The sequence below is a fragment of the Chinchilla lanigera genome, unplaced genomic scaffold (genome assembly GCF_000276665.1).
Source record: "Chinchilla lanigera isolate Chin_1 unplaced genomic scaffold, ChiLan1.0 scaffold00112, whole genome shotgun sequence".
NCBI classification, from domain to species: domain Eukaryota; kingdom Metazoa; phylum Chordata; class Mammalia; order Rodentia; family Chinchillidae; genus Chinchilla; species Chinchilla lanigera.
The window spans coordinates 3,655,031-3,724,100 of NW_004955513.1; the positions used below are offsets into that span (position 1 = coordinate 3,655,031).

At 54.3% G+C, this 69,070-nt stretch overlaps 3 protein-coding genes across 8 annotated transcripts in view; 1 reads left to right on the forward strand and 2 right to left on the reverse strand.

The window, feature by feature from the left end:
• The window catches only part of Col5a1 (collagen, type V, alpha 1), a gene marked incomplete at its 5' end in the record, with an annotated part of 126,994 nt that extends 121,419 nt beyond the window's left edge, over nt 1–5,575 (forward strand). For both annotated transcript variants that reach the window (XM_005408644.2, XM_013506703.1), the window contains 1 exon segment: nt 2,985–5,575. In XM_005408644.2, the coding sequence (XP_005408701.2) occupies nt 2,985–3,131 (147 nt within the window).
• A 16,516-nt stretch (nt 5,576–22,091) lies between these two features.
• LOC106147040 lies at nt 22,092–24,932 on the reverse strand. 2 transcript variants are annotated; one of them, XM_013506586.1, is made up of 2 exons: nt 24,731–24,932; nt 22,092–22,902 (listed from the first exon to the last, which is right to left on the reverse strand). In XM_013506586.1, the coding sequence occupies exons 1-2, from the start codon at nt 24,899–24,901 to the stop codon at nt 22,423–22,425; spliced, it is 651 nt and encodes a 216-aa protein (XP_013362040.1). In that variant the 5' UTR covers nt 24,902–24,932; the 3' UTR covers nt 22,092–22,422. The 2 variants fall into 2 exon arrangements, with proteins under 2 accessions (XP_013362040.1, XP_013362041.1); XM_013506587.1 differs by lacking the exon at nt 24,731–24,932 and adding an exon at nt 23,259–24,511.
• Nucleotides 24,933–35,519: 10,587 nt separating this feature from the next.
• Nucleotides 35,520–42,755, reverse strand: Fcn1 (ficolin (collagen/fibrinogen domain containing) 1). 4 transcript variants are annotated; one of them, XM_005408470.2, is made up of 9 exons: nt 42,594–42,755; nt 41,020–41,133; nt 39,619–39,672; nt 39,315–39,341; nt 38,709–38,741; nt 38,301–38,428; nt 37,797–37,926; nt 36,605–36,739; nt 35,520–35,988 (listed from the first exon to the last, which is right to left on the reverse strand). In XM_005408470.2, exons 1-9 carry the CDS (start codon nt 42,673–42,675, stop codon nt 35,741–35,743), a joined length of 951 nt encoding a protein of 316 aa, XP_005408527.1. In that variant the 5' UTR covers nt 42,676–42,755; the 3' UTR covers nt 35,520–35,740. The 4 variants fall into 4 exon arrangements, with proteins under 4 accessions (XP_005408527.1, XP_005408526.1, XP_013362197.1 ...); XM_005408469.2 differs by having other exon boundaries at nt 39,315–39,350; nt 42,594–42,753; XM_013506743.1 differs by lacking the exon at nt 38,709–38,741.
• Between the last annotated feature and the right edge of the window lie 26,315 nt (nt 42,756–69,070).

Below are 69,070 nucleotides of genomic sequence, written 5' to 3' on the forward strand. Positions count from 1 at the left end.
CCTCAAATTTGCCCCTCTCTGAGCGCTCTGATAATTGGAGCGGAGGGGCCCTATAAATCCAGCGGGGCTACCTGCTGGCTCAGCACGAGCTGCCTGGTCCTGGATGGGCGGAGGCTGCTGCTGCGGCCACGCGGCCTGCGGCTCCTCATCCCAGGGTTGCATTCAGGGCACAGCTCTCTGGCCTGTTGCTGACATGACACAGCTCCCTGTGACTGCACCGTGGTCCGGGCCCAGCCAGGACCAGGCAGTGATCTCCTTTGGGACCCTGGTGGGACCATGGGAGGGAGCAGAGCCCACGGAGGCAGAGCCTGGATGGGAGCAGCGTGGTGTCTGGCTGTTCCTCACAGGCCCGGCGGTGGGCAGGGGCCCTGCTCCCCCGAGGCAGGTGCAGGATCCCTGGAGGATGCTGCATGCGGCACAGGCGTGGGCCAGTCGGTCCCCGCGTCCCTCCCCCTGGGCGTGGAGTGCTGCGGCCACGCATCGGGGTGGACCCAACAGGCACAGGGGCCCACGTAGGGTCTGTGTGGCCTACCCAGGGTGCTCCGCAGGGCTTGGGACCACCAGTGTTGTGCTGTCAGGGTACTGGGCCACCCAACAGCACCGTCCTCCCGACAGCCTTTCTCAAAGGACAGCCAGCCGACCACAAAGAGCAGTGTGGCTGGAGTTCCCTATCTTTTATTTATTTTTATTTTTTGGAGACAGGGTCTTGCTACATAGTTCAGGCTAGCTCTAAACTCACTGTGTAGCCTGGGCTGGCCTCGAACATGCAGCAATCCTCCTGCCTCAGCCTCGTGAGTGCTGGGATTAGAGGCATGTGCCATCCCCTCTTTTAAAACTGCAGGGTCTGCATCCCACCTCAGAACTCAGGAGCGAAGTCCCCTGGGTGGGTGAGGACTCCGGTCCTGTGAAGTCCTAACACCACTTTGTGCGCACCCCTCCAGGCCCAGCTGGAGCGTGGAGGGTGCTCTTACCAAGTGGGCCAGGGAAGTATGGTGGGAGGATGTGGAGGAGACAGAGCTGGACGTGCCCCCACAGGAGGCCCCGTCATAGCTGCACATCCTCACCCCTCTTCTCTGAGCTCCACTTGCTTAGGGGAAACTGAGGCACATGGCGTGCATTCCTTATCTGCTGTTTATAACAAATTAACCCAATCTTCAGCTGTTTAGAACAACAGGACTTGGCTCCCACACCCGGTGTAAGGGTCAGGAATATGGGTGCAGCAGAGCTGGGCAGTCCTGGCTCAGGGCCTTTGTGGTCCTCTCAGGCTCCATGACAAATGTCCACAGCCCAGGCTCCTGGCAGACCACAGACACCCGCTGTGCACAGCTCCACAGGTGGGAGGTTTGAGCACAGGTGCCAGCGGGGCCAGGTCCTGGTGACCGCCTCGTCCGGCTTGCAGACAGCTGACCGTCCTTGTGTCCTCATGTGGCAGAGAGAGGGTGAGGGGTCCCTCTGGGGCCACTTTGTAAGGGCACTCTGCACTCTGCCACCCCCGTGGGTCAGGGTCCCGGCATGTATTTAGGAACACTCTCAGCCCACGGTCTTGGGGACGGGCCCCCAGGGCTGTGATTCCTCCAGCCAGGAACTTGAACAGGGCATAGTCAGGACTGGCCTCACAGTCACGTGGGACCTTCTGCCAGCTGCACCCCAGCCACGGTGCCCATCGGGGGGAACCCTCATGACTCGCTCTTCCCTCGAGGACCTCTGCAGGGAGGGGTTGCTGGAGCCTCGTGCTCCTCGGACCCGGCTTAGAGTGTAAATCTGGTTTCAGTTCAAGGCCACAAAAGCTACAGTCCAGGACAGGTGGGCTGTGGGTGTCCCAAGGGAATGGTGTGGAATCAGGTACCGTTGTCTCGGGAAGGTGACCCAACGGCAGGGCTGGGTCAGCCTCGTTGATGCATGCCCCAAACACTTGGAGCTGAATTTGGGTGGCTTTGGAGACCAGAGCAATGGTGCCCCTCCCTCCCTCAGTCTGGGACATGAGAACCAAGAGGGAGGAGCCTCTCCGGAAGTCTGCCCATCCTAAGAGGGGCTGCATCCTGCTTCCTGGAGCCATGCTGGCCTCACTAAGGGTGTGCGCCAACTGCCAAGCAGGCCTGCCCAGGACTCCTTGGAGGGCCTGGCGTGTAGGCTGTCATCCTCCCTGTGCCTGGGAGGGGGCTCCTCCTCCTGCCCAGGGTCCCTGCCGAGTTCCCAGGGCAGGGGCAGGGACCCTGCACTTGGTTGCGACCACCTTGTAACTCTCCACTTTGGAACAGGGAGGCCCTTGTTTTGATATTCGCTCCTCAGCTGCCCTGCAGGGCACTGTCCCAGCTCTGGGACATAATACCCACGCCACCAGCTTTAGCGAGAGGTTCGTTTTGACTCATGCTGTAGAAGTTTCAGCCCCCGCAGGGCTGGCTGCACGGCACATGGCAGAAGAGCCTGGGTGGAGGAGCTGCTCCGGGCGTGGCAGACAGGAAGCAGAGGGGGGAAGGGAGGAGCCAGGAGGAGCTGCCCCCTACCAGGCCACGTCCTCTGTGACCACCTCCAGCCAGGCTCCGCCTCCTAATAGCAAGCCAGCCTTAGCGCTGTGGTGATCCAATCCCCTTTCAAAAGCCCCACCTATAGGCGCAAAAGGCTCCTGGTTGAGGTCTAGATATAAAGCATGACAGCTGCCCTGGTCCGGTGGCTTGGTGGGGTGAGGGTGTCTCCATAGGACAGAGAGCACGGGCCCTTCTGAGGCCGCTCCCCTGCCCCTCCGGGACTGAGCCGTGACTTTGGATGTCCGTGAGAGTTCAGGCACCCAGCCGGCTGTGTTTCCTCCAACACTTGCCAAGTGCATGTGGCCAAGGTGCCACCCATGTGGCCTGAGATGTCCAGGTGGGGCGGGGAGAGGAGGTAACACCAAGCCCCATTCTTGGAGCCCGAGCTGGTGGTGGCGGTGGCTGGCTACCCCCAAGCGGCCTGTGGCTCTTAACCACGTGCGCCTGTCTCCTCCCCAGACCAAGAAAGGCTATCAGAAGACGGTGCTGGAGATAGACACCCCCAAAGTGGAGCAGATACCCATCGTGGACATCATGTTCAACGACTTCGGCGAGGCATCACAGAAATTCGGATTTGAAGTGGGGCAGGCTTGCTTCATGGGCTAGGAGCCGCCGCCCGCAGCACCCTGGTCTCCCAGCAACCTCGTGACCTCAGCACGCCCCTTGTGAATGTCCCGTACACCATGTGCCGTCACCCCAGACAGCGAAGGTTTCTCGCACCCCTCCTGCTCGACTTCATCCGCGCCCTGTGCCCTGGCACTATGCCGTGCCGGACCCTGAGCACCTGGAAAGCAGACGGGGAGAGAGCCGTGTCCCCACTGGAGCCGAATCACATGACCTAGCTGCACACAGCCTCTCGGGCCACACCATGTTCCGTCTACACCGTGCGCCTTGGGGAGGGAGCCGGCCACCGCCCTGGCCCCTTGCTAGCTTTTCCGCCGATGGACCGCATCATGGACAGTTGGCAAGGGCGGGGGTGGGCGGCAGTATTTGGATATCACTTTCTTTTTTAATTCAACTTGAAGATGTGTATTTCCCCTGACCTTCAAAAAATGTGCCAAGGCCAGCCCTGCAAAGGTCGCCAAAGCCTCTGCTTTAACAACCCTCAACACGATCCATGTAGAGGCCAAATGTCGTTCTGCATGTGCCTTTCCGATGGATTAAAGGTGCTTATGTTTTTGTGAGTTTTAAGTAAATATTTGTATTGTATTGTTATAAATGTTAAGTGTGCCTGACTTTCAATCGTGCGTGGAAACTCAGTCTCAGGCCTGCCGGGAGACCGGGACGGTGGGGAGAAGCATCCTATCTGGGTGTGTCTTATCCTCTTTAGAAGTAAGAAGTCGCCCCACCCTGCCCCCCCCTCAAGAATATGCAACATATTGGAAATTTGCCCAGGTCAGCAAGAAGCGGTGCTGCCAGAGAAAAAGCAGGTGCCAGACCCCTTGTCCAGGCCAGTTTTTTCTTTTATTATTATTAGATCTGGACTTCTTTTTTTGCCTATGGGGAAGAAAAAGGAATCTGATACTCTGCTTTTTCTACTCACACTTAGGTTAAGACGCAGGCTTCAGTTCATTTTGATTGCTTCCTTTTTCCATTTTCCTTCCTGCAGAGCCCAGGCAGGGAACCACGTTTTCTGTAACTGATAATTAAGTGAAACTTGGTGCTGATTTTTTACACTTCTCTTCTGTGGTGCTACGTCTGAAGACCTTGGAGAAGGCAGCACTGGGGGCCCCCGGCCGTGCCTCCTCCTCCCGGCTTCCTGCGCCGGGGCATTGACTCCTCGAGCTGAGTCTTTGCCAGGGACTGCATAAGAGATGTCACCTCCCCTCCCGGCGGGCGCGGGAGCCACCGGGTGCTCATTCTTGGTGGAATCTGCTCCTGAGACCCATTGCCAGTCCTGGGTTCTGTGGACTTGACCTGAAAACACACACGCGTGCACAGTAAAGACTTCCTGCATCCGCCATGGTGTGACCTTCGCCGATTGTGTTCGTGGGACTGACTTCTGTCTGTTCCACAAACTGAGCTGAAGCCGTTCGGCTGCCCTGTGAGGTCTCAGCCGGAGACGGCCTTGCATGCAGATCAAGAAATGTGCAATGAACCCTGGGTGTCTCCGGGTCTGGCTGAGCGGGACTTCCTTCCCCCAGAAGCAACTGAGTTTCCAGCTGCAGATGCCCGGGCACTCGAGCTCAGGCTGGTACGGTCCCCACTGGGCCTCGCCCCTTGTCCTCGCTGTGCTGAGAGAGGGACCGCCCTTGTGGATAGTGCACCCCAGGCCAGCCAGCAGTCCGTGTACTGTGAAACGTGCCCTGCCACGCCCCTACCTTCACCACGGGGACGCAATGCTGGGAGTGGGCTGACCCCCATGGGGCGCAGCTCAGGAAACCACAGCACAGCACCCCCGGAGTAACACCACCACCGAGGCCGACTCCCCACGTCTCCCCGGAGAACAAGTCACTCTTGCCAAAGAAAAGCCTGGCCTGGGGACTCTCAAAGCCAGGACACCAGCGTGCACCGTGCTCCTCTCCTTGGGAGGAAAGCCATATCGGAGAACTGTTGTGCGATGCCCTGTGGATTTTGTCTAGGTCATGTGATTCTGTTTCACCTCGCCCCATCAGATTTGTCCTTTTATTTGTCATTTTCTGTGGGTCCCCTCAAAGTTGTTGTAATTCGTGATGAAGTCCAAAATGTGTCCTGTTCTCCCCCAGTCCATTTTAACTACGGTATATTGCAATAAAATCACTTCTTATAATTGCAGACTCTTTTCTGGTGTAATTTTATTTTTTTCTCCATATATATATATACACATATATTTGGGCAAATGTGGATGAAAAGGAAAAAGCACAAAACCCTTGATAAAGATTCTAGGCCACTGGGCCCTTTGAAATTCAGTGCCAAAGGACACATTGTTTGTATCCTAAACGTCCGAAGACGTGTCACACATTTGAAGTGTCACGCCCACGAAAGGGGTGTCTTAAGATATTTTACACCTGTGTAACAGAGGCTCATTGTAATCGTTTTTCAATAAATCGAGTTCGCTGTTTCCACCATAAGCGGATGTGGTTGGCTGTCTTCTTCAGCATGACCAGGCCCTTCCACTGCGTGAGGTCCACGAGTGACTACACGTTGTCCCGGGACACCATGCGCTCTTGTGGCGGTGGCATGCCAGCTGCCGCTGGAAGGGCCTGGCTACAGGTAGCTGAGTATCACCAGTTCTTAGATTTCAGACCTTGACAGATGCTGGGCTCGCGTCCCACCCTGGGCAGTTGTGCCCTGGGGAGATGTCTCCAAGTGACATCCTTCCTGCTGTATGGCAGGTCAGGGTCGGATGTCCGGGTCCCTGATGGCCAGCAGGGACGTGCGGGTACGGCTCGTCTCAGTCAATGAGCTTGTGCATAGTGACGCAAGCCACTTTCTGGCTGAATGAACGACTGCTTCCTGGGTCTCTCCATCTGACCTTTAAGCGGCCACTGCTGAGACCCTGCCGCTGTTCCCTGCCCCACAGTCCTGAGTCCAGGGGCCGCCTCCCGTGCTGGCTCTGCACAGAGGTTCTCTTACCTCGGGCCGTGGCAGGGGTGGTTGGGAGAGGCCGCCAGCAAGGATGGCTGCTGCTGCACTCCCTGACCTCCTCCTGGGGCTGAGAGTGACTGGCTCATCGTCTGCCCCGAGGCTGGCAGGGATCAGATGATAGCTGGGGAGTGGCAGACTCGGAGGGGATGCCTCCTTTCCAGAGCCAAGCCCTCTATAATTCGGGGCTGTCTGCGTGGGCAGCATTCCCAGTTCAACCTTGCTTGGGTACCCGGCCCACTCCGCCAAGGTCTGGGTGGGGTCCCGGGAACATGCACCTCTGGGTGCCGATCCCCGTGGGCCGCACTTTGAGAAGCACTGGTCCATTTTACCTGCCAGATCAATCCCATTTATCAGTGGCTTAAACAGAATGCATTCCCCTTAATCGTGCCACAGGTCACTGCGGGTTGAGAGGGGCTCACCCCAGGACCTGCTGGCCGTGCCCGTCCCGGGACGTGGCTGCTTGGTGCCACACTGGCGGGGTGGGCAGGAGCTGGGGCCTGTGTCAGGCTCAGGCTGTTTTGTGCCTCAGCCAGGAAACCATCATTTTCCAGCTGTGTCCCCGGAGTGAACACTTCGGCTAAAGCCACACACCCGTCCCGCACAGGAGCATCTGGCTTTTTTCCCTGTGTTGACAAATGGAAATCGCGTCGGTTTGGGAGAAGCCCGGTCTCCTGGCATATGTTAGGAGCCGACATGTTCACCAGCGTGAGGCTCTCACAACCCTGTGGGACTCCTCAGTTCTTTTTAAACGAGAAGTTACCAGGCTGAGAACTCCTTAAGGGTCAGGACTGCTTAAAAGGCTTCTCCAAACTGGGAGTCCCCGCCTCACGGTTGGCACTGTTTTTCTAGAATCTGGGAGCTCAAGACAGCACGTGCATATCGTCTTCTGGCTTCTAGAGGCCAGGAATCCGGGGACCTCTGGGCTGGTTCCCTGCTCCGGGTCCTTCTCAATGCTGCCGTCAAGGTGTGGCCAGGTTGTGGTCTCATCCAGAACGTCCACCCAGAAAGATCTGCTTTCAAGCTCGCTGACACAGCAGTGCCCGTTTTCAGGTTTTGGGGTTCTGGGGACTAGAGCAGAACCACCCTCCGTCCCTTGTCATATGGCCTCTCCAGCAGCCTGCCTGTCATCACAACCGTGAGAGGAAATCAGCTGGTAGGGCTGAAGCGCAGTTCTGTGACCTCACCATGGGGTGGCCTCCCAGCCACTTGGTTATGTTCTGTGGGTCCAAGTTACGATGTCCAGCCCACCTTCCAGGGCAGGGGCCACACACTGGCCAGCAGGACAGAAGGGAGCAGCCAGCCACCTGGCCGTGAGAAGGGTGTGTAGAGGACAGGTATGACGCTCACCCACCGTGGGCCCTGGGCATGTTCCGGAACCCTGCATGCACGGAGTGCAGGTGAGAAGACAGATGTTGCTACCCGGTCTCCTCATCCATCACAGACAGAGGAAGCCCCAGCAGGTGTGGAAGCAGTGTGTTCCCGTGGGAAGCACTTTGTCTCACGGCCTCAGCAAGTGCCACTCAACAGCCCTGTGTCCCCTGCAGTGTCACCCTGGGCCACTCACTGTGTTTCAGCCAAGAAGTTTCAAGATGCAGTGCCTTGCGCCTCCAGTGCCACTCAGGCAGCTGTCGCAAAGTACCCAGGACACCCAGAGGAAGGAGAAGGACATCCTGCCTGGGGCGACCTAAGTTACATCTCTAAGGAACAGACTCACAGCCAAGAAGACACAGAGGACCAGCGTGCCTGGGAGTCCCTGCTGAGAGACAGCCCTGCTGGGGTGGGGTGCAGGGCTGGAGGGAGCAGCTTTCTGGGCGGTGATCTTCAGTGGGCGGTGGGATCTTGAGGTGTGCAGGTGATGCTGCTGTTTGCATACCTTTCAGACGTGGTTACACTGTGAAGTCCGCCTGTCTGCCAGAGGCTCATTTGGAATGCTTGCCTGCAGGGGCCCTTCGCTGTCGAGGCTGGATCATGAGCTGATCCTGCAGCACGGGGAGGAAGGTGTGGGGAGGAGCTTGCCCGTGCCTGGGGAGGAGCCCATTTCCTACGGCTGGAGCCAAGGTGCTCAGGTGGGGGACTTGGGCTGTGTGCCATCCAGGAGCCCCCCAGCCATAGCAAATGCCTCCTGGTGTCCGCTGTGCAGGAGGAAGCCAACGTGCAGTGGGAGAAGGGCCCTCAGGTGCTCACTGGGCATTTCCGGAGCTGCTCTGCCTGCGAGGTGCCAGCGGGCCCTGGTGAGCGGCACAGGATCCCGTGGCTGGGCCTTGCAGCAGGCCCCATCCTCCTGCCTGTCCCCTTTGGCTCAACATGAGCTGTCCTCTGGAGCCAGATTCCTCCCTGCCAGGGTCTTCGCGGCCTAAAGCAGCCACACAGAGCTGGCTGGTGCAGCTGGCAAGCCGCCCAGCCAGGGAACAGCAGGTGCTGTGCCAGCTGCCACGTGCCCCGCTTCAGCTCTGCGTGGGCAGTGCCCAAGTCCCACCGCCTGCACCCCAGGCCAGGCAGCCTCACGAGCCCGCAGCTCTGACTCAGCTCCTTGCCCACCTGGCCTTCGTTGCAGGCGGGGAAACTGCCGAGAGCGGAGCTTGGCACAGCATGAGGCTGCTCCAGGGGGCGTGAGCTGTCATCAGCCTCTTCTGCGCGTGCCCGGGAGGCATGGGCCGGGCAGCAACCTAAGCAAGAGTCCAGCTTGGCTGTGCTAGCTCATGCGTGGCGTGGAAGGTGTGGCTTAGAGCTGCACCGGGCCTTGAGGACACGTGAGGAGGGCTGTGTCTCCTCACTTCCCGGGAAGCTGGGGCGTCTCAGGCACAGGGCCAGGAAGGGCCTGCTCAGAGCCGTGGTCTCCTGGGCTGTTAAGCAGATCCCGGAGCACTCTCCTGTCCTGAAACCCCTGAGTCAGGTCTGGAGTGCCCCGGAATCTGTATTTCTTCAAGTTCCCACGTGGTGTTACTGCTGCTTGGAACACGGGATTTGATCGGTTTCCAGATTTTTGCTCTAAACCCAGCCTGGTCATACTCAAAGTACAGTACCTTTGTTTATTTTTTTAGGTACTGTGGCACGGTGGCACCTCAGTTCATGAGCTTAATTCTTTGCATGATTCTGGTTGCAAACCGAATTGGACGAGAAGCAAGCTGAATCGATTTCAATGGTTAGGGTCAATGTCGGTCTTGTGAGGAAATCGGATTCGGGTCTTGTCCAGTTCGGTTTGTGACTAGAATCATGGACAGAATTAAGTTTGTGAACCGAGGTACCACTGTGTACGTTTGCGGTTCAGTGTCCACGTTCATCTTAGGGGCTGGGTACACACACACAACACACCTCAATTCTTTTTATTCTCTCCCCCTCCTCCTTCTGTCTCCTATCCCCTGCTTCCTATATCTATCTTTTATTCTGGTTTTCTGAAATTATGTATACTTTGTGTTTCTCATATAAAAGAGGTTATGCAATATCTAAGCACAATGCCTCTTGATTAGCCATTGGATTTTACACACAGGCAAAAACATCCTGCCTGGTTTCCTCCATGGTAACAAACCTCAGTAGAGATATTTGCTCCTCCCTTAGGCTTGGTGTCTTGTTACTTTTCTCTCATTGCTGAGACAAAATACCCAACACCCAGAGTGAAAGGGAGGAAAGGTTTATCTAGCTCACAGTTTGTAGAGGTTTCAATCCATAATTAGCTGGCTCCAAGGCAGGGAGCCTGGCAGGGGGGCATCACAGAGGAGAACCAGTTCATGGCAAGCCAAAGGCAGCAAAAGCAAGCGAGGAAGGGGGAAGGCAAGCCTCTTTCTGCCCCTTATATTCTACCCAGGCTACCAGGATTAGGGCGGTGCCAAACCAATCAGTGGACTGATGTAGTAATCACCCACCCTTAACCCTAACAGTGCACCGTGAATCAGTCACACACTCTAGATCCAGCCACCTCTGAAAAAGCCCCACCTATGACTGCATGAGGCTTTGCGGGGGACATCTACACACAAGCCATAGCACTTGGAATTTCATTAACATGAACATCTCTTGAATCAAGAGATGTTTTGTTCTTATCAGGACGGCAAGGTCCGGAGCCCGTGGTAGAAGCAGTTGTGGCGTCATTGTACTCTGCAGGTGCCCCCTATGCAGGTGGAAGCCAATGTGCATAAGAGAGAGCCTGTGGGGCCCCCAAAACCTGCTTGCAAAGCCTTCAGCATCGCTGCTTGGTTCCTCCTCTCAGCTCCATGGAGTCAGGCCCCCAAGTGAGAACAGCTGGGCGTGGCTGAGTACAAACACTGGTAGCTTCCCGTGTAGGGGGACAGTTGGAGTTCAAGCTTCCCCACTCTGGCTGGATCTGCCAAATGCCTTAAGCTTTGCAACAGAAAGCCAGGAACCCAGCCCTTAAGGAAAAGAACCATGTCCCAGGGCCGAAGCTTAGAGCTTAGGGTAGGACATGGAGCCACTCTAACAAAGCCTAAGCCCACGTGCCCACAGGTCAAAAGTGATCTGCCAGCCGCTGACTCTGGTGCCAGCCGGAAGCTTGGTGCTCGGTGAGGGAGAGCAGTGCACTCAGGCTGCCCAACAGGGTCTGCGTGAGGCCGCGCACAGAATCAGGATGTACCAGACACACAAAGAAAAATGGGACCTATGACCAGGAAGCAATGGTCAAAGGCAGACAAGGTGCTCTTGGTGTTGGGATTCATGGTGAAGACTTTCAGGAAGGAGGGTGTGTGTGTAGCTATTGTGAGAGATAAGGTGGTGTGTGATAAATCATGATCCTCAACGACTGGCCTGAGAGACACGTGGGCATTAGTGGAGTTCACTTCCAAGTGTCTGGTAGGCCACAGGGACATGACCTTGGGGGCCATGTCTTGTCCCCAGCCCTTTCCTCTCTGGCTCCTTCCCTGTCTCTGCTTCCTGGCCATCAGAAGGCGAGCGGCTTTCCTCTTCTGTCGTGATGTTCCTGCCTCGCCACAGGCCTGGAAGCCACGGAGCCAGGTGACCACGGACCAGAAGTTCTGAACCTGTGAGGAAAGAGAAGCTTTTCCCACAAGTTGCCTCTGTCAAGTGTTTTGTCCCAGGGACAAGAAGGTGACTAACCTGGCTGGATGTAATGCAGGAGGAGATGGGAGATTTCAGAAGAGAGGGAAAAAGTCTGAGTGTACCCAGTGTGAATGTGAGTTATAGAAATGTCCGAGGGACACCCGCCGACTCCCGCGCGGACAGAACAGGAAGGAGGGGGCAGGGAGAGCCATGGTAGGTGTTTTACTGCTGGAGGTGCGGAAAATCAGGAGTACCCAACAAATGAGCAGGGCAAAGAATATTTGAAGAAATGTTAGCTGGATATTTGTACGTGTGGTCCGCAGCAGAACCCCCAACCCAGGAATTCGGGGAACCCAGCAGAGAAAGCCCCACAACCCGCAGCTGGGGGAAGCCCAGGTACAGTAGCCAGCGAGAAACGAGAGAGGACGGCAAGGGTGGGTGATTTCTTACCATCAGGACAAAAGCAAAATGCATCTTAACCTGGAATTCATATCTGGTGCAGCTATGATTCAAGAAAGAAGGTGAAATAAAGGTCTTTTCTGTGACCCAAGAGCTGCGAGAAGGGGCCGGGTACCCTGTGCAGAGGGGAAGTAACGTTCGAGGGAGATGCAGAATGTTTGGAGAGAGTAGAGAGACATGTGGGGAATCTGAGGTTTTCTGCGAACAAATTTCTCACCGTTAAAAATGTTGCTAAGAGACAATTTGACTTTTTAAAATGCAAATAAAAAAATGCTCAGGTTTTTAATAGATGTAGAAGCAAAAGCCACAGCCCCAAGAGGGTAAAGGACTGGGTGAAGGTTATGGTGTCAGAGACGTTTCCTCATGGTTATTGGTCACCGGAGGGGACAGGGATGGATAGAGGCGAGCAGTGTGACCTCAGGGGCAGCTGCTCATACAGAGCCCAGGAGGGGGAGCAGGGAGTCAGGTGCAGAGCTGGAAGGGAATGTTAAGAAGCCCCTGACCACCACAGGAGAATAGCAAAGAACAAACAAGGACCTGACGTGGTGGGGGACCACAGAGCCGGTCATGACCTCATCACCTGTAAACCAGCTAAGTGCTCAGAGGGTGTGGCTTGTCAGGAAGGGGTCCATGAAAACACCTGTGGAGACAAGCAGGACGTAAGCAGGTGGAGCATGTGGGCCACACACAGTCACCTGGAAGGGGACTCTGGGTGTGGCCTCTGTCCCCTATGCCAGAAACTTCTTTTTCTCTGCCTAGCCACAGCCAGTGTCCCCATGGTCACAGGGGTACAGTCAGATCAGGTCACAGGCAGGAGGGGCCACCCACCACCAGATCCCCCAAGCTCCTCAGCAGGTCCTCCACACTCTCTGCCACTCCCTTGTAGGTGGAATGAACATGCCCCTGGGAACAGGGACCACCACCAACCTTGAAGCATCAGCAAGAAGAGGAGCAGGCCAGCAGCACCCACACTCGGCTCCCTGGCGAGCCACAAAGTCATTCCATGTGCTCCAAGCCTTGGGGCCCTCGAGCTCTGGCTGCACCAGCTTGCTTTGCAGTAATCGTGCCCTCTGTTCAGGAATCCCCTGATGTCACGGGACACCGGCTGATCATTGCACGTGAGTTGCAGGGCTCCTTGCTTGCTCTTTGCCTTCAATAGAGAGGTGCCTACACCACAGGGACTCAATGACATCCAGCCCCACTGTACCGCAGTGCAAAGACCAAAGCCCTGCACGCAGCAGGGGCTTTTGAAACCTAAGCACACGTTCCTTGCCTGCTTGGGAGGTCACAGCGCACCCAGGGGATGTCCCTGTACCACCCCTGTGGGGACAGCACCGAGGACCCTGCAGTGGGCAGTCCAAGTGCAAGGCAGCCAGTCCTAGGGTTGTAGTTTTTGATCATGGTCCCTGAACTGACCTTCACTGAAATGACCCTTGCACTGCCCGAAGCCCTCCCAGGAGAGCAGGGCACATCCAAGTCCCATGCTGGGTGCCACCCTGCCAGCATGGGTGGGTGTGGTGCTGGAGCTGGAGGGTGGGTATGGGAGTCAGGACAGAGAAGAGAGGAAGGGGGACAGGGGACACAGACGTCCCTGGGACTCCTGAGCAGCCCCTCATGGCGGGAGATGCCCGTTCAGGTCCAGCTGCCACCTGTGCCCATCCCGGTGATGAAAGTTCTCTCTTCCAGAGAGCTTAATTGTTTATGTTTGTTTTATTTCCCACACAGAGAATTAAACTCACTGCATTCCCTTGTTTTTTAAAAAGACCAATTCCAACATAACTGGTTCAATGTATTAACATTACAGTTTCAAAACCCCCACGTTTTCTTAAGCCTTTAAACTTGGCTTATGAGCCCTCTTCTCCCTGTAACAGGCAAAACCTTAATAACTTTGTTTAAGAAAACTGAGTAATTCATGGTCCATTCACTGACTTGGGTTATTTAACAGCTTTAAGCGTTTTAATTGCATTTAGAAAGTTAATATATTCAAATTTGTATTGTATTTCAGTTGCCTACCTTTCACAAAAGCTCAGTATAGGCTAATTTTTTTAAAAAATGTAATAATTTAAACATAGGAATGTGATGAACATGCAGGCGGTCTGCTAAATGCTCCTAAGCCATACATGCACACTGCAAGATTTCCACGACAAATCGTGAGGCTGTCCAGTTGCTCCATTCACGCTTTCAGCTGGCTCATCGTGCTGTCCCTGGTGGGCCCAGTTCTCCCAAACATTGCCAGTACTCAGAATGCCAAATGACATAGATTTCTTGGTGCTGAAATATTTATGCTGCGAATTCCCATCTCTAGATTTTGTCTAGACTTAAGAAGGAACCCAGCCGCATACTGGGTCCCCAAGGGCGGGGCCCTGGGGCAGGCTGTCCTGGGCATCCAGTCACTAGCTGGGAGGGTGCTGTGGCCATGTGCTGTCCTGCTTGGGACACTGTGAAGGTGCCTTGTCCCTGGCTTCCCTGTCTGCCCACCTATGCACATCCCCAAGCTCCCCATGGGGTCTGATGTGTCCTGGGCTCCGGGGAGCTTCAAGTGCAGCTTTTCTCAGTGTTCCCAGGGTCAGGCTACACCAGATCCGCATTTCACAGGGGATGCGGGGATGGGAAGGATGGGATTCTGGTGGGTGGGGCAAGGGGACACACACCTGCCACCTCTACTCAACTCTCATGGTACCAAAACCAAGAACTGCATCAGCTTTAGGACTGAATTCTCCAGAGGTGCGGACAGCACTCTGAAGCCCAGGCTGATCTGGGCTCCGGCGGCTGCAGGACAAATTCCCTGGGACCCGTCACACCCCGCACCTCAGTCCTAGGGCTCGCAGAACTACGGCAGTAGCCCCCCGGGCCCAGCCCTGTGCTGTGCCTGTAGAACCAACACTGCGCATGGCCTGGGGAGCTCCTGCAAGGCTCTGAGCTCTGTTCTGCCACCTCCTCTGGGACCGCCCCAGCCCTGGGGGATGCTGCTAAACACTGGGGACTTGGGGTGATGTCCTCCAGGGTTGGGCTTTGCAGCCACCCCCCCCCCGCTGGGTTCTTGGGCCTGGACCCTGCAAGGCTGACCTGGCTTTCTCTCAATCTGTCCCCACGAGGGGTCTGGGGTGTCCAGCTGGAAAAGGCCCCTGCTGGTTGATGGGAGGCTCCTTGGATGCAGGCTCTTGTCCACTTGAACTTGGGGCCATCACCTGCATGGGAGAAAGTAGCCCCCCCTAGCGATGGGGAAGAACCAGAGGCCACAGCAGGCAGCTGCAGGAACTGCTCATATGGCCCAGAGAGCCATAGAGCTGGGCAGATCTGCTGGGGCTTACCTGCAGGAGCCCCCCACTGGGCGGCTCATCCCTCCCAGGGTGTCCTAGCTGGAAGGAGTTAATAGTGGTGTGGGCAGTGCCTGGCCACACCTCCCTGCCAGCCCCGGACTCCCCAGGAGTGGTTTTAGCTCTGTGCACATGGTCCCGGTGTAGGTGACCGCAGGAGCTGATGTCTCGACCTTTGCCCTTGAGACCCTTGTGAGGGGTGCAGGGAACCTGGGGCTCTGGGGAGTCTTCCCCCTCACCCCCAAGGTCCAGTTGACCTGAGAACAGGAAAGGATTTCTAGGAGCCCTCAGGCCCATCCTCAAGCTCCGGGACCCCTGTTGTAGGGAACTCTTCAAACGGCCAGCATCTGGAACGAGCCTGAGGGCCCTCGTCACCTACCAGCGGATCCCTGTGCATCTGGGACTGAGCCTGAGGCCGCCATGGTGAGCGAGGCGGCCTGGCCCTGCATACAGAGCCCAGCCTGCCTCTCTGAGGTGGTGGCCACAGTGAGGGCTGTCAGAGAGCAGGATGAGGGGCCCCGCCCAGACTCGGCGCCTGGTGGGCTCTCCTGGGGCGGGGAGAGATGCTAAGAGTGCAGAGAGGCTGTAGGGTGACAATGGCGGAGCTCACAGAGGAGCAGCTCAGTGGGCTGGGAACCTTCTCTCCTGAGGGCGGCAGTCCTCCTAGGAGCAGGGTCCCCAACATCCCCACGACCAAAGTGGTGGTCCAGGCCCCACCCCTCAGGTTTGTTGCAGCTTCTTGCATTTCAGTTTCCTGGCCCCCAGTGGATTTTATTTTCTAACATGCTTTCCGCTTCTTTTTGTAAAATTTTTTTTAATTTTTTTTTTTTTTTGGAACAGCACAAAGCCACCAGAGCAGAGCCGGCTCCTGTCCTCCCTGTCCCACGCTTCTGTGATTTATCAGAGTGTGTCCATGCTTCCAGGGGTTGGGAACCAGCTTTGGGGCCTTTCTCTGCCTCAGAGCCTGAGTGGGTGAGCTGCTGTCATTTCCAGGCCTGTGGCTCCTGGGGACGCTGACCACACCCTGATCCGAGGGTCCCTGTCGGGGTCCTCCCTGCGTCCTCCCTGGGTCTTCAGGTTGCTGGGTGGTGCATACGTGGCCCCAAGAGGGTTCATCCAGCCAGATTCCATCACCAGCTTGTCCCAAGGTACTGGGTGAAAGGCAGAGCGGTACCAGCACTCATGGTCACCACACTCCATGGTCACCACACTCCATGGTCACCACACTCCATGGGCTTCCAGCCTTTCTTCATCTTCTCTCTCCTCAGCCTCAGTGTTTTTGGAACCAGCGCAGCCCATGGGAGCCAGGCAGGGCTCTCTCTTTCTGGGCCAGGTGCTGGGGTGGAGGGCTGGGGCCGAGGGGGAGCTGCTGTGACAGGCAAGAGGAGTGGCTGTCCTCACTGTATGCAGGGGAAGGTGCCTGAGAGTCACGGGTGAGCTCGCTCTCTGGGTCATGCAGCGTCCATTTTAAACAGCCCACTGCGCTACAGTGTGCTGCAGTCATAAACCACACTTACTCAGGGTGCCGATAAGTGACATGCCACACACACAGACCCGTGAAACATCACCTAGTCAAGGCAATGGGGGTGGCCGCCACCCCAAACCCTTCCTCCAGCCCCTGTGATATTGAGCCTCCCTCCCCGCAGCGTCCAGAGTCCCCGGGTGACAGCTGGTCCTCTCTTGCTTCCTTCAGTTCGCCTGCTCTCTCTGCGGCTCTGTGCACATGAAGCTATGCTCACACCCTCCTCTCCCCGTTCTGGCCCCTTTGCCTCCACATGCTTCTTCTCAGACCCAGCCACGGTGCAGTGTGTAGCAATAATTCACTTCCCCTTGTGCTGGGTGGTGCAGTCAGCCCTCCGTATCCATGGGTTCCATCTCCAGGGATTCAACCAAGCACAGACTGAAAACATTTGTTTTTTAAAATTGCATCTATCCTGAACATTGACAGCCTTTCTTCTTATTCCCTACAATATAGTGTAGGCAACAATGATATATGTGTCTTTACGTTGCATTCAGGATTTGTGATCATGGGGGCGAACTGTCAACTTGCTGCTTGGGAGCTTCCCAGGGGATTGATAAAGCACTTCTGGGTGTGTCTGGGTCATGGAGGAGTGATCTTAAGGCCCCCTCCTCTCTGGTGCTGTTCCTCTACTCTGCTTCCTGGCTGCCACGAAATGAGCAACTTTGCTCCTCCATGCCTTGCGGCTTGATGTCCTGCCTTACCATTGAATGAACCTCCCGAAGCCATGAGCCAAATTAATCTGTCCTCCTTTAGGTTGTAGGTGTCAGACGCTGTGTCCTAGCGATGGAAAAGCTGACTGATACAGCACTGTAAGAGTCTAGAGATGATATAAAGAGCCTGGGAGGATTGCCTGGGTCATACACAAGTGCTGCACCATTCTATGTAAGGGACAAGAGCATCTGCAGATTTTGGTTCCCAGTGGGGTGGTGCTGGAGTTGATTTCCCAAAGAAACCCAGAGATGACTGTATTCTACTGTCCTAGACCACCACTGTGGCCCTAGACAGCCATTGTTTATCCTTTCAGCTGCTGATGGATACTGAGTTTGTTTCCAGCTTGGGTCCCTTTGTACATCTTGTTGCTATGTACATTTATGCTCAAGCCCTTGCGCTATTTCTTTGGGTAAATGTCTAGAGGTGAAATGGTTGGGTCATAGAGATGGATGTGTTTAACTTTTCATGAAATCACAAAACCATTTCCCAAAGTGGCTTCACCCTTCCCTACAGCAGTGCAAGATAGGCTGGGCCTTCTACACCCTACGGACATCAACCCGGCTGGTCTGTCTGGACTGCACCATTTCCTCAAGTGTGGTGGTGTCTCTGGGGTCGTCCCTGCTGCTGCTGAGCCTCTCGTCACATTCCCATGTGCAATCCCCACATCTTATTTGGTCAAGCCTCTTCTCAGACTGTGGGCCAGCTTTTTAAATTGGGTGGGCTTGCTTTTTAAATTGGGTGGGCTTTTTAAAACTGAATTTCAAGACTTTGAAATTCTGAATACAAGCCCTTTGTCAAATATATATGATGTATTAGTTTCCCATAGCAGCTATGATGAGTCACCACGGCATAGTGGCTGAAGGCTGCACACGTGTATTATTTGTAACTCTGAGACCAGAAGTCTGAAATGAAGATGTGCGAAAAGTACTGTTGCCCCTGGGGCCTCAGAGAGGATTTTTTCTTGCCCTGTCCAATTTCAGAGGCTACCTGAAGTCCTTGGCTCATGGCCCCTCCCTCCATCCTCAAAGGGCATTGCTCTGGTCTTGTGTTCTGGCTTGGACTCCTCTTTGCCTCCATGCCTCTCACCCTATGGCTCTCCTTTTGTCACCCTTTATGGTGACATTGGCTTACCCAGGTAAGCCAAGACCACGTCCCATGTTGAAAGCCTTAACACATCAGCATTTTGCCACATAAAGTTCAAGGTTTTGGAACCATTGTTCAGCCCACTACATATGATAGCAAATATTTTTTCTCAGTCTGTGCTTTTCTTTTTGTTCCCTTATCCTAGCCTCCCTCACCATACCAGTACAGGGGACTGAGTCCAGAGCATTGTACATGCTGGGTAAGTGCTCTACCACTGTGTGACAGAAACTTCTCAAGTGCAGAAAGTTTTGACTCTGATGCAATCCGTTTATCTATATTTTGCGTTTGGAGGTCATGCTTTCAGTAACCTATAAAAAAATAAACTTGACCTAACAGGTGTTTTTTGTTTTAGAAATTTTCTGCTTTTAGATTTCGCATTTAGGTCTGCAATCCATTTCAAGCTGATTTTTCATTTATGGTGTGAGGTAGGGATCAGCATCCTTTTTGTTTCACATCTAGTTATTCCAGTGCCACTTATTGAAATACAGCCTTTCTCCATTAAATTCCCTTTGTGCTTTTGTAAAATAAATCCAGCTCCTTCTCTAGGTGGGTCCACATCTGGATCTTTATTTCACTGATCTATTTGTCTGCTTTTGCACCAATACGGCATTATGATGATCATGTATGTCCCTTTATAATATTTCTTGAAATCATGCAACATTAATCCCCCCAAATTTGTTCTTTTCCTCCCACTAAAGATGCTTTAACTATTCTACATCTTGTACTTTTCCATATGAATTTTAGAATGAACTTAAATTTCTATTAAAAAAGATCATTCTGGGATTTTTATTTGGGCTGTGTTGTATCTGTATATCTATTTGGGAAGACCTGCCTGGCATCTTAACGTGATTGAATCTTCTGACCCATGAACTAGGTATATCTGTCTATTTACTTAGTTTTGCCCAAAATATTTTTTTGGGTTTTTTTTGTGTATAATCTTACACGTATTTGTTTGGGTTTGTGCATATGTATTTTCTATTTTGATGCTATTATAAATGGTATACATGTTAATTTATGATTGCTCATTGGTAGCATTTGGGAAAATGATTGATTTTTATATGTTGAACTTATATCTCGCAACTTTGCTAAACTCAGTTTTTAGTTCCTGTAGCTTTTTGGTAGATTCAGTCAGACTTTCTGCATGGATGATCATGTCATGTGTAAAAATGCAAAACAATAGGTGATGTACTTCTTTTGCAGCATGAAGACTTTCTTGCCTATGCCTCAACCCCTCCTTACATGGTTGGATAAATGCCCTGAGAGTGAGCACTTTTTGTCACCTGTTGATTGCTTGGGTGGCATCCAGTCTCCAGTGGCAGGCCCTTGGGTGTCCCTAAGGATCTTTGGGCCTTGCTGTTCACAAGCTGTCTAATTTCCTCTTTGAGTGTGGGCAGGACCTATAAGTTGCTTTTATCCAGTAGATTGCGGGAAGGATGATGAAGTGTGTGTGTGTGTGTGTGTGTGTGTGTGTGTGTGTGTATGTGTGTGTGATTATGTGCATCTGATTCATTACATGAAGCTGCTGGAGTCACATGTCCAGCCCCTTGCTGACTCTGAGGCAGGAAGTAACCATGGTCAGGTCCCATGGCAGGAGTTTCTGGCAGCCTTTAATCGCTATGGGCATCTTTCAGTCAACACCCAGAAAGAACAGGGTGACTCCCTCACTTCTACAACTCCAGGGATGGATTCCGCCAATAAACCTAGAAATGGACCATGCCCTGCCTGGTACCCAGACTGCGGTCTTTGGAGACCCCTGCAGTGGAGCCAGCAAAGCTGTGGGTGGACTCCTGTCCCAAGCCACCCTGAGACAGCAGAAGCGGGTTCCTGTGAGTTCCCAAGATGAGGCGATTTGTTAGGCAGCAACAAAAAACAAATATTTTCTGCTCCTCATTGTGGAGAGGTTTTAAAAATCTTTCATGGGAGGATCACAAATGCTCTTCTGTTTCTTTCAAGAGGACTTTTTTTTTCGGTTTGCAGAGATGAAGAATTACATTGACTTCGAATGGTAAACACACCTTCCTGGATGAAGCTCACTTGGTCATGATGTATTCTTTTTATGTGTTGTTGCATTCGATTTGCTAAGGTCTGGCTCAGACCTTATGTTCACGAGGGATATTGGTCCACAGGTTTTTTTTTTCATGCAATGATTTTCCTCTCATGTTGGCATTACGGGAATGCTGTAAGGAAGTAGTTGTAACTTTTTGATTTTTGGAAAGAATGTGGGAAGAATTGTTATTGTTTCTCCTTTAAATGCTTGGTTGGCTCCATCTGGGAAGTCACCTGGGGCCGATGTTTTCTTTGTGGCCTCTGAATTCTGTGCCATTGATCTCGACGTCCGCCTTCATAGCAGCACCATCTTACCTTGATAAAGTTCCTCTATGATGAAAAGGAAGCCTTCACTATAATTTCAATTTATTGTATACATGTGGGGGTGTTCAGGCTGTATTTCCGGAGTGACTTTGGTAATTCAAGGAAATTACTGAATCTATTGACCCGAAATTGTCCCTAATATCCCTGTGTATTCCTTGTAATATCCGTGGACTGTGCAGTGATAACATCTCTCTATTCCTGCGGGTGATATTCTGTGTTCTCTCGCTGTTTTTTTCCCCAGTCTTGCTAGAGGTTTATAAATTTTATTGACCTTCTCAAAGAATCGGCTTTGGTTATATTGATTTTCTCGGCTGCTTTTCTGCTCTTTTTCATTACTATTCATTCTCTTCTCCACACTTTGAGTTTAATTTGCTCGTCTTTTTCTGGTTTCTTAAGGGGAAGCTGAGTTGTGGACCAAGGCCTGGCTTCTGTGCTCCTAAGACACAGGCATTCTGTGCCTCAGTTTCCCCCACAGGCTGCTTTCTGAGCTGTCCACTCATTCTGATAGATTGTGCTTCTGTTTTTAATTGGTTTAACTGTCTCTCCCCTTTCTCTTTTGACCTCTTCTGTGTCCCAGGTGTTATTTAGAAGACTGTCATTGAATAGCTAAATGTATAGGCAGTTTTCTACAGTTTCGCTAGGGACTTTTTTTCTTAAATTCTGATGCACTCCCTTGTGGCCTCAGAAGATTCTCTATGGCTTGAGTCTGCTGGATATCATGCTTTTGATGGCTGTGTAAGAGTTGTAAGAGTGTGTGGTAAGCAGCCTCATATTTTCACAGTCTCCCTTCCAGCAGCGTGAAGCCGCGTCCCACGAATCTTGAGATCCATGCACAGTGAACTCTGTGTCCCTCTTCCGGCCTTGGTGTCCATGCTCAGACCCCGCAGCACATGGCAGAAACCAAGGCCAATGTGGAGGAGGGGAGGCTTGCGGGGGAGAGGGGTGGGCATGGGGGAGGGGCTGGTCCAGGTGTAACTAGCCGCCTGGTGCCACCCCTGGCCCCACCAGGCCCACAGCTCCTTCCTCCTCCAGAGGAGGTGACAGGGGTGCCCCAGAGCCCCAGGACATGTTCCCTTGCCTCTCTTGCATTTGTGTTCTAAACTCTGCGGGCAATTCTGCGCTCACAAAGACCCTCTGTCTTTCTTTGTTGTTCAAAATGAATTCAGATTTAATTGCTTCTGTTTATTAAAGATGACATTTAAAGGCTGAATTCTGCCTTCATTTTTTTACTTGTGACTCATAAATCTTATTGTTCTATCTTCAAATCTAGCTACTTTTAATAACCTCCTATAAAGAACCCATGAGTAATTTTCAGCGCTCTCCCCAACTTAGCTAACCAGATAGCTTCGGCCATTTTAGCACGTGTACCTTTAATGCATAGATTTAAATGCATCCTTTCACTCCCTAAAAATTAACAAATCCTTCTGCACAGGCACTGCTAGAAGTGTAAACGTCCAAATTCACAGCGCGATAAACTCAGAGGTCCAATAATAGGTTGCAGTAGTTTATAGAAATGCAGCAAAATATCACAACCACTCCTGTCTGTTCATTTGGAGCTGTCCTGCAGTCTCCCCAAAGGCCAAATTCTCCTGATGATTGCAGATACTTCTGTGGTGTGCTTTTTTCCAATTTCTAAGCATTGAAATATTAATATCCTGCCTTTGCGTTCTCAAAACCTTCAAGACTTCATTCTGGCTTCTGCGCTGGAAGGTACTTCCACAAGGAACAATGTCATGCAGTGAACAGAGCTTCCTAAGCAGCAGGATGGCAGCCAGGGCACCGCTGGGATTGCACCAGGCAGCTCTCACTGTCCAGCCCTCCGCCAGTGGCTTCCGGACTTGGAGGAAGATGCCACTGAGCCACCTTCCTGGGCCCCATCGCCGCACCCCCAGAGCCCGTGTCTCCCGGCTCGGTTAATCCAGGACGGCATCTGCACAGCCAAGGCTCGGTGTGGTCCGAGAGTGCTTGCCTCTAACCTGAACACCACCCGAGCGCAGGGATGTAGGACCACAACCCACCGTGGACACTGAGACCAGATCTCACGGGGCTTCTGTCTTTTGCGGTCTCGCTGGCCCTGGGGCAGCGTGAACCCTTTCCGGAGGGAACACCAAAGACGAAGGCTGCCAGTTCCCTCCAGTGCCTGTGGGCCAGTGCAACCTGGCCTCTCTGTCTCTGGGCTCCTGGCGTCTCTAACCTGGCTTGGCCCCCAGAAGTGGGGGAAGTGGGGTCCAGAACCGTCCTGCAGCAGGCTTTGGCCTCCGGCTCCGGCAGGCTCCACGGCACCCTGGGGGTGGAAAATGCCCACAGGCTGAGGTCCTGAACTCCCCCTCAAGGTGCCCCTTCGATCTGCCCCTGGCCCTGTACCCCCTGGGACACCCGCCCCTGGCCCCTTCCCTCTTGTCTGAGTGCCATGATGGTTGGAAATCCAGTCCTATCTTCTGAACCAGGAAACCACCAGACCACAGCGAGCTTCCTCCCACCACCCCAAGCCTTCCTGGATCCCCTAGTTCTTCCCCAGAGCCAGAAAGAACCCCATCCCACTGCTGCCTGATCCCCAGCCCGTGACCACTCTGTCTTCGTTCTCTATTCAGAGCATCCATAGGGTCTGAGACGGCCGCCATCCCACCTGAATTTGTTCACCTGGGTCCCCAGTCTCCCTTCTTGCCCCATGGGGAATCCTCTCCCCAGAAGGTCCTGTCCAGTCTAACATCCACGGAAAATATGGAGAAGGTTGTACATGTGGAGTCTTCCTGGGGGAAAGTCTGGTTTGTGCAGAGCTCCTGGTCGGCGTGGTCCCCTAGGAACACTGCTGGTCGCTGTTTCCTAAGCCATCCCCATTCTCCAAATTCACAGAGGTCCGTGCCCGGAGAAGCCGGGGAAAAGGGCTGCTGCAGAGAGGGAGTGGCCTTCCTCCCACCCTGTCCCCTGTCCTGCACGTTTCCACAGGACACGGCCTGTCAAACTGTAAGAGGTGAGAGTTTATTAGTGAAGGCTACCTCTGCCATGATATCACACCTGGAATCTCACCCCCTTGGCTAAGGACGTGCCAAGTGACTGCCTATGCCCTTGGTGGTGAGGCCCGTTAGAGGGCTCGGGTGCTCCTGCAGGAAGTGCGCCCCCAGCTCCACACATTTCCGCTCCATTTCGCCGAGTTGAAGCCTCCCCCAGTGAGGCAAACAGGGTGGGGCAAGCCCTGTGCTCAAATTCCAGGCAGCCCTAAGACCTGGGGGAAATTTCACCCCAAATGCTGATCTTTGAGTCTGGAAGCAGAGTCCTCCACAAGACATGCCTGTGCCCCCTGGAAGTCAGGGTTCTGAAGCTGCAGTTCTTGCTGTGAAATTAGAGCTTGAGGAATGTCTCCAAGAAAAAAATTAACTTGTTGAGTACAGTGTCATTATTGTGGGGGGCAAAGATAAATGATGAAATGGAGAAGCACTTTTAATCTGTCAAGCTAAAAGTGTCTTTTTAATGTTGTTTTTCAAATTTGCTTAGCTTAGGGATGGGCTAAAAATAATTTTTATAAATATATAATTTAAGCCTTGCAGTAATTTATTTATAAACACTCTTGCTTTGGGGATGTGATAAGATTTTTTTAAGAATTTATAAAAGCCAAGGTATTGGGGAGGGGCAGGAGGTTCGTGTCAGGATCCTGGTGTGGAGTAATTTGTTTATGTGACCTGTGTCTACGCAGGGTGTGTACACTCGGGTGTGGGGCAGTGCAGGCGGCCAAAGGCATCGCAAGGGCCCTGCTGCCCAGGCCGCTGCAGGACCAGCCGACCCGGGAGACCCCTCAAAACCGCAGGTGCTGCATCCCACCCTGGGGCCCTGGCTCCCCCCACCCCCCAGGCCACCAGAGCCATCCCAGAGGTAGGGGCCCAAGGCCAGGTGTGTCGTCTGAGCGGGGCCCTCCCCTGCCCCTTTGCTGTGCCTGTCCCACAGCTGAGACCCTGTGTGCAGGCTCAGCAGCCCTCCCTGGGCCCCACACACAGGAGGGAGCGCTGGGTGGGCCCTTCTGCACTTCTGCTGGCCAGGAGGGGAGGGGCGCCCCCGAACCTCCCCTCCTCATGCTGCCCACGGGACTTGCCTCACTGCTCTGCTGCTCTCTCACGCACCTTCAGCTCTTCCGCAGTCCAGCCTGAGCTCTGGTTTTGCTCTCTCTTGGCTCTGCCTTCTCCCCAGAGCGTGGCCTTGGGCCCTTGGGATCCGCCCAGCCCCACACCCGGAAGTTGTGCAGCCAGGAAAGCTGCGCTGAGCGAGGCCCTTGGGGAGGCTTTGGGGCCCATGTGCCCTCTTGCTCCTGGCCCAGGTCAGCTGTCAATGGCCACTCTGTGGCCTGGGGCTAAGGTCCTATAGGTACCCTGCTGTCTTCAAGGACAGTCCAGTCTCTCAGTGTTCTGGCAGTGGACTCGCAAAAACTTTTAATCCCCAAAGGTCTGGTTCTCCTAAATCCAGGCTGTGTGACCTTGGGCCTGACACTTGACCTCTCTGAGTCCTTTCTCACATGGCTCAGGATAACTGAGTAATCAGAGGACTGAGGGAGTAAGGACAATACACTCCAATCACCCAGGTCTTTGATGCCTAGGGGGCTGGTGGTCAGTCATGGCAGCACTGCCCACCCATGCACAGCTGGCCTAGGCTTAATCCCATCTTTCCCACCAGGAGCCTGTCCGCCTGACCTTCACTTCTATTCAATATCAGAGATGCCACTCACACTGGAGCTGCCATCACGGCTGCCATCACGACCACCCTAAGACCTCTCAGTGGCCGCACTCATTCACGACACAGAAAAACCCCAAACCTTGGGTCCCCAGTTACCTAAAATCAGCATGAATTACTTAGTTAAGGAAGAAAGGCCAAACCACATCCGCATTCCTTGGGTCTCAAGAACCCCCAGGGGAGCAAAGGCCTCTGGGAGCTCAGCGCTGCCTCCCACCCTGCAGGTGCACCTGGTCATGGGGAGAAGGCGGTCTTTCCAGCGGCAGCAGACAGCTCCTGCCCGGGAGACTCTGGTTCTGTCCTGTGCTTACTTCTAGGCTCCTCCCAAATTTCTCCTGGCCCCTGAGGAGGCAGGTTGCCTCAGTCTTGCCCTCATTTCTTGCTGACTTTGCTGCTGTTTGTAGAAGACGCTGCTTGTAGCCCTGAGACAGAGACAATGCTACCTGTCCACAGTGGCCTTGGTCCTCCTCCTGAATATTAAATTCCCATTTCTAAATCGGTATCACGTAGACACCGCTGCACATTGGAGCTTTGGTCCATGGAATGCTCAGAGAGAAAGCGCTCCCAGAACTGAACCCCCGGAGCTTCTGTGCTGTGTCCCTGAGGAGCACCCCAAGGCCCTGCACCCAGCTCACTGCCGGATGGGGTTTGTTACAGCAGCCATTAGCTTCCCTGCTGGCTAGTTCAGAAATCAGCAACAATGTTGCAACAAAAGTCTACACTGTGTGAGGCGGGCAGTCTGCGAGCCAGAGGACGGGGCTAAAGGGCGGGAGGGCTGCAGTTGATCCAAGCGGTGCCTCCCGTAGCTCCAGCGGCAGCTGCACCAGCCGTCCTTTGTGGCCTCAGGGGCAAAGCTGCAAAAGCAGATTTTTGATAGCGCGTGCTCATTTTGCTTGCCTGTGTGACTTGGTGTTACAAGGACAGTTTAGCAGTTTGCAGGCAGGAATAAAATGGACCAGAGCCTGGGAGCTGGAGGTCCTGTGGGGAAGAGAATGTCCGAAGGCTTCTAGGTTCCCAAGCGGTCAGAGCTGGGGTTTTAAAAGATCATAACAAAATCCAGTGATCTATCCTTCCTCCCTCCCTCCTTCCCTCCCTCCCTTCCTTCCTCCCGCAGCGACTCAGCTACAGTAAGAGCACCCTTTGGGGAGGCCACCTTGAGACATAGACCCAGCGAGTTTGGGAAGAAACAGCTCAGAAGGCAGGAGCCGCAGGGCGGGAGGGATGGTTCCCGGTCCCTGCACCCTGCCCTGCCGGCTGTGCCCTGAGGACTGTGACGTGGGAGGCGAGCTGTCCTGTCACCAGGAGGCGGCCGTCCTCCGGCTCCGGAGAGACAGGGAAATCTGCACCCTCTCCCTTATTTAATCTCCGGGCTCTCCGCCAATGCTGCCTCCTACGGTGTTCTTCAGCGGCACTTGAGCTGTGCAGTTTGGTTGTCATTGTCACTGTGACTGTCATCTGAGGCATATGGGCGGGGGGTGGCCAGGGATCCGATTCCTAGAGATCTGCAGGAGGCTGATATCCCACCACCCACCGCACGAGGTGGCACAAGTCCCAGAGCCAGGACATCTGAAACATCTCTGTCCCCAGGTGGCTGTGGGGTGGTCCCCTGGATGACTGGGGCATATTAGCCTTGAGCTGAGGCTCAGGGTCCGTCATCTGAGCTTACCCCAGGGGCGGGGCAGGTGTAGTAGCCTGTTCCTCTGCCCGCCTGGGCACGGTCGGCGCCCTACCCTGCGGTTCTGAACTGCGCTCCGCAGTCGGCTGCTGAGGACAGTGGCTGCCAGCAGGGTCTCCCTCTGGCTGAGGGTGGCTCTGTGTCCCTGGAGGAGCTGACCTTTGCCTTGCAGTGGCCCTGGGAGCTCTGCAAAAATGCTCACAGGATCCTCAAAAGGGCACCTTGGGCTGGTGGCCAAGACTCAGTGGTCTGTGACATTGGTGGCCAAGACATCTCCATAGACAAGCCAATGCCCGATCCCCCACCATGAAGGCTGGCGTGGCTCTGAGTGTCACCTGCATCACTGGATGGGTGTGCAAGGCCCGGGAGCACAGAGGGCTCCGCGGAGACCCATGGGCTCTGCAGCCCCTAGTCTCAGGCCCTGCATGGGGAGCTCTGCCAGAGCTTCTCTCCTTCTCTCTGCATCACCCTAGCCTTCTCCCGTGTCCGGGCTCTCGGCTCTAGGGGTCACCCGTCAATGGGGCACATGCAGCTCCCACACCTGCTGCAGGGCAGGACCACCCCTAGATGCAAGAATGCGGGGGCACAGGCCCTCTCAGACCAGGGGAGCCAAGTCTCCGCACTGGAATCTGTGTTGGCTAAAGCGTCCTGGGGACTCTGACCGGGAGCTTGGTAGGAGCCAAGTGGCAGCACTTCAGAGGGGTTGGGGGGAAGCCTCACTTCCCCACGCCATGGGTCCCGTGACCCCAGCTCCCCAGCCATTCCCCAGGGCACAGGGAGAAAGACCCAAATCTAGAGCAAATTAAGATGGTAAAAGTAAGTACTAGATGAGGATCAAATTAACTACAGAGAATATTCAGGGTTTATGTCACCATGTGGTGATGTAGGGTGAGGATTTCAGTCTTTCTGGTGTCGTGTCATGTACTTAAAGAAAACTTCAGGATATGGTGGTCCACACCTGTAATCCCAGTCGTCTGTGAGGTGGAGGCAGGAAGGTCCCAAGTTGGAGCCCAACCTGGGCAATTTAGGAAGACCTTATCTCAAAATAACAAAATTTAAAAGGGCGAAGGGAATGTAGCTCAGTGCCTAGGTTCAATCCCCAGTGTAAAGAAAGAGTGAGACATAGAGAGAGAGAGAGAGAGACAGAGACAGAGACAGAGACACAGAGAGAGAAAGGAAGAAGGAAGAGGAGGAAGAGAGGGAGAGGGAGGAAGGAAAGTTTGCACTCCAGTTCCTAAGTTCACCAGGGAACTTCTTCCTAGAGAAAAAATTCAACAGAAGCATGAACATTGTGCACATAATTGTGTAAACTGCTGAACAGAAGATAAGTGCTCCACCGTAAGAAGACCATTCCCTCAAATAAATGTTAAGTAGCCACTTAAAAAATGCTAAATGTGCCAAATCTCCTAACGTGGAAAAATAACTGTAAACTTAGAACATTAAAATGTACCTGAAATAAAATTTTACATAAACTAAAAATCTATAATTTTACATGTAAAATTGTAAAGTGACATTACAGAGGTTAAAAATAATTACGCAAAGAGAACATAAAAAAGGGCATTCTTCCACATCTAGTAAGGATGGGTTAGAAAACGGGGCCAGAGTTCTTTCTTGAGAGCAAATAGAAAAGCTGTACAGAATTCGACATGATTCTTCTCAAGCATGAAAGCTGATCAGAGCCACAAAGAATCAATCACCTGAATGCGCTCTCACAGGGACGGAACCCAGAGTGGCCTGCTGGCCAGCACCTCTGCTGGGACCGCTGGCCGTCAGCTGCAGGTTCGGGAGTGGTGGGGTCTGACAGCACAGCAGCTTGGCGAGGCTCGACGCAGGGTGCAGGGTGCCCGTGGGTGGGGCAGTGATGTGGACGTCCATGTCCCAGAGGCGAAGGTGACCCGCCAGGAAACAGCTCCCCCAGAATGTGACCTGGTTTCAATTACGTGGGGGGCACAGGCAGTGGGTGGATTGCAGTGCCAGCCTGTGCCTGGGGAGCAAGAGAAACCTGCTCAAAGGTGCCACAGTGCCAGGTTTCAAGGCACTGCCCCGCATCAGGCTTTTAAGAATCACAACCCATGACTCTCCGCCCCAGTCATAATGAGTGTGCTACATTCAATGTCTTCACATCCCATTAGCACCAATAATAGTACCCATTTAATACCTCGCAGCTCTGTAGGTCAGGGTGGGCTCAGTGGGTTCCCTGATTAGGGTCTCCCACGGCTGAACGTGAGGTGTGAGCCAAGCCGTGTCCTCAACTGGAGAAGCGGGAGGAAGCAGCTTCCAAGCTCGCTCAGGTTATTGGAAGAGTCCAGTTCCTTGGGGCTATAGGACCAAGAGTCCCATTTTCCAGCCAGCTGCCAGGTGCCGCTGCTTTAAGCTCCTCCCTATGTGACCTCTCCGTCTTCAAAACTCACACCAGCGGGTCAGGCCCTCCTTACGCTTCCAAGCTCTCGGAGTTCCTCTCATGCTGCCTGCCGGGGAAGACTCTGCTCTGAAAGGCTGATAGGATGGAATCGGGCTTCTCCTGATAATCTCTCTTTTTATCACTAAATGTCAGCTGGCAGTAACCCTAGTTATATCCCCAAATCCCCCTGCCATCCAGCATGACATAATCACTGGCCCAAGATCTCACTGGCTGGGGAAGTACAACAGGAAACCTTGAGTAGCTGTGTACTCCCCCGAGTACCCCACTGGACTGGGACACCTTGCTTTGGTGTCCCCCCAGCTATCTAGCTGTCCCTCTCCTCCACCGCATCCAGCATGGGTGTGGGTTTTACTAAGCATGGTGCCTCTCTCCTGCTCCCCCCATTTTAGACTCTGCTGCCATCTCTTTGAAGAAAAACGGGGGCACCCTGGTATGGCTAAGGTCATGGAGGGAGGATCCTGGCTCACTGTTAACATCCTGTACCCGCACAGCTAGCTTTCTAGAAATTCCCCCGTTTCAGCCTTGTCTTCTCACTGGATCACGGCGGTGAGAGCCGAGGCTGTGTGGGAGCCCTACGCTAATCACACACCTGTACTTGGACCAATCACAGGCCTGCAGCTACTGTAAAAGCAGCTCTCTCCAGCCACTTCTCTGCTTGGTCTGGGAGGGCTCCCTCCAGTGTACTGACTCCCCATGCTGCAGCTAACAAAGAGCAGCAGCAGAGACCAGAGACCGGCTCCCTGGCAGAGCTGAACTATGGCATCTAGCAAAGCTAGCAGTGGATGGTGGCAGGTAGCAGTGGCAGTGACCAGCAGCCAGCTGTGTCAGCTGTTGGCATCCAGCATTACCTGGTGACATCAGGACTGCTAGCGGAGCTGCCCTTTACCAGTGCGTGATCTCCATCTGTAGCAAGCAAAAGAACCCTAGGCTGACTGACAACAAAACTACTTGGTGATTTGAAAAATAAATAGAAGCAGGCAGATTGGACAGAGGAGTGAGAACTTGGGGGAAATAACCCACAGCAGGAGAGCAGAGCAGTGGTCTGATCCTCATGATGAATTCATCCTAAAACAACAAAAGTTCAACTCATCCCAGAGGGTTTGAAAAGGACCCAGAGCCTCATAGCATAGCATTCAAAATCTCAGGACACAATCTAATACTGTGCAAAGGATGCAAAGAATCAAGAAAACAAGCAACTCTGAAGAGAAAGGCAACTGGCATGTACAAATCCTGACATGACCGAGTATTAGAAGCATCAGACTTCAAGGCAACTACTCTAACCGTGCTTTAAGAAGTAAAGCCAAACACTCTTGAAACAAATGGGAGCATTTTCATCAAAGTACTTGGAGCTACAATAGGGAAACAAAGGAAAATTTTAGAATTGAGAAATGCAGCAGTAGAAATGCAATCTCTTAGAGTGGAAAAAAGCTCATCCTACCTTTAGAGAAGCAGCAAGGCTCTTAGCTAACTTTCTTGAGGAAACAAGTGTAGAAATGATGGAGGTAAAGTGCTCTGATTGGGTATGTAGCTCCTTGGAAGGGTAGTCATCCAGCATGCCTGAAGCCCCAGGTTCCAACCTTTAGACTATGAAAATAAGTTAAAAAAAATAAAAATAAAGTGGCAAGAGAAAACAACTGTCAATGAGGCAGTCTCCATCAAACGAAAACACTGTATGAAATGAGGCAAACAATGACGTTTTCAGATTACAAAGGTAGACGGAATTTGAATATAATCTAACCCCTAGTGCAGAGCTGGCTTGAGCAAGTAACAAGCAAGTTGTGCAAGTTGTGCTTGCTCTGCTCTCATCTCAGTGATAGCTTTGTGTGCTGCTCCATTTAACGAAACTTCTACTGTGTGATTTCTTCTGCATTTTCCTTTTGGATTTTATAAAAGAGAAGTTTAAGACCACAAGTTAGAAGAAAGGTGATGTAATCAAACGCAAAGAGGGGGAACGCTGAACGGTTTGTATGAACTTAAATGGCCCTAAACCTGTTTCAGCTTTAACAGTAGCATTTCACTTGGGCACTATTTGCCCTTCTGGTGTAACTTCAGTGCTTACCAGCTGCCGTAAAGCCCGCATTCGTACTCAGTTTTGTAACGTTAGAGCACTTTCCTTGTAAGATATGAATGAAGTATGCATATGCATTGGAGGATGAATTTGCTTTTGTGCCATTTTTGTAAATGCTATAGTTTTGCACAACCAAAAAAAGATCTATATTAAAGGGCACCGAGTCAAGTGTACATGTGTGTTGCAATCACAAGCATAAGCACTGTAGAAAAGGAAGAGAACAGACTGACTACAAGCTAATAGGGAGGGGGATGGGGTAATAAAAATATCAACTCGTACAAAAGTAGGCCAGAAAGGAGAGAAATGCAGACAGAAGCAATGCTGAGTGTGGGTCCCCTGCGTCAGAACCGTGCTGGGAGGACCGTGCCGGCACTGCTGATGTTCAGGAACACCTGGGGCTGGGGAGGGTGGTACTGACCTGCAGCAAGAAGGCCACTGCCTTTGCACTTACTTTATCCATCCTCAAATCATGCAGGCCAAGAGGCTCCGACAGTCTCTGAGGTTTGTGAAGTGTCTTCTGGGAGGAACCTGTCGCATCTGACTGTGGCTGCTTAAAATTCATGTTTAGTCTCTGAAAGCTGCAAGTCCAAGCACTGAGCTCCTCCCTTGTCTTTCAAGTTTGGCTTACAAACCTTGTTTTACTATTGTTATGAAACTTGCAAAGTTTTTTAAAATTTTATTTTAAAGAGAGTAGTACATGAGAAACAAACAAACAAAACAATAGAACAGTAGCAGCATACCAGTATCACGAACATAAACACACAGAAGCAAGAGCATTCAAAGTTGTACAGGGCCTCAAGACAGATTAATACAAATCAACACTGGTTGTTGCACTGCAAACTTGCAAATTTTAATAGTCACCTTTTCAGGGCTTTTGAGTACTACAAGTTTAGTTCATCAAATACCACCAAACATTTACACTATAACAGTGAGTGTAATGCTTTCAAATTCCTCCTTAGGCATTTTTTCTATCTACTGAACAAAACATTTCCAGTAACTAATTAATTTTTAGAAGTCTAACAATTCAACCTTGAAATGCAATAAACCCAAAATCTCTAGCACATTCCAATACTGTACATAAATGCTCTAAGATTATAAGACTAAATCAGCTACTTAATTACGCATTTCAAGATTGGATTTGTGAAATTTTCTTTGTAATAGGCAAAATTCTGTAAACATTATAAGACTATGAAATATCAAGCCTGACCATATTTCATAATGTAAAAGCTATAATTCTATGGTTTTGATCATATTAACTGTTTATAGAGTTTATGGCCAGGACCAAACAGATTCTGGTCATCGAGGACGTTGGAACACAAGAGATGTGCATGCAGCTCACATTCCTGGACCTGACCATGCCCATTACTTTAAAAATAGTTTCTAAGAATCATGGAGCATAGCACAGACACATAATGTATAAAGTGCAAAGCATGATTTTTATCACTTTCCAGAAAACATGCTTCTAATCACTGCCCAGTCAAGAGTCAGGGCACTGCTGAGACCAGTGTTCCCATCCTGTCCCTTCCCTGTCACCCCCCTGTCCCTCCCGCAAATGCAATCCTCTTCTTATTTCCCTTGTATGCATTTACTGAGGAAGGAGAGCAGGGCTGGGAGAACTGGCTGGGGAAGTGGGTGTGACCTGTCAGTGACAATGTCCCAGGACATGAGCAGAGCAGTTCTCAAAGCTCTGCACAGGGAACCAATCAGAGAGTGCTACCTTCAGTTCTTCTTGCAAGAACCCAAGCAGGATTTTAATAGGATGGCATAGACCTAGTCAGCCTGAGGAGTGGGAGACACCAAAGACACCTGCATTTTCCTCACGGCCACCGTACATTGTTTCACAGCAGACCATTCACACCCTGTAGAGTAAACTTCTTTCCTACTTGCAGTCGGCTGGAACTCGCTCTGCAGAGCATGTGTCTTTTCTTTGCACACCTATAATAAACATAAAACCTCTCTACCTTTTGTGCTTGTCTTGACCAAGTCTTTGTCCAGGACAAAAAGAAAACCACCTGGAAACCACCTTAGAAGAAGACTCCACTACCCTAAAGCCTAGTGACATTATCACATAAGTATGAATCTGAAATACTATAGGTTATTTTTCTTTTGCAAAAAAGTGCTCATCTGTTGTGGAACCAACTGCATGAGGCTTAGGGTATGTGGCACAGACCTTTCATCTTCACTGCTGTGGGGCATTCTCGGGAATGGGTGTCCATGCGGTCTCCATCCGTTCTCTCCTAGTGGACTTGTGGTTTGATCCACTTTGGGGCTCCTGTGAGTAGCCTGGCTGTAATGTTTCCAGTCGTGACTATGTGCACACGCAGGGCGCTTCCCTGGCCCCTCAGGAACCAGCATAGGTATGAGACGTGAGTCCTCAGCTCTCCATGCGCTAGCCCGGCTGTGGCCGACCACCATGTCCAACAGGGCTGGCCCTGCAGAGTGGCCCGGCCAGCCCCATGTGGGGTTCTCAGTCCTTCCTGGGAGGCTTCTGGGGGGGAGGGTAGCAGCACCTCATCTTGGCTGTAATTCACACTTCTCTCATAAGTAATCCGATGAGAGCCTTTTGAAATTGAATACTGGTCCTTTATGTAAATATATTGGCACTTTCTTATAAATGTAAATATATTGGGCCTTTTTAATAAATATACTGGATATCATCTTCTGTGAGGTGTCCGTCCAAACCTTATGCCTTTTATTGTTGTTTGTTTTGTTGTGGTTTTGGTTTGCAGTACCTGAGATGGAATCCAGGGCCTTGTGAATGCTAGGCAAGCGCTTTACCACTGAGCTACACCCCAAGGCCTTAGTACCCATTTTGTCCCCGAGCGGATGCTGCGATACCTGTGTGGATATGTTTCACCAGTGCACACTGGCCGGCAGAACAGTGGGTCTGGGCACATTCGTACGTGCACATGCCGTATTTCGATGTTTCCTATTCCCATTGCCTCCCTGTCCTTCCCTGCCCTACATATTTACTATTACTTACAGGAATTCTTTCAGAGAGGAGCTTGTGCTTTTTAATTTTAAATAGGTTGTGTAGAGAGTGGTGTGTCCTGCCCTTGTGCCCAGAACCTGTGAAACTTCCAGGACAAACTTCATGGCGTGATGGGGGCTGCAGACCCTGAGCTTACCCAGGTGACTGCAGTCTCAGCCCAGGGCTCTTAGCAGTGGGCGCCCTGCAAGCTGTGGTCAGAGGTGCAGTGAAAATAAAAGTGGCTCAGAGAGATAGGACGCTTCAAAGCCAGACGCAGTGACCCCAGCTAAGGGCAGCGGGCTGTCCTTAGGAGCAGAATAGGGGAGGGAATGGACCCTCTCCAGGGCCTGTTGACAGGGCCGGCCCTGCCGACAGCTTGGCTGTAGCCCCGCAAGGCCAGGGACTTCGAACCTCCAGAACCATAGTAGTAAGTGTGTTGTTTCAAGCCGCTACCCAAGTGGTGGTCAGCTGCAGAGGTGGACAGCTCGGGGCACGTGGGCTGCAGAGGGAGCGACTCTCTGGGACTTCTTTACTAGCACCTGCCAGCCTTTCCCTACCCTGGGGGTCTGCTCTGCAGGGCCTGGGCTGAGGTATCACGGCAGGGCCCCTGCAGCTTCCAGGGCCAGTGTGGCCTACACCTGCTCCCTGGACTCTGCTGTGCAGGCTTTTCTGGGTGCAGGCGGGGGTGGCGGCTGCCCCAAGTGCGGACTCAGGAGCCAGGCTCTACCCAGCTCCCTCTCCATTTTTTTAGGAGTTTTCCAGCCTGAGGTGACTTTTTAAATGATATGTGATGATCTACAGGGACCGGGAGACTTGGGAAAGGCTGGCTCACCTCTCATCAGTGGCCGAAGCTTGAAGCTGGAGGTGGACGGACTTGGGCCATGCGTTTATCTCCCCCAGCATCAACGCCCCCGTCCCGTCCACAGAGTGCGCCCCTCACTCTTGGGACTTTGTAAGCTCACGAGAAACCCCGCCCCACAAGGTGGACGAAGGGGTGTAGCCCCAAGCACCAATGTTTGAGAAATATGAATTAAAACAAGAGCCACATGTCTGCCGGACAAACGTGTTTTGGAAACATAATTCCCTCTCCGGTGGGGGAGACGGGTGGGGCAAGCGGGCTTTGGCACGGAGGGTGGATGGGGCTGCAGGGCAAAGGGCACACAGCAGGAGGCGGGGCAGCGCCTTCCTGGGGACGGAGCCCCAACGATTCTGCTGTGGCTGCGTCGCACAGCAGCCTCTGCCCCGAGGGCGGAGGGGTCTCCACTCGGAGCTAGGTGAGCCGCAGCTTCATCTCCGCCACCTTGTAGCTGTATCTGTACCCCTTTCCCGAAAGCCAGTTGATGCCATTGGCATAGCTCTCGTGGGGACCTCTGAGGTAGAGGCCGTTCAGGTTGGACACGTGGCAGTCCCCGTACCACCAGGCCCCGCTGTACTGCTCCGCACAGTTGGCAGCGCTCTGGTCATTGTCCTGGTCTTTGGTGGAGAAGAACTTGTTGCTGTGGGACGTCAGGGAGTCTCCTGCTCAGGGAAAACGTGGCTCCTTGGACGCTGGATGTGCCCGGCCTCACCAGGCCTTGCAGAACCCTGCCTCGATGGGCACCCTCCTGGCTTTAGGAAAGATGAGGTCCTGCCCTGCCTTGGGCAGCTGGCACCTGCTCCGTCCCTCTGAATCCTGCACCCTGCATGCCCCCGGTCCATCTCTGTGGGCACAAAGCCTACCCGTCTCTCCTGCAGGTGAGCGGCTTAGCCCAAGCCTCAGCTTTTCCACCTGTGATGGGAGGAGGTTCTCTGCCGGCCTCCTTCCTGGGAGCCCCAGAGGACCCGAAGCACGAAGTCCAGGGTGCCGTGGTGAAAGCTCCCAGGGAGCCGCCTGCCCCGCACAGCTCCGGGCTCAGCACAGTTATGTGGGCTTCGTGTCCAGCAGCTCCCAGAGGCTCTGGTGAGTGGTGCCTGGCAATGCCCCAGCCAGTGCCCTGGAGGCAGTGCCCTCAGAACCATGGGCCTGAGTCCCTCTGGGCAAGAATGTCCCTGGGTTGGTGGACACAGCTTTGGGGCTTATCTGATCGCATCCCACGGACCAGTAAAGGCATGGAGGTGTTGAGCTCGGAGCCCAGGCCTCTGCTCGGACACTCACCTGCACTGCCTTTGACAAAGGCGCCCAGCACCAGCTTGTACTTCTCCGCCTCGCCTGCCACCCTGACGGAGTCATACTTGGCAAAGCTGTGGTTGCCTTCAAAGTCCACCAAGTCTACGCGGAGCTCGCTGCTGCCTGTGGGAAACCCCTGGGGCTCAGCCTCCGAGACCCTCCTGCCACCGCCACGAGAGTGGGTGTTGTCTGCGCTTGGTAGCCAGAAGAAGCTCAGCCAGAGGCAGGAACATCGTGGGCGGAAGCGGGGCCCCAAGGGCTCCCCGTGTCTAAATATCCTCCCCACTTCCCACGCCTTGCCTGAAGACCCGGCTTGGCTGTCAGTCAGTGGAATAGGCTCGCTTTACTCTGAGGGTACAGGGAGCCAGGTGCCAGGCTTTGGCAAGCGTCCTCCCGAAAGAATTAAAGACATCGCGTTACAGTGATCCACGCACGTCCATGTTCAGAACCGCACAACTCAGTGAGTAAACCTTGGAAGTGGCCTCTCTGCCCATCAACAGATGGAAGGATAAAGAAAGCGAGGTATTTACACACAGGGTACTACTCTGCTGTGAGGAAGGATAACGCAATCATTTGTAGGAAAATGGCCTCACCTTGAGACCATATTAGGTGAAATAAGTCAGACATAGTACGTGCTTTCTCTTGTATGAGAAACCCACAGTAGAAAGAACAAAATAAAAGGCAGAGAGTGGGAAGTAGGGAGATAGCCCTCTCTCAAATGGGGAGGGGAGCACGAGATGGAGGAGGCCGTGGGCTGTGGAGAAGAGAAAGTACCCGCCACTTCCCACCTGAGCCCCTGGCGGGGGTTGCCCCAGTGAGGAAGGCTAGGAGGGGTTTGCCAAGCAAGCTGGAGGAGGCAAAGAGGGGAGACCAAGTGTCCCTGATGGACAGACAGCTGGAGATGCCAAGGGTGTCCCCAAGTCCTGGTGGCCCCTGCTTCCCTCTTATCTCAGGTCCTGAGAGGGCGGCAGTGCACATGGCTGGACAAGACCTCACCCCACGTCCTCTCCTTTGATCCTCACATTCTGGGGTGGCCACAGGAGCGAGCACCTGTCCTGGGGATCACAGTTGTGCCCCTGCACGTGCCCAGACTAATCGCCCTGGCCAAGCACTGGGCCTTTCTGCCCAGATGTGGGGTCTTAGGCTCGCACGGCTCCCATGCCCACCTAGTGTTGCTTACCCTGGGCCGTCAGGGCGTGGATGTTGTCATTCCCCAGCCAGAACTCCCCCAGCTGACTGCCAAAGCCCCGTTTGTAGGAGGCCCAGTCCCGAAGGAAGTCCACAGAGCCGTCAAGCCTGCGCTGGAAGACCTGGGGAAGGTGACCAGGGCACTTGGGGGACAAGAGGCCAGGCTGATGCCCTGCAGCGTGGGGACAGGAACTGAGAGCTACGGAGCCCCTGAGCGGTGTCTCACCATAGATCCCACGTGATAGGGGAGGACATGGAGGACTCCAAAGGGCAGGCAACCAGCCAGAAGCCACACAGCAAGACAGTGGTGGGCTTCCTCTTGGCCCAAGGACCTGGACTCTAACTCACAGATTCCCTGCCTCTATAAGGCGGGAATCTTTCCGAGCTGCAGAGGGGAACACAGACTCTCAGAGTCTGCTCCCTGCTGGCCATTGAGCCTGTTCTCTGAGATTCCTGGCTGCTCACTTTTGCACGAGGACCCCATCCTGACACTCACGGTCCACCCGCCACCGTCCACTTCCATGTCGCAGAGCACGGTCAGGGGCCGGCAGTCAGGCAGGTAGATGGTGTGCCAGCCGCTCAGGAAGTAGCCCAGGCTGAGAAGCTCCTTGCAATTCCGAGGCCCTGGGGATGGGACCAGAAAAGAGCTGGGAGGTGGCCCTGAGCCAGCCGTATGCCTTGGACCCAGGATCCTCTCCCCACCCCCAGGCCACAGGTGGAGCATAATTTCTCCCCGAAAAGCCTCTATGAAAGGGCTAGTCATCACGCAGTGGCTGCCAGGTGTCCAGGTCACCAAGTGACGGATGGATGTATGGACAGAGGTTTATCCTGGACTTCGGATCACAGGTCTGCCCAGCTGGCCAGGGCAGGCTGGGCTCAGGCATGGGGTGGCTGGCACAGTCACCTGTAGCACAGGACTGAGAAGACCCAGCATCTCCTGCTCGGGAAAAGAAGAGACACTGGCATCAGTGTCCTCTGGCCCTGCTGCCTGGCTGTTCCCCGAGGCTGGTGCTGAGCACTCCATGGCTATTAATTTGAGCCTCAGGTACCCATCAGGGAGGAGTAGTGACTCTCAAACCCATGTCGGCCCATCTCCACCCCTCCCAGTGTCTAAATGAAAGGCCGCGTGGTGTGGTGTGGCTCCAGGGACTCAGGTCTGTGCCCTAATCTTGCAGCTTTTATTTCTAGACAAAGCATGCGACTGTATCTTCTGTTGTATCTTACGCTGATTTTACAATTTTTTTAAAATAAAGGAGATAAGAATTCCCACCAGTCAAAGCCCACACTTCCAAACAATGCCATCTTGCCAGTCCCTCCGGCTGGGCCCTGGTAGACGCTCACAGGGGAGCCTTTGGGAGCTGTGCCCAGGTCCCTGCCACCCTCCCACCTGCTGCCCAGGAGGGGGCTTGGGGATCCTCCCCCAGGGTGGCACTGGCTTGGCGGAGGCCTCGAGAAGCCAGCTCTGGACAAAGCACGCCCGGTGCTCCGGGGCTGTGGGCAGAAGGCTCACCTTTCTCTCCACGGATCCCTTGGACCCCTTGGTCCCCTGCAGAGAGGCAGAGAATGGAAGCTGAAGGTAAGATGGTCATATCTGCTGAGGCCAACCCAGACCCTGTCCCCTCTCGTCACCCCCGAGGCAGCGCTGCCACCCCAGTGGGCAGCAGCCACTGGGGTGGTCAGGCCCCTGTTCGTCGTGCTGCCTGCCGACTCCCGCCAGGGAGGGAACCCTGAACCTGGGACACGGTGGGGACCTTGCAGTCTTGTCTCCCAACCCCCGGATCCTTAGGTGCCTCCCCATGCTGCAGTGTGGTCACCTTTGGGCCCAGGCGGTCCTGCTTTGCCAGGGAGTCCAGGGGTGCCTCGTTCTCCTGCAAATTCCAGACAGGATCCCCTGAGAAAAACTCCCCTCCACAATCCTGCCCCAAAATCTACCCCCCCCCATGCTGTGAACTCCCACCCTCCTGATATTCTAGGTCCCACTGCCCTCAGAGCTGCTGGCCTGGCCAGGGCTGAGCCTGACAGGGACCTCAGGTGGTGTGGATGCAGGCTTGGTCCCCAGATGGCTGACCAGGAGCCGGGATTCTGGCAGGGAGCTCTCCCGACCTGCTCCGTTCTCTGGCTGCAGCCTGGATCCAGCCCTCCATCCCCCTACCCCCTCTGACACAAAGCCTAGGGCCATGTCGTCCTCTTGGAACTGGACTGTCCACTCAGGGCCAGGTCCCAGGGTGAGGAGCACATCCTCAGGGAGCGCTCATCCTCAGCAGATCCCAGGCAGGAGGAGGTGGTCCTGTGTGCGGCCTGGATGTGGGGAGGCTGGAATGTGCGTACGCAGCCCTCCGTGATGGCTCTGACCACACGGCCTCACAGCTCGGTATTGCTGGCTCCTGTGGGGTCAGGGACCCTCAGTCCTCTGCTCCAGCCACCACGTGTGCCTGAGCCTGAGCTAGGCCCTCCCCTCCTGCACAGACGCAACCTAGGGCTGGGGGTAGCAGCCCCTGGCCCCAGGAAGGCAGCCAGGGTGCCCACCAGCCCCACTCTACCCTCACGGTGCCCGTGGCCATCATTTCCTGCTTGGGGGGGCCATCAGCACGCAGTAGCAGGAGACATCAATGGTGCACTGGAAGTGGGGTCAGCATCCCACCCCCCCTCGTACTGGCTGACGTGCTGCCAGTGGGAACAGCCTCCTTCTGCTGCCTCGCAGGGCCCAAGGGACGGAAATCCCAGCCTGGCAAGTCCTCCTTGGAGAGAAGGTGCACAGGGAGCACAAGTCCAGGCACTTCACAGGGCAGGTAAGTCACAGGACGTCCAGGCTCTTCCTGTCCCCACCAAGGGCTGCCCAGACCCTGCCTTGAACACCTCCAGGCACTGGGAGCTCACTCCAGGCAGAGGCCTGAGGGTGTCCATGCACATCCGGTCACACCAGGCTCAGAGGACCGGAAGCCACCATGGATCTCCTCTGGAGGGTCAGGGGCCACAGGCACAGGGTCAGGACAGGGAGGCAAATGCGGGAAACTGTGTCCAATGCTCCTAGGGCGTCGCTGGCGACACTCCCTCCAAAGGCGTCTTCAGATGCTCTGGACCTCCAAGTCTGCTTCTCTCAGTGCCCTGGGTAGCGGCCAGGCCCGAGTGGGCCAGCGGCCAGCTAGGTATCCCACTGCAGAAGGACGAGAGTCCTTCTGGCCCTGTTACTGACCCTGCACCCGGCCCACACGTACCTCTCTCTCCTTTGGCTCCTGCCTCACCCTTGGGCCCTGGGGGTCCAGGCAGCCCCGGGCAGCCCCGGAGAACGGCGAGCTTGTCGGTGCCCTCCACGCCCACCAACTTCACCTCTGCAGAGAACACACACGGCCCCGTCACTGTGGTCACCTGGGCCAGAGGCCTTGTAGAGCCACAGACAGCCACCCATCGGCAGGGCCCTGCCTCCTCAGGAGGGCGGGTGAGGACCCCAGGCAGCCACTGGGGTGGAAGTGCAGGGCTGAGCCCCAACTTTGGGAGTCAGCCTGCCCCGGAGGATCCAGCTCCTCCGTCCTGGGGTCCAGCCTCAGTGCTGGGCATCCTCGGGCCGGTCACTGAACTCTGAACTTGTGTCTTGTGGCTCCAAGTGGGGACGGGGTCAGGGCTGGGGGTGGGTGAGGTTGGAGAACACGAAGTTGAAAGATCTTGGCGTAATTCTTGGAGAAGAAGAGCTTTGTAAGCAGGAGCTGCTCTCAGGAAATAGCAATCAACGTTTCAAGAGACCCGGGGAGATGGCGGTGCTGCATTCTCTCTCCTAGACCTCGGGATCACCTGGAATTACTGGCCCGGGGAGGGTCACCTGGGACGCTGGGGAGGGGACGCGTGACCCAAGAAACAGAGTGAGCTGCCCACACCTGGGCCCAAACACAGATCATTAGTCTTTGCAAAAACGTTGCTGGTTGTAAGGCAAGTGCATCCCTTGGGAGGCTGCAGGAGTCTATGGAGTCGAGCAAGTCTCTCTGGGAGATGGGCAGGGCCATCTTTGGTACATTTCCTTTCCGCCCAAGGGGGCAGCTATAATACTCCAGGTGTGTCTCTTCCATAAATAAGTGACCCCAGGAATTCCCTGCTCCAGGACCAGAGAGGGAGGCTCCCGTACCCCATGGCATGGAACCAGGATCTGGGGGCGGGAAGGCACATCTGTGCTTTTGCTGAACACCCCAGGTAAGTGTGGCAGCCACTGAGGACATGTGGGGGGTATGGGGGAGTCTCAAATGCTTCCTCCAAAGCCCACTAGCAGGTAGAAAAATCTGCTCTGCTTTCTTCCTTCTTGGTGAGGGCAGGTGTCAGGCTCTGTCTGTCAAGCCCCGTGGGGCAGCTGTCACAGGCATGGAGGCCGGCAGATCGCGGAGAGCCCGAGTGTGTACCACTCAGGGTCCCTGCATCTCCATCTCCCAGTCTGGGAGTGACATGGAGCTGTGAGAGCCTTTGCAAAAAGATGCCTGCGAGCCGGTGTGTGGCACAGGCCTGACACCCAGCACTCTAGGAGACCAAGGCAGGAGGATGGTGAGTTCAAGTCCTGCTGGATGATTTAGTAAGACTCTGTCTCAAAGAATAAAAAGGGGCTGGGGCTGTAAGTACCAAGGCCTGGAATTGAAGCCTAGGATTGAAAGAAGAAAAGAGAAGAAGAGGAAGGAAGGAAGGAAGGAAGGAAGGAAGGAAGGAAGGAAGGAAGGAAGGAAGGAAGGAAAAGAGCAAGAGGAAGAAAAGAAGATGGGTGGCCAGTAGGTGGTAGCTCTCAGCCCTGGGGCCAGAGGAGGAGAGTCCGTCTCACCTGGACAGGTGTCGGTAGCCTGGACAGTCAGGTCCTGGACACACAGGAGCAGGACAAGCAGGACGGTGGGCCCCAGGGCCATGGTGACCCTGCTCAGCTGCAGGCCCACGCCTGTGGTCTGGCAGATGCTCCCAGCACTTATAGGGCAGGGGAGCCAGGCCTGGCCTTGGGTACAATTTCTCAATGGCCGAGGGGAGCCCTACTTCCGACCGGCCATCTAATTGCTCAAGAGGAGGTGAGAAACCGTCTCACAGCGTATGTCCCCCATGTGCCCTGTCAACACCCCCAGCACTCCCTGAGTCGGGGAAAATGGGAAGTCTGTCCTTCGGCCCTGGAGCAGTGGACTCGGGATTGGGAAGACTTCAGTTTTCCCAGCAGACCCAGAGGTTCCCACAGGGTCCAGTACATTCCAGCTGTATGATCCTCGACAAGGTGGGTTTAAGATTTCTGTGAAAACAAAGACTTCCTTGAGCAGAAACGAGGAACATCGACCCTCCCGTCCCCATGCCTATATGATTTAGAAAGCTGCAGAAATTAATACAGTGGGCTATGGACACAGTTTACCTACAGAAATGACCCAGGGGCCCAGAAACAAAGCCAGGTGTCGTGACCTTTGACCCAAGGCACCAGCGGCTGCTCAGGGTGCCGGGGAATGACGGCCTTTCAGTACCGTGGCACAGACTGCTGGACATTCGCCGGGAAACAAGGAGGGGAACTTGACTTTTATCATACAAAAAGAAATCAATGTTAGGAGAATCACAAGCCCCAATGTGAAAGGTAAAAACAATAGCTTTAGATCCGATTATAAGATATCAAACAACCTCAGAAGTATCTTCTTCAGGGTAGAAGATCACTGAACCATAAAGGAAGTCTGAATATGGAACGTAGAGATGAAGAACATTCGTCATTCGCAATGTACCACCAAGAGAGTGGGAAGACGAGCCACCGGGGACGGGGCTATTTCGCCAGACGCAAGTGAGAGAGAGGGCTGCGATCCAGAACAAAGGACTGAGCCAACGAAAGCCAGATAATAGGAAGTAGGGACACAGATCTTTCTCAAACAGGAAGTGGATCAAGAGACGGAAGGAGGGGAGTGAGGGGGGAGGGGGCCAGACAGGAATGGAGAGGTGTGTGTGCGTGTGCCGACCCCACACGGGGTGTGTGGAGGCCCGCGTGTTGGGTACCGCACACGTGGAGAAACAAGAAAATAAAACGTCAGCGTGCACTATCAGAGTTTTTGTGTGTGTGGACTTCTTTGAAATCTCATCTGCCACAAGCACATTGTGGACATTTTCACACAAATAAATACAGATCCACGCATTTAAAAGAAAAACAAAAAGAATTCCTGTAAATCAACCCCCTGCAGAAAGCAGCAACATAACTCCAGCCGAAGAAGAAACTTCCAGCTGAGAGGAACATGAACAGGCGTTCAGCCTCCTGAAGCACCGGAGAAACACAGCTGAAGTCACACGGGGCACCGCCTTTCGTTCCCCCTGGGGTGAGCATTTTCACAACAGCAGAGCATACAGGTTTTGGAGAGGGTGCCTGAGAAACGGGGGCAACCCCGTGGGACAACGTCTTGGCTTTACTTCCTGGACCGCTCGGTGAGTGGCGAGCTCTGTAGCCGGCACAGCACGGCTTTGTTCTGCTGAACGGAAAGGTGTGGCGGGGGTAGAGAGCCGAGCCCAAGAGCAAGAGCAAGCAGCCCCACAGTGCCAGCGGCGTGCTGTGCAGCCCCTGCAGAGCGGGGCTCCTCCAGGGGAGTTCGTACCACGGCATCCTGCATGGCAGCCATAAAACAAATGATGCCTTCCTGCAGAAGCACTGTTGGGATTTACAAAGGGAGCTTGAAAGCGAGAGACAGTGTCACAGAGCGCTGATTACTGCATTGCATCCGGGTGAGGCTCAGCAGCAGGCAGCCCTGGACAGTAGGGCTAAGGGGTGCGTGCTCCCTGGTGAAAGAAGAGAAAAGCGGAACTCAGGCAGCTCCTTCCCTCATTACTGAGGGAGCCCAGTTGTGCTCGTGCCCGGGCTGGCACCTGATGCCACCCCACTGGGCGGTGCATGGTTAGCCTTGGGCACTTGAGTGAGTGGACGCCACGTTTCACCCTGAGCAGGAAGTTTAAATCCGTGAGCAGGACCCCTGGGTTTCTCAGCCACCCCATTGGCCTCCTGCTTACTGCAGGTGTGGGACAGCTGTCACCAAGGCCCTCTTGTCCCACTCTCCCTTCTGGGAGCCTGACCAACTGGCTCGCTCACTCTGGAGGCTTGTGCCTGGGCTGAAGTCTGTGTCTGGACATGGCCCAGCCTGGGACAGGCGGAGGCACAGAGGGAGCGGTTCTTCTGCCTGGTTTGTGCCCACCCCTCTGGGGCCATTGACTCCCTTCCCAGCGGCGGGACATTGGAATACAGTGCTTATTATTCCATGAGGGTGTGATGCTGCCACCTAACACGGTAGGAGCCCGGCTGCCCCAAACCCAAGCTGCTTTGGGCTGGGTGACAGCATGTGGCCGTCTGCTCTCCAGACCGGGGGACACCCACTGTGACCCTCTTTCTGTGATCCCACCAGCCAGGCCTGACCCCCTTCTCCTCTTGGGTCCTGGCCTCAGGGTGCACTATTGCCCCGTCAGACCTGGGCATGGCCCCTGGCTGGGCTGTCCCCGTCCATCCCTCTGCTGGGCCTGACTTGCCCTCCTGTTCATCTGGACGAGAGCTATGGGAAGGGGGCCGCCCTCCTGGCTGGACCTGGCTGGGATTCTGTATGCTATTCCCCAGATCCCAGGGAGAGGGTGCCTGCCAAGTCCATCCTAGAGCTCAGGAAAGGCCTCTGTCCACCACTTTTGGACACTTCCTCTTAAGGGGAAGAGGAAACGAGGGCTTGCCTTGAATAATGCCAGGAGTCCACACACCCGTGGGTTCCCTCGTCCCTAGCCTCAGGCCATCCCACCCCACCCTGCTGGTGGGATTAGCTGAGTCTTCTCCAACCCTGGGTACAAAGGCACCCCCACCCCACCCTGTCTGCCATGCCCTCATCTCTGACTGGGGGTCCTTCAGGTCTGGGGCTGCTGCTGCCTGGCCCCCTCCCCCACCAAGAGTCTTCCTGCATAGTACCAGGCATCACCCTGCCCCTATCTCAGCCACTTCGTCCCCAGAGGCAAGGAGGAGCAGCACAGGAGGAGGGAGGAGCCTGGCAGCTCCTTCAATAGTCGCCCTCAGCAGTCTGCCCCAGGTGCCGACTCCAGAGACTGAAGACTTGTCACGCTGGTGGCAGCAAGCTGCGGAGTGGCCCAAGGCGGAGGTGACCCCAGGGCCCACTGGCTGGTGAAGAATAAACGCAGCGCAGCCTGGCCACGCAGTGGAATATGAGCAGCCATGAAAAGGAAAGAGATTTGGATTCACGCCGCGGCACTGGCAAACCTTCAAGATGTGCGAAGTGGGGGAGGCCAAACAATACGTATCTTCCCATTTATGCAAAATGTCAGAGTAGGCAAGTTCATAGAGAAAGGTCCCTCCTTGGCCAGGGCTGGGGCTGGGGAGCAGGCACAGGGGAGGGCCAGGCTAAGGGTCCAGGGTTTCTTTCTGGTGATGAAAATGTCCAAACACTCAAGTGTGCTGACAGCTGCTAGACTCTGGGCAAACCACTGACAGCCACTGCACCGTGCTTGCACCTTGGGTGGGTAGATTTTATGGCATGCGAATTACATTTCCATAAAGGTGTTAAAGAAAAAGAGTGCTTGCAGGAAGGTGACGGACGGGCCTCCCTGACCTCCGGAGACTGGGCCCAGACTTCGGGCGAGGCCCCACACGGAACACCTTGAGGGTACTGTTTCGTCTTGTCCAGCATCGTGGGTGCCCCATCCCTTACTTGTCTCCCCCTGGACTTCCTCCCTGCTAAGACCCCACTGCTGGTGGCAACAGTGGCCTGTAGAAAGTCCCCTTCAGCTAGGCCAGGTGCCAGAGGCTCAGCAGCTCTTGGGAGGGGCAGAGAGTGAGAGCAAGGACATTGGTAGCGCCAGCCGCAGAGAAGAAAAACTGGCTCTTGGAGCTGCCCGGAGGTCAGCGGGGGCCATGAGACAGACACTGGGCTCCCAGCAGGAAGTGTTCCTCGCCCCGAGGCCTGTTTTAATTTCCCAGAGATAATAACACGGGTACGGAATACCCACCAGGCACCTGAAGACAGATGACCACTGTTTGCAAGGTAATAGTTTGTGTCAGAGTAAATTGGAATTTATGTCTCAGGAGGGAGGTAATCCCCTTTAGAAAGCTCCAGCGTCCTCAGGACAGGAGCTGGTGCGGGGCTCCTCGCTGAAGACATAAACAAAGACAGGGCACCGCGGAGGAGGCCTGCACACTGGGGTCTCATTTTTAATATCTTAATTGAGTCTACAAGCCCTAGGACACAGTGCAGAAAACAAATCTCACAATGTCCTCTCCCAGCTTGGTGGAGAGAAAATAAAGGTGACTTTAACCTTCTGGAAGCTCAGGGGAAACACGTCAGGGAAAGAGGGTTGTTTTCCTGAGGTTTTGTTTTGTCTTTGTGGTTGTTCTTGTTTGGTTTCATGTTTATTTTTAAAGCTTGTGAACAGACAGGAAAAATCCAGAAGCTTGCTGTCACCTAAGTAAAACTAGTCATTCTTAAACTCCCAAATCCTTGCCTGGCTTTTTTTGTTGTTGTTCCCGGGGACTGGTGCACGATCTGCTTTGCTTTTGATTTAGAAGTGCCGCCGAGCTGTTGCCTGCTGGCCCGAGCAGTGGTGAGGGTGGATTGGGGCTGTCATATATAATGCATGAACCGGGTGGTGAGGAGGCAGGTGAGGAGGGCCGGAAGCCATGCAGAAGGCATGTGCGATCCACTGCAGAGCTCTGTTCCCGAGGCGCTGTGCAAACATATTTACTCTGTATAAAAGAATGGGATGAGGCTGCGTAGGACATTTGTTCATGGAAGTGGATTTAATTTTTAAACTTGCATTAGGACAGGATTAACCTTGCTGAAGGGTATTATGATGTGGGTAGAATGTATAAACTAATCCTGGATGTGAAGAGCTGCGGGAGAAGCCCTGGATGGAATTAAACATTTATTGCGCATAAATGCCTTCTCTTGGACCACCCTCCCCCGAGCACAGTCATCTCTGGGCTGCAGGTTCTCTGCATGGTGGAGGAGAACATGTTATGGCTTAGGCTTTACCATACAGCCCCTCCTTTATCTCCTTACGTCCTGAGTCCTGGTCATTCCAGTGACAAGAGACCTGCCTGTGGACCGGGAGGTGGGTGTGGTGGCTCAAACATATGCACACGTATGTACATACGCAGCAACATACAGTCTCTGCCAGGACTTTTCTCACCCTCCACAGAGGAGTCTTCCCTGGAAAGCAGAGAGAACCTGCCACCCACCTCCCCTCTCCACTTCCAGCCTATTCTGTGAATGGGGAGGCTCTCCAAGTGAAGAATCCTAGGGAAGGCTCTGATTGGCTGGATACCAGCCAATCATTATGGTGAGAGGAAATGGAAATGTAGCTCCAGGACCAAGATAACCAGGCTCAGGCAGCAGGAGCAGCTTGTCAGCTCCCTGTCCCAGAAAACCTTTTGGTCCTGGCAAACCCGGGTGGTTGTTCACTTTAAGCTCATGCAGAATCGGTCTAGAAATTTCCAAACCTGATCAGTGAGCTGGGCAAGCGGGTTCTAGCCTATTTCTCAAGCACTTTATTTTCATGATTTCCCCACCAACTGTTTCAATAACAGACATCTCAAAAAGAATAAGGAGTAGGAAGTGAAACAAGGTCACGAGTCGCTTGTGGCTTAAAATGCCAATCCCTACTTCATCTTGCGGTTTGGCCAAAGCCACCTTTGGGGAACTCCAGCTGCTCCCAGGCTTGCGTGGCCCACAGGTTCTGCTTTCAAGGATTGCGCAGCAGGGGCCCTGGTGACATTTAGGGACATACACGCAGTGGAACTGGCTGCAACAGTCTCTCCACTTCTACACACCCTAAGGAAAAACTCGGGAAATGTGCCCAGCGTGGTGCCCCTGATGGGGATCGACGGGAGGCCTGGGACAGTACCAACACACTTCCGTTCCTTTCCCTCAGAGTGGGGCAGGGCCTGAGCAGTCCCACAGTGATGGGCACAGAAGGGCCAGGAAGAGGACCTCTGGTCCCTGCAGAATGCTGATGGCAGAAATGGCCCAGGGAGCTGCCCCTGGACATAGTCACCGCTGAGCAGGTGGCACGAGGCTGGTCGTACCACCTGGGTGAAAATGTCAGGCATCTTTGATGTGACGAATATGCCTAGCAAGAGTGGTGACCTTCACTGAGGCCTCGGGGGTGGGGGCTAGTAACCAAGTCACTTTTATCTTCTGTAGGGAGAGGGGTTCCTTCTTCTCATGTTACATTTAGGACTCTGAGTCCTCTAGGGGAGGTCACAGCACTAGCAGGGGTGGAGACCATCGCAGGAGCACAGGGAACTGCACCCGAGAAGGAGGAGGAGCCTCGCTTCTCCTGGGCACAGCCCTCTCCCAGACCACCCGGGCCCGCATCCTCCTGGGATCCTCTCTACCGGAGGATCATCTGTCAGGTCAATTCTGCTTCCTCCACTCCCACCTCTCTGGTTTGACTCAGCTAAGAGGCTGCAAAGAAATACATTACCTAATTAAAATAATTCGCTTCACCTTTCCAGGCGGTCTTGGCCTTGCTTTCGCCTTGCTCTTGAGCGTGCACTGGCCACCATTTGGATGATTAAATCAGGGAAATGGTCAATTAACCAGGACTCCCCCTGGCTGAAGAGCAACACCCCTGTTCCTCTGCCTCCCCAAATCCCAAGGGGCACCAAGAGGCATCTGTGGGGTACATCTGATATTCTGGAGGGTTGCCAGGCTCCCCCCGCCCCACTCCAGTGTAGGCTGCTTTTGTCCCTAAATCGGAGCTCAGGTCCGCGGCAGCAGAGGGAGACTCCTGCAGAAGCAGGCAAGGGGCTGGGGCCTTGAGCCTTCCCTGATTCCCTCCCTCCTCGGATTGCTGAGCACCTGCCCTGCAGCTGACAGCAATGGATGCGTTTGGAGCAAGGACCAGAGAGGCCACTGCTGAGGTCCCACTGGGTCAGGAGCAGCTTGCTAATTTCCTGCCCTGAGCAGTGGTGCAGATCCATCCTCGGGCCCACGCAGGACCGGACGGAACAGGATTCTCTACATGTCAGACCCCTGCCTGCAAGGCCTAGAGAGTGGGTGCACGTGCCCAGCCCTGGGAGTGGACTCTTCCTGACTGTCTGATGCCTGGAGGCAGAGGAGGAGGAGGAAAGGGTAATGCCCTTTGTAGGGGGACCCAGCTCGGCTTTTAGCTGTCAGCACCCAGATACCCTCTTGCCACTGCTCCAGTGCTGTCTCCTGGGTGGAGCTCCCCCCACCTTGTGCACCTGCAGCCTGGGAAGTCCTTGTGTCCCCTACTGCCTTCTTCTGATAGGGACGGCAGAGATGTAGATGGACAGTGACTCCCCAGCAAGGCCTGTCCCATGCCCTTCGGTTATATGCGGAATCAGACTCAGCCCGTGCCCAGCCACCAGGCCCTTTGTGCTCCAGCTCCTCCAGGGCCTGGCCTGTCCCACCGCCCCTGCCTGTGTCTCTTGAGTGGGCAGCAACTCCCCGGCCCTGCCAGGAATTCCACCCAGCCCACCGTCCCTCTGCACTCTTGTTATTACCTGTGAACTCCTGCTTGCTCTTCTGTCTGTGTGCCCCGCAGTCCATTCCCATCTTCCCCTCGGGAGGGCACACCACACTGTACTCCTTGAATCCCACCTGTGCCCCAAGACAACTTTAATAGCCCCCACCTGTGGCAGGTGGGAGCTCAGGGACTGTGACTTAGTCACTCCTCTGCATTGCCGGGACTCAATACCCAACACCAGCAAATGAAGGGAGGAGCGGATCATATTGGCTCACGACTTTTAGAAGTTTCTGTCCATAGCTGGCTGCTTCCACGGCAAAAATGGCACCGGTGGGGGGGATTCCAGGGAGGAAAGCTGCTCACATCAGGACTGCCAGGAAACGGGGTGCAGAAGGAGGAGCTGGGAAGGGAGAGAAACCTTTCCAGGTGTCCCACAGCAGGCTGGCTCTTCCCACCCCTAGCAGCAAGTCAGCTGTAGCACCCTCATCAACCAGTCACCTTGAAAAGCTCCCTTCTCTGCATGCCCTTGGGGGACATCTATATGCATCCCACAATGCACTGTCTCTGTTCTCTGGAGAAGCACTGCCCCAGGGGCTCACAAGACTCATTGGATGGATGGATGGTGGATGGATGGATAGATGGTGGGTAGATTGATGGATGGAAAGGTGGATGGGTGGATGGATGGATAGTTGGATGGATAGATGCTGGATAATGATGAATGGATGGTTGGGTGAGCAGATGGTGGGTGGATGAATGAACAGGTGGATGGAAGGGTGGATGGTAGATGACAGATGATGGGTATGTGGAGGGGTGTATGATGGGTGGGTGATGGAGAAGGGGAGGGGAGCAGGGAGACTAATCGAGAAACATCCTTACTGCACCAGCACTGGCTCAGGAGGACCTGATTACAGCTACAGCTCTTGCTTTCAGGCTCTGACCGCCCTTGCTGCACCAGGCCTGCTGTATGGGAGAGGGCAGTGGCTCTGGCAGCTTGGCCTTCTTCAAGGTGAGCAGGGTTTGTGGGGAGAGAAAGGAGGCCATGAGTTCTACTAGGGAAGTCCACGGTGTGGACGGAGGACCACACAGGAGCTAAAGGATGTCCACTGAGCTCGATCAGGAGCCTCCGCAGGACACCAAGCCGTGCAGACCCAGAAGGTGCCACTCCATCCGGGGAACGTTCACAGTTCACAGGGTATGGTGACCTGCTCAGAGGAAGCCAAGCCCTCCGATAATCAAGACAAGGCATCCAGGAGTCATCATCCCAGAAGGGTCAACAGGGCCTTCCCCCGCTTCCCCTGACAGGGACAGAGTCCCACGGTCTCCTCGACCCCCCAGTGATTCCCTAGGTGCTCAAACTGGGGAAGGAGCCTGCCCTTATCTCTGCGTAACTCCAGAGACAAGAGTGGCTCAGTTAGCTTTGGAGATAATGGGACCAAGCCCTATCTTTTAAATCACAAAGTATGAGCCATTTCTGTCCCTCCCCGCTCCCTGCTGTCTGCTCGGGGGACTCATCTCCATTTGAGGCCGCCTCTGTTCTCTTTCATTCCGCAAAACCCCCAAGCCCTTCTGCCAGTGCCTCGGCGGCAGCTCAGGGAGCTTTGATTCTCTGCCGAGAGTCTGGTCCGCGGGCCCCAGAACGACGCCGTTTCTCCTGGGAGGAGCGAGAGCAAAATCATTCCTGTGACTGTAGGTAATTAAGTCACCGCACAGTTACGGAACACGCATTATATGATGATTAATCCCTGGGACCGGGAGGAGATTTTTCATCTTCAAAGTTTTCCTTGGTTCCTCATTAATCATCTCAGCCTGGAGAGAGAAGAGCTGATTTTCTTCCCAAGAGCGGGGAAACTGAGTCAGCCGTGCCTACCCCCTACCCTGCCCCTTGGCACAGAGTAGACCAGGCCCCCGTCACCGGGGCGTCTGTGCTTCCCCGGGCTCCTGTCCCTGCAGCTCCTACCTGCCTCCCAGCCTTGTTGGGGCGCACCCGCAGCAATCAATAAAAATGTTATTCTAAATAAAAGCAAAGCCACCCGGCTCTGCCTGGCGCAGGCTGCCTCTGACTGCCTTTTTCATTTGCCTTTGTTCTCCTCTTCTTAGATACCTGCACATTTCCAGCTCTGGCCTCCCTCCGAAAGCCGCCTGTCTTACCATTTTCTTAGTGAGCCGTTTAAAGGAAAGTGCTCTTTTCCTCTCAGATGCTTGCTTTGCAACTGGGACACACTGCTATAAATACGGCGCATCCTGGTTTGCATTCAAATTGTTGTGAAGTTTGAGGCTGTAAATAATATGCTCTTGCTGCTCACGACAGAATTATTACCACGTTTTCCCCCAGTTCTTGGAGCAGGCAGTGAATTAAACGTTCCTGGTGCTCCCCCCACCCCGCAGCCAATGTCGTCCCGCACCTGCGCCCGAGGCTCAGAGGTGACCTGCGGGTTTCCGCGGGACACGCTGTGTTTCCCACTCAGGGCGAGCGGCGTGGGGAGCAGCTCCCCGCGGCGGTGGGGGTGCTGCTTTTCTGAAACACGGCTTCCCCTTGATTGTTTCTCTGACAATAAAAGAAATTCACCCGCAGAACACAGAAGCTGTCATTTTGCAAGGTGGGGAAACTGAGGCTAAAGGGATCCTTGCATAGCTCCCCCACAGTCTGCTCTGGGGTGGGAGCCTCAATCCGCCCCCAGACGGGGGTGAGTCCTCCTCTGGGGTGTGGGTCGCAAGACCCGCTAGGAACAGCTGCCGTCCCTGGGCCCTTCCCTGAAGACGCTGTGGTCCGCATCCCGGTCCGTGGCCCTACCACCTGAGCTGGGAATCTCTGCTTCCCCCTTTCCTGGCCTGCAGAGGGAACGAATCAGGCCATGGAAGGACAGGTGACTCTTCTGAAGAGCTTGCCAGGGAGTGGCTGTGACCAAGGTACACAGGGCTGGCTGGGCTTCTCCCTGGACAGGCAGCCGCCCAGCAGGAGGGTGGAGAGCCGTGCAGGGCGGTGGGGACCCTGTTCTACCTCAGGCCTGCTGGTGAGAGCCCCACGTCAGGCCCACATGCTCCTCTCACCCGATGATGCCGGGCCTGGCCTTGCTCTCGTGGGTGAAGGCTGGGTGGGTGGAGGGCCATCCTTCGGTCCTCTCCCGGGTCACCCCGAGGAAGTGAGGCCTCCATTCTGATTCTAACTGGGCCAGGGTCCTCAGGGCACTTTTCCAAATAAGGCAAGCGGGCATTGCCCCTTCCGAGGTGCAGGCGGTGGGTGGGAAGCAGAGTCTCCATCCCAGAGGGCTCCACAAGGGCCTGGGACTACGAAGCCCAGGGACACTGGGTCTCTGCACTGCCTGGGGCTGGGGACTCATCCGGCTTGCGCTCCTCCCCCAGCCTCGGCCTCCTTGGCCTCACTCAGCTCTTCGCTTTCCTGGAAATTTTTGTGTCCCGTCTCCCTTTTCCATCCCGTCTCCTCTGCAGGCCAAGAGGACGGGACAGGAGGACAGGAGAGAGGCCACCCGCTGCCGAGCACCGGCCCTCGTGGCTGCTGCTTTCCTCTCTGCTGGGCGGGGAGCCTTCGTGGGCCCAGAGTGTCTGGCTTCAGATGTGTCCCCGTGGTGGCCCCCATTTCCGCCTCTGTCCTGGGGCTGTCTTATTTCAAAGGCGCCACGCTCTTCTGTCCGCGGTGTTGCAGGGATCTGCCAGATGATGAACCCCATCATTGGTGTGCAAGGGCCCTGGGGCATGATGAGCTCAGCTGAACTCAGCCAAACTGTGTTGCCACCCCTTTTAAAGAGGAGGAAACAGGCCCAGAGACGCAGGAACCTAAGTGGTTGGTGGGGAGCTGGACCGAGATCCGTCGCATGGCCAAGCTCATCCTGGGTGGGCTCGGCGCCCTGCCCTCCCTGAGAAGCACCGACATACCCCTTCCTGTGCCCAGCTCTAGACAAGGGTGCCCCTGTTCCTGCCTAAAGCCCCACCTCAGCGCCCCTTTGCTCGCCAGCGCTGCCTTCGCACATGCCGTGTGCAGGGCTCCCTTGTTGCGTAGTGGTAGATGGGGAGAAGCGGTGAGCGGGTTGCAGAACGAGGATCCGTAGTTCTGGCTGCCCACTCTGGACACCTGCTGCCTGATGTCACCAGGCTGCCTGACCCTGGCCTTGACCTGCTGTGCCTGATCCTGGACCTCAGGGGATATGGAGACCCCCTCCCCTGCACGAAGGGGAAATCAAGGAATGGATTGAGAAAGACCATTTAGCTGGATACAGGGGAGACCCCCACTCCTCTCTGCCAGGAGCCAAGAGCCCTCGAACCACACCGTCCGAGCTGCAGGTGGTCTTGGGGTGAGCCATGGAGGGGGTGCTGAGAGCAGAGAACAGGAAGCACCCTGTCCTAGTTACTTTTCTCTCGTTGCTGAGACAAAATCCCCCATGCCCAAAATGAAGGAAGGGAAGGTATATTTAGCCCACAGTTTGCGGAGGTTTCAGTCCCTTCCTGGCTGGCTCCAAGGCAGAGCGGCTCAGGGCACAGGGCAACTGTTCTTGGCGGTCAACACAGCAAAGGCAACAAGAGCCAAAGGGAGGAGGGGCTGCAAGCAGCCTCCTTCTCTTCCTTACACTGTGTGCAAGCTACCCACCCAGGGCGGGTGTAGCACTCACACCCATGAATAATCATAAACTCTAGAAGTCCACCCCATGACTGCATGAGGCTGTGGGGGACATCCAGACACAAACCATAACATTCCACCCCTGGCCCTCCAAAGATTCATGTCCATCCCTTTATGCAAAAGACATTTTAGTCCATCTCTAAGAGTTGCCAAAGTCCTAACAGTTTCAGGATTGCTGAAGAGTCCAAATCCCATCTCCTCCAAGATGCAAGGCAAACTCTTAGCTGTGAGCCCCTGTACAAATGAAAAGTTAAGCACTTCCAAAATTCAGTGGCACAAGATAAACATTACCATTCCAAAAGGTACAAATAGGGGATACAAAGCATTGGGACCAAAGTAAGTCCAACATCTATCAGGGCAAATATTATGTCCTGTAGTTCCATGTGGCACGTCCAAAGCAATCTGTGATAAATTGTGAGGTCCAAAGTCCTTATGTGGCTCCACCTCTACCGCACTTCTGGTGGTTGTAGCTCCTAGGGCTTCTCTCTTGGGCCCGCTTTGTTCCCTCCTTGCAGCTTTCCTCTGGCAATCCACGTGCTTGGCTTTTCCAACCTTCTGAGTTCTCCACTGCACTTTGGGGTTCTTACAGCCTCACATATTGCCCTCTCAGGGGCACACTGCCTGGCCTCCCAGGGCTTCTGAAATCTAGGTAGAAGCCTTCTTAACCTCAAAACTCTTGCATTCTGCATATGCCTAAAACCAATTGACCAAGGCCTGGCCCCAAGTAAAACTCTCTAAACTGGCTCCTGCCCTGCACCAGGTACTGGCCCTGAACCTGAGATCACAGGTAGCCCTGTGTGTGGCAGCAGCTGGAAAGCAGAGGACCAGGTGCACACGCGCAGCTTCCCCACCCCACCCTCCTTCGGGCTCCGCAAGCAGGGCCTGAGCCACAGCCTGGCCTCCACACTCCACCCTGTTGGGACAGCTGTCCTGGAGCCACAAGCTGGGGAATGGGGACCACTCTGGAAACCCACTGCTTCATCTTCTCAAAAGTCAGAGTGACATTTCCTGGTATGTGACACCTGCCTGGAGCTGAGCCCAGTCCAGCCTGGGTTCCACACCAGCCCAGGGCCCTACTGCAGAGGCCCCATGGGGATCTGGTGTGTCTGGCTATCCTTTCCTGCCAGGCACCGTCTCCTTCCCAGCCAGCCCCATCTTGTAAGCCCATGGCCCCCTGTTGGCATTAAAATGTCCCAGCTCAGCCACAGGGCAGTGTGCAAACACAGCCTCAGCCATGCCCTGGGCCGTGAGTGTGAGCGGGTTCCTCGTGCATGCACACCCACTCACACTCTGTCTCACTCCCGCTCCCTCCTCTTCTCGCTCCTCTGGGTCCTGGCCGTATCCCCTCAGGCCCACAGGGTGGCCAGAGTGGCCACGTGGTGCTTCTAGCCCCCAGGCCAGGCCTCAGCTCCAGCCAGGGATGTGTGCCCTACCCCCTCCAGCAGAGGAGCCGCCATCTGTCCAGGAGGACCATGGGAACAGATGGGCTGTGCCGCTCCGGGCTGCGCAGCCTGAACGCATCCAGCGATGACAACCACCCACATTTGCTGGGCAGACTGCGGCTTCAGACCTGCTCGGTGCTCCCCCTACCCAGGGAGGAAGGAGGACAGGGCGGAGTGCTCCCACTCAGCTGGCCTGCCGGGAGCGTAGCACCAGCTGGCTGGCTGCAAGACCCTGCTGGCTTCTTATGCTTGGGTGTTGAGGCCCCGGAGGAAGCCGCCAGCCTTGGGGTTGGGGACTTTGAGGGCACTGCCGGCAGGGCAGAGGCTGTGGCGCCCTTGGAAGGCACCTGGGGGCTCTTCCTGTCTGGAGGAGCCCCCTGGGCAACCTCACACGCCACTCAGAGGCCGCCACTGTTAGCATTTCAGACACTGCCTTCTTGCCTTCCTCCCACGCGTGCCTGGGCTCTGCCACCACTGCCCTCTGTCTGGGTTCTGGACTCAGCGCCGGTGCCTTCACCCAGATCGATGACTTTTCCTCTCTCAAGGCTCTCACCTGTCTAGCACACCCCCTGCTCATCCCCACTGCAGGTGACAGGCTTGGCGACCTCCTGCACAGCCCGGCTGCACCCTCCGAGCCCCTTACCTCCGATGCCCCAGGTACACCTCGCCTGGCTGGCCACGCTGCCCACTCTGTGGGTGGGCCCTGAGTGAGTCTGACCTGTCACAGGGTCTGGGTGGCCCCTGCCCGTGTCCCCTGGTCACGGAGAGAGGACAGGCCCCGCCAGTGGCCACTTTCCTAACGAATGCCCCGAACTGCCTTTTCTCTGTGCAGAACTAAAGGCTGGCAAGGCGAGGACAGGGAACAACAGGGACTGTCACCTCCTGTGTCGCACGGGGCCGCCTCTCCTAATTGTGCTTTGGCCCGATTGTGTGGGGCGCATGCAGTGATGGCAAACAGCCCGGGCAGCGTGGACGGGTCTCCAAAGGACGCAGGAAGCAAAAGAAGCCGAGGCAGAGGTCCTGTGTAGGCCTGTGCCTGTGATTTCTGAGAACAAAGCCAGGGGTGGTACTGCAGAGTGTGATTACACAGGTTGAGAATATCCGTTAAGATCCGTGGGTGTTATTGCTCTAACCTATATCTCAGGTGAAAAAGGCGAGGGGGCGGATGCTGTGAACATGGTCTCCGCCCACGCCTGGGCTTCCCGCCCCGGCTGCCCTCCACCTCGGTGCCCCTGAGGCCCCTCGCAGATGCAGCCTGCTCTGCCCAGCTCAGCCAGGCATGGTCCCGTGGGCCGGGGGAGATGGAGCTCTGTCTTGGGCGCGATGGTTTTATAATGGCTTTATTGAGATATAATTCACATCTCATAAAATTTACCCATTTGGAAGGTCCAATTCAGTGCTTTTCAGTGTGCTCGCCTTGCTGAGCAACACCAGTGCACTAATTTGAGAACTGTTTCCCCCTCCGCCAGCGGGAAGCCGAGCGTCACCCCCGGCCATACCCTGCATGGCCTTTCCGACTCACTTCTCCACCGAGCACGCTGTTTTCGGGCTCACCCACCCTGTGGAACTGAATAACACGTCAGTCCTTTCCATTGCTACAGTATGTGGGCAACGCATTTTATTTGTTCACTCGTTGATACACATTTGGATTGGTTCTGCTCTTTGGCTCTTATGAATAATGCTGCTATGAATATTCCTGGACAGGTTTTTATATGAAAACATGGTTTTGGTTCTCTTGGGCACCTAAGAATGCAATTGACTGGGTTCTAACAGCGTATAACATTTTATATCCCTTTCGCACTGCCCCAGTCCTGTCTAACGGTTTCAATTTCCCCACACCCTTACTGCTACTTTTCTGTTATCTGGCTTTGCAGTGCTGGCCATCCTTGCGGGTTCTCTTATCCTTGAGGACTTTTTTTACTGTGGTTTTCATTTGTTTTCCCCTGGTCAGCAATGCAATTGGGCAGCTTTTCATGTTTTCATGGCCCATGTGTGTATCTTCTTTGGAGAAACATTTATTCAAGGCCTCTTCCTTTAAAAAAAAGTGTGCTTTTGTCATTGAGTAAAGAGAGTTCTTTATATATTCTAGATGTAAATTCATTGTCAGGCACATGACTGGCAGTGATTTCCTCCCATTCTGTCAGTTATCTTGTCACTTTCTTTTTTCTGAAGCAGTTTTTAATGTTAATGAAGTCCAATTTATCCATGTCTTCCTCTCCTTGGGTTTTTGATATCACATTAAAGAAATCATTGCCTAACTTTTCTAAGAGTTTTATAGTTTTAGTTCTTACATTCATGTCATTGATCCATCCTGAAGAAATCTTTACATTCGGGTCATTTTGGATATGGCTGTGGATACCTGGATGTCCCAGCACCACTGTTACTTCCCTGTTGAGTTATCTCAGCACCCTGATTGCAGATCAGCTGACCACAATGTGAAGGTATGCTGGTGCCCTCGAGGTTCTGTTCCTCTGCTCCTGCATTTGTCCTCAGGGCAGTACACTGTTTTTACTGTAGCTTCACAGTAGGTTTTGAAAACGGGAAGCGTGTGCCCTTCAACTTTGTTCTCATTTTTCAAAAATGTGTCAGCTATTCTGGATCCCTTTTTGAGTTTCTATGCGAATTTTAGGATCAGCTCATCTAACAAAAAAAGCCAGCTAGAAATTCAAGAGGGATCACATTGGCTCTGTGGGAAGTAGAGGGGCATACTGTCCTCCTAACCACTGCAACTCTACTCAGAAATGCACGGTCTCTCCATTTTGCTGGGTTGTTTTTAACTCCTGTCAACAACGTTTTGTAGTTTTCAGTGTACAGGTCTGGAAGTTCTTTTGCTCAGTTTATCCTCAGGCAGGCCTTTTATTTTGCTTACGGTTTCCATCCATGGAATTGTTTTCTTATTCCTTTTTTGGATGGCCTATTACAAGGGTATAGAAGTAGGAAGGAGTTTTGTATATTGATCTTCTATCCTGCCACGCTGCTTAACTCATTCATTTGTTCTCAAAGTTTTTTAGTGGAGTTTTTGGGAGTGCCATGCCTCCCACAAATGGAGATGGTTTTACCTTTTCTTTTTCTATCTGGATACCATTTGCTTCTCTTTCTTGCCTAACTGCTCTGGCTCGACCCCTCTACTCAATCTTGAATAGAAGAGGCTGAGGACTTTCTGGATTTGCCCTTGGCCTTAGACGAAAAGCTTCAGTCCTTGTGCATTCAGCATAAACTGGGGTGTGGGTGCTGCGATTATTATTGCTCTCTCAGCAAACCCTTGAATAACCATGAATGCTCAGAATCCCTCCTCTTTCCCTGTCTCCTCCAGGTCCATCCCCCATGCTCTGAACTTACTCTTTCAGGATGTTGAGCAAAACCTGCCGGCTCCTTCCTGATTAGCTCTTAATCCCTCGGCTAGCATTAAACTCTGAGGACCAAACAGAGGCACCTGACGCCTGCAGCTTCCAGGCACATAACCTCTAACCCAGCAGTCAAGTGAAACCTCAAAGCAGCCAAGGAACAAGATGCAGGTGCCAGGAAATGCATTCAGAGTCACTTCCTCTTGTACCTGCACTGTCAGCATTCCAGGAGTGCTGCCAGGTGGGTGAGTGGAGGGTAAGGTAGGGTGCCTTCTGACTTAGCAACCACCAAGAGTCAGCGGAGAAAGGAAGGCTGGGAGCAACATAGACGCTAGCAAAGGTGTTACTAAAATGCTTGCAAAGCTCATTTCTTCAATGAATATGTACTGAGCACCACCCATGGGTCTGGTACTAGGGCAGAAGGCTGAAGGGGACTGCTGGAAGCCCTTCCTCCTGGTGCTCGCACTTAGATGGTTCGGAGGGCTGCTTCTGCGGCTCCGGAAGGGTCTGAGGAAGGCGTGGTTGGTACTTGTCATCTGGGCTGGAACCACAGACTTCTCCCGGCTGCATGAGGAGGGGCTCTGCCACTCCTTGGATGCCAGTGTCCTAGCATCTGTGCCCAGGACGCATGTTGGAGAGCAGAGGAGAGGTAAGATAGAAAAAAGGACACGCCACTCTGTCCCTTGTCCATCCTCTGTGTGGCTCTGGACCTGGGGCTGGAGCAAGCTTGTCACTGGGGCTGAGACAGCGGTGCCAGAGCCCTGACCATGGTGGTTCCACACTCCAGCTCCTGTAGGCTGGGAGACTGCATCAGAGGAAGGTGGCGGTCTGCACCCAGATACATATTTCCCTTGCCAACCCAGTCTTTGAACAATCCCCTGGATTCCTGCCACCTTATTAGCCTCAGGGCTTTCCTGTGGAGCATTGATAACAGAGATGTACCGTCCTGATGAATTATGAGTGAAACTGATCCTGGTCAGCGTGAGAGGAGGGGCTTGACTGCCAAGTGGGTCCTGCAAAGCGATTACCCCCCGCTTCAGGGGCTCTGGAGCTGTCCCTGCAGATGCAGCTCACAGGGTAGCCTGCAGCCTCTGCTGTCTCCCCCGGACTGCTGGTCCCGGCGCAGCCAGCCTGCCGGTCAGCACACTGCTCCGTGCACAGTGGCCTCTCTGCTTGACCTTTGTGTCGAGGGAGCTCCCTTCCACCCTTCAGGCCATGTGTGCCGTGTTGACAGCCTTTCTCCTTTTAAAATTTCAAAGAACCAGCTGGAAAGATAAGAGTCTATCAGCTTTTTCTCGAGGTGCCATTTTTTCCCGACATGGGTTAAAAATTTAAAACAGGGCAGCAAAAAACCTTCTGGCCGTATGCGTGTGTATCTCTGCGTATCCGTGTGTGTCAGTGTGTTAGTGTCATGGATGCACCCTCAGGGCACCCAGCCCCCTGGGGACAAGGGCAGAGTCTACATTCTGAAGGGCATAGTCAGTTTCTGCAAAGCTTGAAGATGTCCTCCCATGACTCTTCCGCTGGGAAGTCTGGTGAGCCTGGGAGACAGTAGCATGGTTCTGGGGACCTGCATGCCATCAAGGGGTCTTTGTTATTCTGGGGAGCTGCGGTACAGGTCTCACTGAACAGGTGAAGCCTGTCAGGTTCTGATCAGAGAGGCAGAGACACGGAGATGTACCCATGGGTTGCTTGACCAGGGGCTCCCCGCTCTCCAGCAGGGTGGCTGCAGATTATGGAGGATCCTGTTTGGGTGCCTGGTGCTATCACCCGGGTTGGCAGGCCAGCGGTGGAGGCAGAGAACTGCAAATCATGTGGGGAATGCAGGGGCCACTGGGATACTTCAAGGACAAGTGGCTCCATCATGGCAACCTCGCTACACTAACACTCCCCCAAAACTCTCCCAGCTTCAATGCTGGGAGTCATGCAGGAGCAGCAGAGACCTTCCACAGGGAGCCATGCAGCCCTTGCTGGAGTCAGAGACCCTCAGAGGAGGTGGACTGAAGTCACTGTGGGGCCTGACTGCTGCCATGGGGACAAGAGTTGCACAAAGGCCGGCCTCAGAGTTCTGCTCCCAACCAGCCAGCGTGGATGCAGCTGGCTGCTGCCTTCTTCCCACGGCCCATCCCAGGGCCTTCACTGCACCATGCACAGTGACTCCTGGGGCCAAATGACCCAGGTCATGTGGGAGGGGGACTCTGAGCAGTAGCATGTACTTGGATGGGTCGATAGAATGTAAACCCAGCACAGTCCACCCCTTGTCAACCTGGCGTCCATATGTGGCTCAGGTAAACATACTTGTGGCCAGGCATGGTGGCACACGCCTGTAATCCCAGCACTCAGGAGGCTGAGGTAGGGGGATCATTGCAAGTTTGAGACCAGCTTGGGCTACAAAGTGAGCTCAAGCCCAGCCTGAACTGAATAGCAAGGGCCTGTCTCAAAAAGACCAAAGAAACAAACAAACAAACAAAAAAACCCCTTCTGTCCACTTAAGCAGCAGCCTCACAAACCCAAGTACGCATCATAAATACTAGTTTGCTTCAGCCCCTAGTAACTCAGGACTTGGACTGAATATAAAAGCTGCACAGTTGATATGTCTTCATGGGTCTATATTGTCATCCAGAAAAGAAATCAGTTGGTGTCAGAGAATGCATATTTTTAAACTCTGTTTTATGTATATTTTTCATTTAATTTTCAATTGGGAGTGGATTTCAAAAGAACTCTCAGTTCTGCTTAGGGTTTTTTGGGCGGGGACCTTTTTTCATGGTGTAATATCATGTAAGAGACTATCTAGAAGTCAGTCTTTAGTCTATAGAAAGATTTTAAGATCTGAGCATTGTCAAATGAAGGAGGTAAACTTTCCATGACTTCTTGTCATAACAGATAAAAGTATGGGAAGGGCAACCCTTGAAGTCATGTAACATTGGTCACTTCAAACTCTTGTTCCTGTTTTAAATTGTTAATGTATTTACTTAACTATACAGGAAGGTACAGTGAAGGTGCCCTTGTACCTTGTTTTAACCTTGTTCTGTTATTTGGATGTCAACAGCTTCCCTAAAAAGCACCATTATATTAAGTTCTAATGTCACTATCCCCATATCAGTCAGGATTTTATTAGAGAAATAGACATAACGCAAGATACACAAATGTATAAGAAATGACAAGATTGGCTTACAACAGTCAGCCACAGAGTTGGATGAGGAAGTGTGCAGAGGGTGTCGTACACTGGAGACCAAAGGATTCAGTCCAAGGTCTGGAGCTCACTGCAGCATTCTGTGCAAGTCCGCATCAGGAGGCCGATGGGTCTGCGACAGAAGGCTGATGAGTCTACACCGCAAGGACGAAGGATCCAAGGTGGAAGCCGAAGAGTCTGCACTAGAAGCCAGGAGACGATGTCCAGGGGAAGGTGAAGACTGGAGCTCCTCCAAAGAATGGAAGCCCCTCTCTCTTTCCTCCTTTCCCTTTTATATTATCTGGGTGATGATCCCCCCCTAGGGTGGCTCCTCTACACCCTAGGGTGTAGAATTGCTGAGCCCGTTTAATTAAACTTCTCAAGTTGACACAATCAATCAACCACTACCATCCCAATCCGTGTTACGCATCGTTAACCCTGTTTTTAGTTTCTATGTGTACAGCATTATTTTTAATAAAGAACTACAGAGGAAAAAAAGACAAGTGCAAAATCCCTGCTTATGGCTGATGTGGTGCACCATCCTCCTAAAACTGAAAACACGTGGGCTCTCTGCCCAGAAGAGGACGCCGCAGCCTTTCTCCATCCGTGGGTGATGCGCACTCCTCATCCAGTAATTCGTATCCCTGTCCATATCCTGTGACCTAAGTCCCAAGTGCATTAGGTATCTGAGGCTGCGTGACAAATTATCCCGAAGCTGAGATGTTGAGATAGTAACCATTGTAACAACCATTGTTGATTTCCTGTCCTCTTGTTTTGAAATTCTGTGTCTTCTTTATTATTTTTGTGTTGGCTTTTTTGCCTTTGTTGTTGTTATTTTGTTACTGTTTTGCTTTTTCTTTTTTTTTAAAAAAAAAGGTAGTGACCGAGCACCATCTCCCTACTCCTGTGGACAGGAATCTCACACAGACATGCTGGGCACCTGTGGTTCCAAGTCCCCCCACCCAAGCTGTGATGAAAGTTCCAGCTGGGGCTGCAGTCACTTCTCAACACTGGGCAACGGAGGACACACTTTCAAGCTCACACACTCAGCTGCTGGCTTGGGTCATCTGCTTCTTGCTACATGAGCTCCCTGACCCAGGGCTGCATGTGACACTTGCAGCTTGTTTCTCTAGGGCCAGGGCTACAAAGCAGAGACAAAGCAAGTGAGCAAGAAGGAGCAAGCAAAAGAGAAGGCAGTCTTTTTATAACCCAGCCTGCATGCTAAAGAGCACCACTGGTACTTGAGGGGCAGACTGATGTGCTGGCTTTCCTTGGGCTTTGTGATGGGCCATCCTTTTGCCATGTGTCATCCATTCATTGGAAGTGTAGCATTCATTCACTGGAAGGATCTCCTGAAGCTGTGGTGCCAAAAGAGGGGCTAGGGCCATCTCAGAGGCTGCCCACCCACTGAGAGAGCAGTCAGCTGCTACTGATATGCTCCAGCTCCGTGTGGGAAGAGGATGAAAAGCAATGGTTAACATGTGGACAACACACCCAGGCCTGAGTAAGGAGCAGAGGCCCATGACCGCGGCTCTGCCGCGAGGCCGTGGCTAGGACTGTAACTGAACCGTGCTCTCCATGTACCCAGGAAGTCCTGCAGCTGGCTGGGGGTCCATGCCTTGTGGGTGCCCTGCCTTCTAGGCCACCCCAATTCTGCATGCACCCCAGGAGGAGTGAAGAGAATAGCTCCCCTTCCACAGGGCTTGGGGAGCAGAAGAGAGGACTGTGTCCAGGCCGTAGCCACAAAGCCCAAGGAAAGCCAGCACATCAATCTGCCCCTCAAGTACAGTGGTGCTCTTTAGCATGCAGAGAGGATGGGTCATTAAGGCTGTGCAGCTGCAGGGATTAGCATTCCACCTCGGAAGTCAGGGTCTTAATTAGTAATTAGGCCCTTTCTGCAGAGCCATGCCACACAAGCAGGGCAGGGTGACCTTTCCGCCGCATGTCACCGTGACAGCCTGTCTGGCTCGCAGGTACACCTAGGGCTCTGTCGACAGGGCCGGGATGAGAGACACGTTGAGGGGCTGCTCCCCGTCTTGCTGCTCCTGGTGCGGTGCAGCGATGGCTCCCCACCTGGGCCTGCTCACAGCTCTCATGCCATCCTTGAGGGGCTCAGGACATAGCACACTCGGGGTTTTCCGACCCTCAAAAGGGCCTCCCTGGGCTTCTGCCAATGGGAAAGGAGGGGACGGAGCATCCAGCTGCAAGGCCCTGCTGGATTCTAGGGAGGAGAGCGTGTCCCGGAGACCTTACTCTCGCCAGGCACCCGGGGCCCCGGCCCCGCCGCCCTTTCAGCTAACTGTCCCCATGTACAGGTAAACCATGGAACTTTCCCGCTGGCCTTACTTTGCAACTGCCTCCCCCAACCTCCTCGTTTCCTACAAGGGCAGAAGAGGCTAAGCATGGCTGTGACAGGTGTCACCAGAGATTGGTGGCCAAACGGGGGTCATGGCGGGGCTCTTCATTGTCTGGAGCTCAAAAAAACACGCTGGGGGCGGTGCCCGCACACACCTACAAGACGCCCGCTGGGCTGCCTCCCGAGGTCATGTTTCATGACAATCTTCAAAGCTCACGATGCCTGGTACCTGAGGGGACCCTGCAGGCCTCATCTCCAAGGGCACAGCCCTCCTCTCTGCTGCTGCTCCTGAGTTCCCTGCCCTGACACTACTTCTCTCTGCTCCCGGGCCCGCAGGCCCCTCAGGCCCTCCCAAGGCCACCTGTTCCCTGTCCTCCACTTCCCTGTCCTCCATTTCCCTGCAGGTGACACCCACAGAGGACACACGCTTGCAGCCTGGGGTGAGGGAACGTTCTGCAGGGGACCCCGGCCCTTGCAATGGGACTTCCCTTCCTGCTCATGCTGGGAGTACCCAAGAACAGGGCTTGGGGATTTGCCTGGTTTCTGGCCCTCAAGGGTTCTCAGCGCAGCGGAGGGAGCCCTGAATTAGCTCTGGGTCAGCCTGGGGGGGGCACTGGTACAGGCGCCCTCAGCTCCACCCCCGGGGCGGCAATCTTGGCTGCAGTTTGGGCAGCTGCACATCTGGCTCACTGCAGTGAAATGCAGCACCAGGCTTGCTCCGTGCCCACTGGTCGGTGCTCTCAGGGCGCAGGGCAGAGCCCTTCCCAGGTACCACCTGGATGGGTGGCAGTGGTAGGGAGGCAGGTACTGTCCTCAACCCAGCCCCAGCCTGCAGGCCTCACAGTACCATGCAGATGGGTTCCTCGGTCCATAGCATAAACTTTATTTTTGTTTCTTTTGTTTTGTTTTGTTTTCCGGTACCGGGAACCGAACTCACGACCTTGCACTTGCCAGGCAGGCGCTTTGCCACTGAGCTAAATCCCCAGCCCCCATAGCATAAACTTTAATTGGGCTGTTTAAGGCCACAGAAGCAAACAACGCCTGCCCTTGAAGAAACTCCTGGCGATGCACAGAGCGTAAATGTGACAGCATGGGCTGGTGTGAGCAGCAGGAAGAAAATACTCCCACACAAACTGGTGTCAGGCACAGGGCCTTTGGGGGAGATTTGCCCTGATTCCTGGCCGGGCGGCTGCTGTCACCGCCCTGGGACAAGGCTGATGCGCAGTCAGCAGACTGCACTGCAGCCCCGGGGCCCCTCACAGCCCCAGGCTCGCTCTCCCTCTGCGTGGGGCACAGTGGTCAGGCCTCTTCCACCTGCCCGGGGGGCTGCCGGGAGGAACAAGCAGAGGCAGGGACGATGACAGCGCTGTCGGCTGCTGTCACTGGGCCACTGACCTGGTCCCTTTCTGCGTCTGAGATGGCGATGGTTTCTGATGGGGAAACTGAGGCCCTAAGGGGCTAAGAAATTTTTCTGGACCATTCAGAAAGAGGCTGAGCTCAGACCCAGCCCACAGTTGTCTCTATTCCAGGGAATGAGTTCCCAGGGCCAATGGTGCTGCCGGCTTTGTTGTTTACATATTGTGTAAACCTACACCGACACAGGATTCACACGATCGTGCACACTCACACGCGCACACTCACTCTCGCCTCTATCCTTGTAACTCATCATGGGGCATAACTTCCCACTGGGTCGCCCAAAATAAAGTGAGCACCTTTTTATGCACGGCTCCTGAAGGGGAAGAGGCCTTATTCCAAATGGGAAATAATTGGCCTTCCAGGGCTGGAGACTAGCAACGAAGTGAAACATGCTGACATTTCAGCGATGTAGAAATAAAAACAACTAAAAATGGGATCCAGAGCAGCTAATGAGGGCAAAGCAGCAGGGTTTGGGGCACAGAATAGGGGTCACAGGAGGGTGCTGGTGTGCAGCAAGGGACGCCTGCACGGCAAGAGGCCCAGAGGGCCACAGGGGGCAGGAATCACCTCGTGGGGGCGGTGGTGAGAGCCGGTTGACTGGATCTTGGGCCGGGGAGCTCCCTGCCCCTCAGAGACCCTGGTTCTCAGGCTGCAAGGTGTTCCGGGGCCTGGTGCAGCCGACACCCAGCTCCCGGGCGGTGGCCTCATTTACACTTAGCCCCCACTACAGAGACCCTGTCTCTGAAGACTGTCGCCGTCCCAGGCCCAGGGATCGGGACTCTGACACGGAGGTGTGGTGGCACAGAACGCACAAGCTTGGCTTAGCCAGCATCCGCTCGCTCACTGTCCCCTACTGCTGTTTGTTCCCACACTCCAGCCCGGGCATCTGCCGTGTGCTTGGCTGGGCACAACACCACCACCAGGAGCCTGGTATCCGGGGAGGAAGGCGGGTCAGCAGGACAGGGGCAGAGCTGGGGGATGGGATGCCTCCTCAGGGCTGGGGTTAACCCATTAAGCCTGCAAGTGGGCAGTGTAGACCAGACGCCCCCTGCTCCAGGGCTGACAGAGGGTGAGCAGTCCTTTGGATTTTCATTTTGAAAATACAGAGTTCCCAGAGGAAAGAACTGAGCAGAACCATTTAGCGGTTCCCATGGCAGGGCAGGAAGAAAGTGTAGTTCCGGACACCAGTGCTGGGGCGATGAGGTGCTGAGCACACCCCGCTCCGCTTCTGGCTCTCTGCGCCCCTCCATCTCCTCGCCCACCCCTGCTGGGGGCCCCCCAGGGCCTGTTTTCTCAGGGTGCTAAGAAGGCAGACGGGGCAGGGGAGCCTAAGAATGTTAGTGGAGCTGGAGGGGAGCATCCTCCCTTGGTCGCTGCCCGGACCCTGTCTGCTAATGCCTTCTGGGAACAGGGAACAGGGAACAGGAAGTGTCGCCCTAGTCCTGGTGGGCTGTGAAGGCCAAACAGGTGCCTGGTGGCTCGAGGCTGAGGCCTATTGAATTATCACTTCCCGGAGCCCCTGCTTGTCCCGGCAAAGTGGCTGGGGTCTGCTGGGGGGCGGGTGTGGCCAGCTTCTTCCCTTTGGGTTCTTGTCCTGAAAGCCACAGGGATGGAAGGGACAGAACAACAGGGTGCAGCAAGCAGCGGGGAGTGGACGGGGTGTGGCTTAGTAGCAGAACAAAGAAAAGACTGGAGAGGCCAGGGGGCGAGGAGGACGCTCAGGAAGTGTGCGGAGGTGGCAGGCGGGTTTGTGCTGCTCCCTGCCGTCTGCCCAGCGTCCTGTCACCAGCGGATGCCGTGGGTTCCTTGTCTCCCGCACTCTAATTTCCCTTGAGGCGTATCTCACCTGGTCTTTAGTTTACTCAGTTTATTAGGTTTGTGCAGGCCCTCGCCCGCTGTCCTTTTATCTCTCGGTCTCAGGGAGGAGGGAGCCCAGCAGTGTGGCTCCCACACAGGCCTGGCCTGCCTTCACCGGCCATGGCCCTGAGTGGGGGCAGAGCTGCAGAGGGCCGGCAGTGGTGGCACTAGGGGTCCGGGCCAGTCCCCAGCCCTGATGATGCTGGCCTGACCTTCCATGCATGTCTGGACGTATTTCCTACTCTGGCCTCTACAGGGCCTGCAGTTCTGGGGCTGGGGACAGTTTTGGAGCAGAGCACCCTGATGCAAAAGCAATAAAGACACCCCTGTGCAAGACACGTGGAAGCGCTATCCCGCGAAGCACTCTGCACCCTGGACCTTGGAGGAGCCCTCTGACCCCGTGTGCATCCTCACGCCATCCCGCCTGGAGGAACATGGCTGCTTGCAGGGGCAGGGCTCTCTGTACTGTCATCGACCCATGCAGAGCCCACCGCCGGGAGAGGACGACAAGAAGCCAGTGTGCTGGGCGGGAGGAGGACCAGCTGAGCGGGCGCCTGCGGCTCAGCCCCCGCGTGGCTCGCTGCTCACCCAGGGCTCAAACTGCAGGCTCAGCA

Bases quoted from the DNA above. Each gene is read 5' to 3' on its own strand.
- LOC106147040 (XM_013506586.1), bottom strand. From the start codon at position 24,901: ATGGGCCCCAAAGCCTCCCCAAGGGCCTCGCTCAGCGCAGCTTTCCTG. The intron at 22,903-24,730 runs GTGCGTGAGAGA...TTCCACCCCCAG, and splicing joins GGACTGCGGAAGAGCTGAAG to GGTGCCGTGGAGCCTGCCGG.
- Fcn1 (XM_005408469.2), bottom strand. From the start codon at position 42,675: ATGGCCCTGGGGCCCACCGTCCTGCTTGTCCTGCTCCTGTGTGTCCAG. The intron at 39,673-41,019 runs GTACGTGTGGGC...TGGAATTTGCAG, and splicing joins AGGAGCCAAAGGAGAGAGAG to GAGAACGAGGCACCCCTGGA. The intron at 35,989-36,604 runs GTGAGTGTCCGA...TTCCCTGAGCAG, and splicing joins CTTTGTCAAAGGCAGTGCAG to GAGACTCCCTGACGTCCCAC.